We start from the raw sequence: 72,089 nt of genomic DNA, 5'->3' as shown, positions 1-72,089 counted from the left end.
AACATGATTAAGTCATGTAAAATTTGTGCCATCAGTAAACCTAGTTTGAACAACCGTGTAGGTTTGTTATCATCCTCACAAGCCTCTCGCCCGATGGAGCGACTATTCATCGACTACGTGGGACCAATGGTTCGATCTTCTCAGGGGAACACTCATATCTTTGTGTGTGTCGATGCGTTCTCACGGTTCACTTGGATCTTTCCTACTAGGTCTACCACTTCTCGGACTACTATTAACTGTCTAAATTATATATTTGCTCCTTTCGGCCCTCCCAAGTTCCTTGTTTCTGATAATGCCAGTGCTTTCACTAGTCATCAGTTTAAAGGGTACCTTTTCGAGTTGTGTATCTCACATGTCACAACCACTCCTTATTATCCAAACCCATCTTATGCTGAAAGAGTAAATAGAAATTTGAAGTTTGCGTTGATAGCCTATCATCACAATAATCAATCTAAGTGCGACTCCTGTTTGCATTGGTTAGCCCATGCTTTCAACTCTGCGATCCATGAGTCTCATGGAAAAACGCCCATGTCCCTTATGTTTTCTTACATTCCATATTCCCCAATGTCAAATGTGTTTGCTATTGATGATCTTTTGCCTGATCTCTCTAAGCCACATGGTGTTCGGAAGGTTTGGGACGAAGCAAAGAAAAACCTGTCCGTGTATTATGAGAAAGCCAAGATAAGGTACAATTTGGGTAGGAAATCAACTAGAGTGAAGGTTGGCGATACAGTCTTCATTAAATGTTATCCCATCAGTAAAGCTGTTAATAAATTTTCTGCCAAGCTGGCGCCTAGGTATCAAGGTCCTTGCACCGTATTGTTTCTGTCCCCGGTATCTATGTTAGTGAGTGACCCGGTTGCTAAAAGAATTAGGCGTGTCCATCTGTCTCAAATTAAACCTGGTTGATGTACAGTACTGTTCTACTGTTTCCCTTCCTTTGGGTTTCTGTTTTGTCAAGCACCTGGGGTGCTGGAATCAACATACAACAGAGAACCTGCATTTCAGTGAGCTAATTAAACCGTTAACACGTTACTGTTTATTGTAAGTGTACTTGTCAGGTTCATTTAGGTACATGTTTCTGTGACTTTTGAACCTAAGTTTGTTATGTTTCTATTTGTTTTGGGACTGCCGATGTTTCAGAGGTGAACGTGGTGGTTTGGTGGTCACATGTCTGTTTCTTGGGGTTTGTTACCAATAAGTTTCCTGAGCTGTACACCTAATGTCTTACCTTTTCTGGGTTTAAATTTTTATTTATCATGTCAAATCTGCCTTGGCTGTGAGTAGGATTTGATAATGAATTCTTCGAGTCTGCCTTTCGTCATCCTTGCTGCTCATACTGTGGTATAGCAAAAATGTTATGACCGTGTCCTGTTGATATGTATTTATCCTCCTGTGCAGGGTATGTATTTGGTAGCCTTCTGAACTATTGGTTGCTCGTTTTAATTTGGTCACCTTAGGTGATTGTTCTAAAATATATTTTAAAAAAATTGGTTGAGTTTTAACTATCTGGTGGTTGATTTAATCATGGAATATTTTGTTCATATCCTAGACTTGTTTCTGGTGTTGGTGATGTTATCATTATTTATCTCTTTGAAATTAGGTTTAATATCTTATTCTGTATCTTATTTGTGGGCTACTATCGATTGTCAATAATAACTGTCCCTGAGTGCCATTTGTTTAAGCTTCGAAGATTAACACAGTTACTTACCGCTGATCAGTTTCTGCAATCCTTTTGTTTTGGTGAAATCCTTTGGGGTGGTCTGTTAACCTGTGTCGGAGTTGGTAGACTGTTTGCTTCGTGCATGGATCTTGGATCTTTATGGTTTTTCCATCTGTAGCTATTGGTTTCAGTCCCTCTTCATTTCTAGTGCTGCAATGCCCTTTGATAATTATTCTGAGAACTGACAGTAGTACCTCTATTCTTAGTAATCTCAATTTATTCCTTACTTGGCTTATGGTTTTCCTTTGGTTGAATATATTATCCCATTGTTTTGAAATTTTGTCCTGTTTTAAAACTACTCTTCCTCTATGGGTGATATTAGGTTGTCCTTTATGATGTTCATGGATCTTGTGGTATTTTATTCCACGCATTACTATTATCGCCACACTACTGAAATATTTTCTTGAATTTACTATCTTCTTGTTGATCTTATCGTTCTGTGCGAGTTGTGGAGTGTATGTTGGGGTGTTGACAGTACCATCTTCCATCTATTGATATTATGTTGAGTAGAGAAGTCAATACATGGACTTGAAGCCTGAGAAGTTATCTTCTTTTACCTTTGTGCTTGGTTTCCTAGTCCTGAATTTGGTGGTGGTGTGGTTTTGCACCATGAATTGGTTAAGATGCTGTGTGGCATGTGGTGGTAGAGGGACCCTGTTATATTGTCTCTTAGTGCTGGTTACCATTGCTCCTGTAAGGATTCTGTGAGTCAATATTAGTTGTGTTATTGCACTCTGGTGGGTGTTTAAGCACCTTTGATTGAACCATTGTGTCTTTGTGAAGATGGAAATTAATTAGGCAGTTTGTGCCTGCAACTCGTATGGTATGTTATGGACTTGGTGAGTGAAAATTGTAATTACCCGCAAAACCTATTGCCCTGATGTCATCCTTATTTCCACTTATAATATTGTAAAGTTCAATTTTGTTAATCCTACCTTCTATGGTTATTTTTCCTTTGGTTAATTTGCTAACATTAGTAGTTATTGTTGATTTGTCTGCTTACCGTTCTGCATTCTGGATTGTTGAGCGTGTTATTGCTTACCTATGTGCTATCACCTTTTGGAGTCATCCTGCCTATTAATTTGATGATCCCTTAGTGGAATTTATCCTTTCTTCTGCATGTTGTCTAGTAAATTATTATCACCAACATCGTTGCCTACTATGTACACTGACTGACAGTGACAATGCAACACCAAGGAGGAGTGGTTCGAAAGGGATGAAAGTTGGGGAAAAAACAGAGACGGCACGGATGAATAATTGATGTTTATTTCAAACCGATATGCAGGTTACACAATGCGCACGGCATCGACTCAGTAGGATGTAGGACCACCGCGAGCGGCGATGCACGCAGAAACACGTCGAGGTACAGAGTCAATAAGAGTGCGGATGGTGTCCTGAGGGATGGTTCTCCATTCTCTGTCAACCATTTGCCACAGTTGGTCGTCCGTACGAGGCTGGGGCAGAGTTTGCAAACGGCGTCCAATGAGATCCCACACGTGTTCGATTGGTGAGAGATCCAGGGAGTACGCTGGCCACGGAAGCATCTGTACACCTCGTAGAGCCTGTTGGGAGATGCGAGCAGTGTGTGGGCGGGCATTATCCTGCTGAAACAGAGCATTGGGCAGCCCCTGAAGGTACGGGAGTGCCACCGGCCGCAGCACATGCTGCACGTAGCGGTGGGCATTTAACGTGCCTTGAATACGCACTAGAGGTGATGTGGAATCATAGGCAATAGCGCCCCAAACCATGATGCCGCGTTGTCTAGCGGTAGGGCGCTCCATAGTTACTGCCGTATTTGACCTTTCTCCACGCCGACGCCACACTCGTCTGCGGTGACTATCACTGACAGAACAGAAGCGTGACTCATCGGAGAACACGACGTTCCGCCATTCCCTCATCCAAGTCGCTCTAGCCCGGCACCATGCCAGGCGTGCACATCTATGCTGTGGAGTCAATGGTAGTCTTCTGAGCGGACGGCGGGAGTGCAGGCCTCCTTCAACCAATCGACGCGAAATTGTTCTGGTCGATATTGGAACAGCCAGGGTGTCTTGCACATGCTGAAGAATGGCGGTTGACGTGGCGTGCGGGGCTGCCACCGCTTGGCGGCGGATGCGCCGATCCTCGCGTGCTGACGTCACTCGGGCTGCGGCTGGACCCCTCGCACGTGCCACATGTCCCTGCGCCAACCATCTTCGCCACAGGCGCTGCACCGTGGACACATCCCTATGGGTATCGGCTGCGATTTGACGAAGCGACCAACCTGCCCTTCTCAGCCCGATCACCATACCCCTCGTAAAGTCGTCTGTCTGCTGGAAATGCCTCCGTTGACGGCGGCCTGGCATTCTTAGCTATACACGTGTCCTGTGGCACACGACAACACGTTCTACAATGACTGTCGGCTGAGAAATCACGGTACGAAGTGGGCCATTCGCCAACGCCGTGTCCCATTTATCGTTCGCTACGTGCGCAGCACAGCGGCGCATTTCACATCATGAGCATACCTCAATGACGTCAGTCTACCCTGCAATTGGCATAAAGTTCTGACCACTCCTTCTTGGTGTTGCATTTGCTCTGTCAGTCAGTGTATATATAATATTTCCACTCTCCTGTTGGTGGGGAAGTGGTCCTGTTTGCTCATGGGCAGCAGTGTGTATCTACGGATATAACCTATTTTTAAATAACCGTGTAGTGGCGAGGTTCTTTGGGCTATCAGTTATGTGCGATGTTGGGTTATTGCCCATCACGTCCCCAGTAGTCATCTAATTGAGGTATCTCATTACCTTTTCTGTTTTAATTGAGTGTACTATTGTGGAAGGTGTTCCAGTTTTTCCTCTTCCAATGTGGGTTGGTTATGTGACTCCGTGTTATGTCCTCCTGAAGCCTTATCCATCAATTCTTGAATGGTACTTACCTCTGTGCTAGTTTGTTCCTTGCTTAGTGTACCCCCGCGGAATGACTGTTGCGCTCCCTACACAGAGGTCTCCAACTCATTCTACCCAGGGTTTCCTTTGCTTGGAAAGGCAGTTATGGCTTCACAATGTTTGTGCTCTGGTCGGTAGTTGCTCTGCTTGATGTGTCCTTCTGGGTTATGCGGGGTCAATTACTTATGATTTAAAATCTGCCATTCTTTATGGTCTAATTAGTTATTTGGGTTGAATTATGGTGGGTTCTTAAAAATTAATGAACCAGTGGCTCACTGTTCTGTAGATCTCAGTCTGTTTTTTTAAAAGGGGGTTCTTACTCATCTTATCCGTCTGTGGGTGTTTAAGTAAAGCTGTGTTTTGGAGATTGTATCTTGGTATATTGCTGGTTTTGGGGATTTTTCTTATAGTGGTAAGGGTTCTCCGGTGGAGCACGTGAATTGATTATTCTCGCTGTGGCTCCCTGTATAGGTAGGGAACCTTAGTGGACGTTACATCCATTATTCTCATTCACCTCCAACGTTTAAGTTTAGTGTATTGAACCATTTGGTACATTGCGGTAAGTACTGTAAGCTTGACATTTATGTTCCACCTTTGGAGTAGGGTGGGTTAAAATTACCTTTGCCTGTGTCTATCTATTATGTGTAGTAATCTTGTGATTTTTGGGTGCTGGTAGATTATTTGGTTCGTACCTACTTTAGTTAAACCTAATTTGTTTCCTTGTGTAATATAGTTTGGTGGGTCAATTGGTACGATTTAGTCTTGAGTCCGCCTTCTACTAAGTTAAGCTATGTGTGATTTATTATTGATTTTTTTAATTTTCTTTACTGTATGTATCACCGGACTTGTTTCTCTCCTTGTGATTTTTCCTTTTCTTTTGCTTACATGTTTGACTATTATGTCAAAAGGAAATGGGCGAGATAGTGCATTTCTTGGTAACCTAGAGAATATTTATTCTCTAAACTGTAATTATGAACTTAATCTTAATTTTCTTTAAACGGGTGAATAGTAATATGTAACTGGCTTAACTAGAGGCGCACCGCCTAGAGTGCGAAAATTCAATTAAATCTAATGGGTATGAACGTTAGGTAAATGGAACCCTGTTTGAGGGAAGCGTGATTTGTTTACTAAACTCTTGCCACCACAAACTTGAACTGAAGTGAGGATTGTGACATTAAAATGACTCAAGGTCGGCGTGTTATTGTTATGCATACATGAAGTCGTCATTTGTGGTCTCTATCTAATGTGGACATGATTTGAAATTTAGCTTACTTCTTGACCACTAAACTGAACTGGAAGCTATTTCAGTGAATACACTAGGCTTCGTGGGGGGGGGGGGGAGGGCTGTTACGGTGTAACGCAATTTACCCTACCCTGAGAACCTATTTTGAACTGGCAACATCGCCGTAAAAAAACTTAATTATTCTATACGACTAAGCGTATGGTTTCCCTCGTATACTAAGTGTTTTAGTGATACTTATTGAACATTATTTATATGCCTTATTGTGGACTAATGACAACGTCAATACATTCTCGCATTTCTGTATGGTGCGGACTGTTTCATTCCTCGTCTAATATGTGCTGCTATCTTCCGTCAATCACCCACAATAGAGTTCCCCTCCCCGCGCGCTCTTCTACCTATCGGAGCGCGGCTACTGCCCGAGGGAGCAAACCTCGCCATTTTGTACTATAACAATTCGTTGCTGCGAGTCATGGCGTGCAGTTGCGTTAATGGGATTCTCAAGATGTTGGCGTCATGTTGGAGAATAGACCCCGGCTGAGGGACTTGAGATATGGGTTTGAAACCCGTTTTACTTCATCTTCTGCATCGCCCTATTAGTAAATGGTTTTAACTAATTCTGACCTGGGAAACCAAACTCTTCAGTAAGCGTCTGTAAGTATGTGAGGATATAACTCATCTTCGCTGAGCGTCTGCTTCACCCAAGTAAGTGGTTCATCATTTGGCCAGTTATATCCTGTGATTATGAAACTGCGAGGAAATTCATGTGATCCGTGTTTTGAAATTAACTATTTCATGGTGGAAGTTCGTGAAATTAATTTTTTTGGAAACTACATACCGGACGGTCGTTTGGTTATTTCTACTAAAATATCAAGCTTATAGGCATGTAAAGACTATGAAAATAAGGAGATTTTACTTATTAACCATCATTTTCACCCGTTAATTAATCATGTAAATTCAAATTGTGTCGCGGCACTCTGTTGCCTTTATTCTGTGCGAGGTTTTGCAGTAGCATATAATTCTAGTTTCCTTGTTCTTTTTAAGGAAATCATGCTTCTATTTTTCCGGTATTTTATGTTTAGTGAATTTCTAGTTTTTTTTGGGTTTCTCGCCTTCGTTGTGCCTTGTACCTTATTGTGGGACGCGGCGTGTTTTTTGGGTTGTCATGGCAACGCTTTTCTTTTTGGGCGTGATTGTTGATTGTTGCCGGTAGGTTTTGCGTGTTGGTTGTGTGACTTAAGATTACTGATGTATTTTCGACTGAAGTGAAAGATTTCCCTATCCTCGCTTGGTCTCTTCTTGTTTTCCTCCTGTTTTCCTGTGTGATTATCGCTCGTGGATTGGATTTTTGTCCTCGCAGTTTATTAATTGGGCTAGAGTTTTATGTTTCTGCGAACCCTCATATTCTTAACTATTTCAATTAAACTGATCAAATGAGTGGGTTTTCCCAAGGTTTAAGCTTTAGTTTTAATTTCATTTTATTTACGTTAACAAACGGGCCCGTGTACACTTTCTGTAGTCAATTTAAGTTTTTATTCGTATAATTGTCTGTAATAGTAAGGTTATCAATCCGAACCTTTTCTTGTAATGAATTTGGTGTTATAAATTAGAGCCATTTCTTTTTAGTTAATGATTTCCATCAGTGTTATTACCTGATAGGCCTGCGTTTTCAGTCTGTGTTATTCTCTATTTTTCACTGTTTATTTTCAAACGAAACCATTTTTATTCTCTCAGATGAGACGATGTTAGTTTTGGTTAAATGATAAGTTTTCATTCCTTGATTAAAGTTTTTGAAAAGTTAATCAAGAGTTTTCTTTCATTATCTAAGTGGTTCAACGCCAAAACAAGGGATCTAGCCTTTTTTTCCTCTGGGTGATTTTATGGGTCGCATGGTAAGTACTTGATTGGTGTAATTTTCCTATCTTGTTTCTGACTTTCATTTTGCTTTTGGTAACTGTCTATTTCACACCGATTCATAGGCTGTACCGACCGGTGTTTGTTTGCTAACCGCTAGTGTGGTGACTTAACTGCGCTGGTGGCTTACATTATTCATTTTATATTATTTTCATCCCTGCGTTATAAAAGGCATCGGAGGAGGGAAGGCACCTAGGGAGAGACGATAGGGAGAAGAAGGGAGTGGGTCAGACGATGAGGAGGCCGTCTATGTGTCGGATGGAGACGTAAAGCCTCAATCAGACCTTACGATAACGCAGGTGTGCAACTAAGTAGAGATGCGTTTTAGGTAAAGGAAGAGGAGGTGTGATCATAGTTATTTGTCCATCGGATGGAGACGTAAATCTACCAAGATAGGGTCGGAATGGGGAACTGGCGGGATGATGTCGGGAAGGGCATATTGCCGTAAAACTAGGGCCTTGTAAGAATAGAACCCTCCAAGATGACATAAGGGAGGTGGCGTCTATTATTTAAAATTTCGCACCTCACCCTTGTCAAAAGCACGTGGTGTGTCCGCGCCCAACACCTTCCAAAAGCACGTGGTGTGAGGCTAAGTCCCATCAAGGTGACAGTTGTGAGGTTAGGGTCCTTCACTTCTTGAAAATTCTGCGCCTCATACTTGCCAAAAGCAAGTGGTGTGTGGCTAAGTCCTAGCAGGATGGCGAAGGGAAGGGCATCTAGCCTTAAAACTAAGGCACTGTAATGTTAGACCCCTCCAAGATGTTGTCGGGAAGGGGAATCTGGCAAGATGGCGTCTGAAGTGCATCTGGCCTTAAAAATCGGGCCCTGTAAGTTTAGGCCCCTCGAAGATGGTGTCGGGGAAGGTAGATCTAGCAAGAGGACCTGTGTAGCGTCTGTGTGGTTAGCCTTGCACTCATGCCACAGCACGCGGTCGTGTTAACAGCTGTCAATCAAAAAAGCACGTGGTGTGTGGCTATGTCCCGTCAAGGTGACAGCTGTGAGGTTAGAGTCCTTCTCTTTTTCAAAATTCCGCGCCACATACCTGCTAAAAGCAGGTGGTGTGTGGCTAAGTCCCGTCAGGATAACAGCTGTGAGGTTAGGATCGTTCTACTTTTCAAAATATCCCACATCTCCCTTGCCAAAAGCACGTGGTGTTTGGCTAAGTCCCGTCTAGATGAGAGCTGTGAGGTGGGAGTGCTTCTCTTTTTTAAAATTCCGCACCTCACCCTTGTCGATAGCACGTGGTGTGCTTCTAAGTCCCGTCAAGACGACAGCAGTGAGGTTAGGGTCACACACTTATTCAAATTCCGCTCCTCACACCTGTCAAAAGAACATTGGGTGAGGTTAGAAGCTCTCAAGATGACGTTTGTAAGGTTAGGGTCACTAACTTAATCAAATCCCGCGCCAAAACACAAGCACGTGTTCAAAAGTGATTTTAGGACCCGTCAAGATGACAGCTGTCGAAACACGAGCACGTGGCCTTGTTTGTAAACAATAATTCGTGGCTGTGTCGTCATGGGGGTCAATGACCTTGGGAGGGGACAATGACCTCGTGAGAAAATGCTGACGTAGCTCCCATTGTTTTAGAACCGTGTTGCTCTACTACTGTCAATCGCATTCATATGGAAAACTTCGAACCAAATGATAGGCCTAATAGCGTTGTGTGCATCAATAATTAGATACCAAATTTATGTTAGGAAGATTTTATAAGCATGGAAGGTGGTGATCAAATTCGAGTGCCACACAACTTCCGAAGTTAAAACTATTGATGCATATTCTGCCTTTATCCCTTTCAGCCAACGTAGCTTACTAGAACGATAAGTAACTCAGTCCCTAAGAGATCGAGGAAATCGTGACCAAGAGTTATGATTGAGAGACGAAAATGATTTTAAGTGATGGTGCAAGAATGATGTAAGATTTAAGTAATAGTTCTCAGTGTTTTAGAGCGGAGGTGCGTAAACCAAACATAACCCCATTTCTCGTGAGTGAGAATGTGGACTACGTTTTTTTATAAATTACAAGATGATATGCAATCAATTCCGTTAAGTTTTCGGTGACTAGTGGGCTTGCGTTCGGGGGATAGTGGGTTTGAGCCCCATTGTCGGCAGCCCTGAAGTCTGATTTCCGTGGTTTAACATTTGAAATTAGGCAAATGCTGTTGCTATACCCCAACAGAAACCACGTTCTTTTCCATCCTTTATCGCCATAAAAAGTATCCGCCCATAATTAATATATTTTTCTCAGTTACCTGCCTGCAGAAGTTAATTTCTTTTTCAGTAGCGTATCCTGGATGAGTCTGCACTCTGATGTGATTTTTTAAACTATATTCCCTCAATTCCAATGTATCATACAGAACGCAACTTACGTCTGGGCAAGAACGGCCTGAAGCCCAATACCCTCGCGCCGAAGCCTAATCGTCTCTTGGATGAAATTATATTGCCTTAGAAGGTATTTCTGGAGATCGTGATAATCAAGAGACCTCTCTGGTGATACTTTAGAACTGTGACTTTGAGTTCTTGGGTTGGGTTCATTTTTCACGATTGGAGTGTGCGTTTACTGCGAGTTGCACAACATTTATTATCGTACGCATGTGTTCTGTAATTCAATTCATTAATTTCCTCCCAACTGCTGAGACAAGGGTTCTATTCATTTCCTTTTCTTACATTTCTTCCGCTAAAATGTCTGAAAGAAATCATCAGTCCCCACCGTTAGAAGAAGATGATTTATGGATCATCATAAACGAAATGTTGATATTTAGTGTGGGCGATAGTGATCTTAGTGAAGGCAATTCTGCCGCAGGGGAATTCGTGACAGGAATGTACATGGAATAAGTACTGCAGCCTGGAATGTACAGAGTTCGGGCCCAGCTAATGCGAAAATTTTGCAGTAAAGAGATAACACGTGATCGATTCTTGTTCAAGTAGCGATCATGACAGTGACGGTGACGATAATACTGATAACAGTCCAATCAGTGTAACTTCTTCGTCAACCTGGACCTAAAAAGGACAAGGAAGGCCCCACTTTGACCCAAAATTCCATCATGATACAAAAAGGTCGAGAGTTTAGGGAAAGCAAAACCGAGCGAAATATTTGATTTTTTTCATCACGAATTATGCCAGAACATACAAAAGGTACCCAGAAGAAAATCGCATATAAAACTCAGTTTAGTAGGAAAAAACGAAGGGGTAGAAGTCAAGACCGTGTCCGTACAAATAGGGACGAAATAAAGATTCTTATGGGCATATTGTTGCCACGAGGGATTGTACAGAAAACTAAATAAGGTCATTACATTTCTTGCAATTGCTGGTTGACTACCAACTCCTATTTCCTATGAGCGGGTGAAACGGAAGTCATTTTATCTTGCCAGGCTGAGTGGCTCAGACGGTTGAGGCGCTGGCCGGCCTCAGACCCCAGCTTGGCATGTTCGAACCTGGCTCAGTCCGGTGGTATTTCAAGGTGCACGAATACATCAGCTCCGTATCAGTAGATTTACTGGCACGGAATATAAGTTCTTGACTAAATTCCAGCACCTCAGCGTCTACGAAAAGCACAAAATTAGTTAGTGAAACGTAAAGCCATTATTAATATTATTAGATATTCCTCCACATCTTTTCACATTTATCTGACAATGAGGCGTATAATGAACAAATTCCTCCCAAAGTATAAAAGATAGAGCCAGTACATGACCCCGTGGTATCAAAATTTTTGGAAGCTTTTACCACTGATGGCATCGTCTCAGTTGATGAGAACTCCTTGTTACGGAAAGGGTGCCTAGGGTGGAAAGTTTACATACCAAGAAAACGATCGCGTTCCAGAATCGAATCACACGAATTATGTGAAACCGAGGAGGGTATGTAACACGATCTGCTTCCGTGTGTATCATAATGAACAGCTGTAAAGGAAAAAACACAGTGAAGACTACAAATACTGTACATATTACCTATATTTTAGTGTAATGTAATCAGTTGGTGACAATTAAAAATTGTAGGTATATAAAACGGGTACCTCGGAAGCTCTAACCAACATAACAGTTCGTTTCGTATCATTTATTCCACTTAAATGTTTAAGTACATGGAAACCTTGTAAATCTAAAATTCACATGCAGAGAAATTTTTTCAGGAGATTTTCAGTAAACAGCATAAAATATGTACGTACACGTTACTGTATAAACGAAAACAAGAGCTTTGTCATTGGGAAGAAACGAACTCCGTATCACAGTATGAAAGCACTTAGTACGTTCGTCCACAAAGGATTCAAAAATTAAAACAGTACAGTTTCTCACCAATTACATTCAATATAATGAAGTAAACATTTCCTAGTGGTCCTTCTATTGTTCATTTTAGTCTAAGATTGCTTTTATACTGTAAGTACCGGTTCACTTCCAGGTGGGGAGAGCTTTCCCTGATTGAAGAAAATGTTTAACTACTAGCTCAAAAAAATGATTTTAGGACCCGTCAAGATGACAGCTGTCAAAACACGAGCACGTGGCCTTGTTTGTAAACAATAATTCGTGGCCGTGACGACGTGACCGTGACGTCATGGGGGTCAATGACCTTGCAAGGGGACAATGACCTCGTGAGACAATTCCGACGTAGCTCCCATTTTAGAACCCGTGTTGCTCTATTACTGTCAAATGCATTCATATGGAAAACTTCGAACCAAATGGTAGGCCTAATAGCGTCGTGGCTGCAGGATTTGCCACCGACACTGCAGCAGGCCACAGAGTCGGTCTAACAGATCTCATGTGGACTCATACCGTTGTGTGCATTAATAATTTGACACCAAATTTATGTTGGGAAGATTTTATACCCATGGAAGATGGTGATCCAATTCGAGTGCCACACAACTTCCGAAGTTAAAACTATTGATGCCTATTCTAGCTTTATCCCTTTCAGCCAACGTAGTTTTCTAGAACGATAAGTAACTCAGACCCTAAGAGATCCAGGAAATCGTGACCAACGTTGTGACTTCTCGCCCGTGTGAGTCCACATGTGAAATCTTAAATGGACTCCTAGCTGCACGACTTCCCAAGGACATTAGAGCGATGTGACTTCTCTCCTGTGTGAGTCCGCATGTGACGGGTCAGATGGACTTTGAAGCTGAAGGATTTACCATAGATATTGCAGCAATATGGCTTCTCGCCTGTGTGAGTGCGCATGTGATCTCTTAAATGGATTTTCTGGCTGAAGGATTTGCGACAGACATGGTAGCATTATGGCTTATCGCCCGTTTGAGTCTGCATTTGACAATTCAGGTCGACTTTGAGGCTGAAGGATTTACCTCACATATTGCAAAAATATGGCTTCCCGCCTATGTGAGTCCGCATGTGATCTCTGAAATAGATTTTCTGGCTGAAGGATTTGCCACAGACATTGCAGGATTGTGGCTTATCGCCCGTGGGATTCCGCATGTGACGATTCAGATTAACTTTGGGGCTGAACGATTTACTACAGAGATTACACCAGTGTGGCTTCTCGCCTGTGTGAGTCCGCATGTGGAGTCTTAAATGGACTTTTTAGATGAAGGATTTGACACGGACATTACAGCAATGCGGCTTCTCGTCCGTGTGAGTCCGCATGTGAATTATTAAACGGACTTTCGGGCTGGAGGATTCGCCATAGGCACAGCATCATTGTGGCTAACACCCGTGTGATTGCGCATGTGGCGATTCACATTGATTTTGAGGCTGAAGGATTTTCCACAGATATTGCAAGAAAATGGCTTCTCGCCTGTGTGAGTCCGCTTGTGATCGCTTAAATTGTTTTTCATGCTGAAAGATTTACCACAGAGATTGCAGGAAAATGACTTCTCGCCTGTGTGAGTCCGCATGTGATAACTTAAATGGTTTTTCTGTCTGAAGACTTTGCCACAGACATTGCAACAATGCGGCTTCTCACCTGTGTGAATGCGCATATGATCTCTCAAATAGATTTTCTGGCTGAAGGATTTGCCACAGACATTGCACCAATGCGGCTTCTCACCTGTGTGAATGCGCATATGATCTCTCAAATAGATTTTCTGGCTGAAGGATTTGCCACAGACATTGCAACAATGCGGCTTCTCACCTGTGTGAATGCGCATATGATCTCTCAAATAGATTTTCTGGCTGAAAGATTTACCACAGACATCGCAGCGATGCGGCTTTTGGCCCATGTGAGTCCGCATATGACATGTCAGGGTACCTTTGAGGCTAAACGATTTACTACAGACATTGCACAAGTGTGGCTTCTCGCCTGTGTGAGTTCGCATGTGATCTCCTAAATGGTTTTTCTGGATGAAGAATTTGCCACAGACATTGCACCAATGCGGCTTTTGGCCCGTGTGAATCCGCATGTGACGTGTCAGAGTACCTTTGAGGCTGTACGATTTACTACAGACATTGCACAAGTGTGGCTTCTCGCCTGTGTGAGTCCGCATGTGATCTCCTAAATGGTATTTTTGGCTGAAGGATTTACCACAGACATCGCAGCAATGCGGCTTTTGGCCCGTGTGATTCCGCATGTGACGCGTCAGAACACATTTGAGGCTGTACGATTTACTACAGACATTGCAAAAGTGTGGCTTCTCGCCTGTGTGAGTCCGCATGTGGAGTATTAAATGGACTTCCTCTCTGAAGGATTTGTCACAGACATTGCACCAATGTTTATTATCGCGCGTGTGTGTCCGCATGTGACGATTCAGATTGACTTTGTGGCTGAAGAATTCTCCACAGATATTGCACCTGAAATAAGTTCCTCCGTTATCCGGAGGTTGATGATCTGCGCAGCTCACCTCTTGTTTCGACCTACAGTGAAAAGATGAAAACGATGTTAAGAATTATATAACAGTCAACTCCGCTACAACTCTCACACTAAGGAAAAGCTACTGAACATTCCACTCACTGACATCACATGTTACTCATGAACATCACATTCCTGAGAGTAAACATCATGTGAGGTCAAATTCAGGGTGTAATAAATTTGAAAATCTGTCACTTGTTACGAGGACATATTGCGACCTTTCTCTCGAATGACATTATTATGCGCAAGAAACTCCTGACGATATAGGAATGCACGAGCTTGTAGCCCTCATCAGAAATGGTCCATTAAAAAAAGTACAAGGTCTTTAATCCGGTAAATATGTATGTATTTAAATCCGTATACGTCTGTCCTCCTAGATAAAGGACGGCATATGATTTGATCTTGTTCAACCACACTGCAGTTTGTGGCAGGCGAGTAATAATTTTGTAAAAGCCCTTTTTGCGATTGTTTCAAAGAATCTCAGTCTTGTAGATATTAATAAAGTCGAGAACATTGTTTGCCGACAGTCTGCAAGATCTGCTGAACCATGGCAAATCATTTATAAATATTATTTACTCTCCCGAAAATATACTTATTGTATTTGTACATTGTATTCATACCAGTGCAGCATTATAAAATATCAGTGTGGCAATTTCTAATTATATAGCTTTGATGTGCAATCAGATCCGACATACTGTAAATGAAGGACAGTAGGTTCATACAAGGAAGTTCGTACTACTACCATGTATTACATCAGTCTACGTTTTAAGTGGAGACTAAAAGCCCTATGCTTATAATGTTACTAGCTGATATACCCGTGCTTCGCTACGGGATTCTCAGAAATACTGACTTGGTGATTTTCTTAACTGAATTAAACATAGGTCATTACAAAAACGTAAGTAGGAATGTAGCGATTGAAAGCAATGTTATCATATAAAATACTCGATCAAATGAAAAACCGCACATTTTCTCACTTTCAACGAACAGTATTACGGTGCCGATCTAACAGTCCAAAGTTTCAGAGCTGGAATAACCAGGTCGCAGACTGCCGTGAACACTCCCCTCTCATTATTCCGTTAAATATGCACACTACTCATTCCAATCAGTGCCTCAGGAGAGATTGAATAGCTCGATTGCTATGATGAACCAGTGTGTTACGTACCAGTAATATCAGAAAATGTATGAACCAGAGGAATAGCATGCTAAAGAAGAAAGTTATTTAACTCCCCAGGTTCTTCCCGCCAATATACAGGCAGGCTGTTACACTCGGTACGACGAAGCGAGTTGGCCGTGCGGTAAGAGGCGCGCAAATGTGAGCCTGCATCCGGGAGATAGTGGATTCGAACCCCACTGCCAGCATCCCTGAATATGGTTTTCCGTGGTTTTCCATTTTCGCACCAGTCACACCAGACTGTACCTTAATTAAAGCCTAGGCCGCTTCCTTCACACCCTTATTCCTTTCCTATCCCATCATCGCTACAAGACCTACCTGTGTCGGTGCAACGTAAAGCAAATTAAAAAAACTTCGGTACGCTGCAGTAATCATATCTATCGGGGATGAGTGGAAACAGAAGACAAAAAGCACATCACAACAAACAATGGTCAATGTAATGTTATTGTTGATAATGTTTCTGTGCTTTCTATATTGCAGGCCTTCACGTTAGTTATCTTTCGACTCTATGATATTAGGGCGTCTTAAAAATTATTTATATCGTAGACTGTAGTTCCTTATTCTCAGATCGTACATACCTATATTCACTAAATTCTGTTTACCCATTTTCTCGTGACTCGGCGCTGATATGGGCTTAGTAACAATAAATCCAAATTCATGAATATCTCCGTGATTATATGCGGTACGGTAACAATGTGAGACATAAGTGATCGGAAATTTAATAACTTCTTACATAACTACTACTAACTTACGACATAACTAAAGTTATGTTAGTTATGTAGTATTCATCGATACGACCACTAATAACATAAATAACTTATTTTAGAATTACCTTTCATGCCTTCCCCGAAACTAACATTTCACTCAGTGCGAATACAATTATTGATGGCATAGATTATAGCGACTTATTCCCCGACTTTGTATACCAATTTTCGTTAAGATACGACCACAAATATAATAAATATGTCAGAATTAAATTTTAGGCCTTCCCCTAAACTACCATTTTCTCAGTGTGAATACAATTATGTATAACCTATATTGTAGCGACTTATTTCCCATCTCTGTCTACCGATTTCCATTAAGATACGACCACTAACAATATAAATATTTGAAAATTAAATTTTAGGCATTCCCTAAACTGCCATCACTCAGCGTGAATACAATTATTTATGGCCTAGATTATATCAACTTATTACCCCGACTTTGCATACCGATTTTCATTAAGATAGGAACACAAATACATAAATATTTGAGAATTAAATTTCAGGCCTTCCCCTAAACTACCATTTCACTCAGCGTGAATAAAATAAGTTATAGCCTAGATTAAAGCGGTTCATCACCCGATTTTACATTCCGATTTTCATTAAATTATCTTCAGCCGTTTTCTCGTGATGCGTGTACATACAGACAGACAGACAGACATTACGGAAAAGTAAAAAATGCATTTCCTTGTTACTGTAGACATGACCGATACAAAAATACCATCCTTCTCAAATTCTGAGCAATGTACAGACAAAACTCTTATTATATATATATATATATATATATAGATATTCACCATACTGATGACCCATTTTCTCATAAATTATTTCAAGTAGAGACTTGAAATTTTTACTGAAGGTTATTGAGTACCCATAATGTACACTGATCTACACTCAATACGACAGCTTAGTTCATCAGTTGTAATCGAGCTAGCGAAGCGAGAGGTTGTATTGTGCAGTGAGTGCTGAGTGAGAAGTATGAATATTGCTTTAGAGCAATATCGCGCGGCCATAGGTCGATGGCACGGGCGAGTGAAGTGTGTGTGTACGCCAAGTGATAAGGTGCATTTACGAAAATCTGGGCTTGAGGGAACTATGATGGTAGCAGCAGTGGTGGCAATTCTTCTGATAATAGGAGGCATAGAAATGAACCCTAGACCAACGGGTTCATTGAGCTGGGAGGACATAGATAAGATTAGGGAAATAGTCAGAGATGCTTGCCAGTGTGAGCAAACGAGGGAGTTAATTCGCGAGCTGAGAAATGACATGACAGAAATGAAAGACTGTATAAAAGAAGAGAGAATAATTATGACAGAAAAGGTGGTGGAAAACTCTAGGGAAATAGAATTATTGAAGTCGAATATGAAGGAGATTGAAGGAGAAACTGATAAATTAAAGTGGCAACTGAAAATGACTATCCAGGACGCAAAGAGGAAAAATATTTTCATATACGGCATTCCAGAGAAGGAAAAGGAGGATTCGAATGATCTAACGAATAAAGTGTTGGATATTATAAATAACCATATCAAGATAAATTGTAAAGAAGAAGATATTGATGAAATATATAGGCTGGGGAGAGTCAAAGGGAAAAGACCTATTAAGGTTAAGTTGATTTCTGCTTTGAAGGCGAACAAAATTATCCTCAATGGGAAGAACTTGAAAGGAGAAAGGATTTGGGTAAGAAGAGATATGGATAAAGAGACAATCATGGAACAGAGAGTCTTGCGATTTCACCTAGTAAAAGCTAGGGACTATGGACTAAAAGCATACATAAGAGGCAAACGTCTTATAGTAGGTGACAGTAACTGGCCGCGTATCTGGTCAATTGCACAGCTACGAGAAATGGATAGACAGTTGAGTTCATCACACCAGGAAGTGCAACGGCCTGTAGAGGAAGGAATGTGTCAGTCAGCTGCCTGCACAGTGGCTGATAACGTACAATCTGATGACAACAGCGATCTGCATACTCTACAGAGGAACAGAAGACGGCAGAGGGACGAACACCTAGTGGAGGAGGATGGACAAACAGCTGACAGTTGAGTCGACACGAATCCAGGAAGTAGCGGCACACCTGATGACAGAACCAAGACTCTGGCTGGGAAAGATCTTCCAGCGGAGTTAAATAACAGTGGGAGGAACGACGAGGCGACCCGGATGTCAACAGCGGCGCCGCGTGGAGGAGCTGAGGATACATTCAGGCGTAGGTCAGTGAGTCTAAAAGACTTTTTTCAGAAGAAGGGGATGGGTTCAGGTAGTAGATTAAAACTCACAGAAGAACTATCTGAGAAGGACGTTATTTGCTCTCCGGAGGAAAGTATAATGGAAGTGGAAAGATCTAGAATAACTAGAAGTAAGTCAGGGAGTTTAGAACATAGAAGTAAAAAATAACTAGAGTTAAAGGTATCATGTGTTAACATTGAAGGAGTATGGAGCAAAATAGGTAACGAAGACTTTAAAGAGCTACAAGAAGAAATGAACATCCTTGGGCTTGTAGAAACTTGGGCTGATTACAAGAAAGACTTAAAGATAGAAGGGTGTATCGTATGGAGTCAATATGGATCAAGGAGATCCAATAGAGGAAGGATATCGGGCGGAATTAAAGTGGTTATCAAAAACAACTTAAAAGATAGAATACAGCGGTTAGAATCTGAGTTTAAGGAATTAATCTGGATAAGAATATTAGATAGGGTTAATTGGAGGAATGAAATATGTATAGCTTTTATATATAATCCATCTTTGAGCTCTCCATTTGCGCAGAATGATTTTTTTGAGAATTTAGCGACAGAAATCAGACGAATGAGAAGTACGTATGATCAGGCAAGCATTATTATTATTATGGGCGATCTTAACGCGAGGATAGGGGACAAGAAACCAGTTTATAGTCAACTTGTGGACGGGGTATTACTAGTTAATAGAAATAGCCAGGATAAAGAATGTAACAGAAATGGAGAAAAACTACTAGAGTTATGCGCGGTAGAGGAGCTTGGAGATGAGAGTGGAAAACTAACCTATATAGTAGAAAATGGGGGTAGTACTATTGACCTAGTTGTATGCTGTAGGGATAGTTTGCAAATTATCAAAGAGATAAGCATTAAGGATTGGGCAGAGGCAAATCATATGCCAGTATCTATAAAATTAATTATTCAAGAGATAGGAGCGCAAGAGATCGTTTACGATAGCGTACAGGAGAGGAAAATAGCTAGGTATCGTTGGAGAGAAGAATTAGGAAATGAGAATGGAAAACTAACCTATATAGTAGAAAATGGGGGTAGTACTATTGACCTAGTTGTATGCTGTAGGGATAGTTTGCAAATTATCAAAGAGATAAGCATTAAGGATTGGGCAGAGGCAAATCATATGCCAGTATCTATAAAATTAATTATTCAAGAGATAGGAGAGCAAGAGATCGTTTACGATAGCGTACAGGAGAGGAAAATAGCTAGGTATCGTTGGAGAGAAGAATTAGGAAATGAATTCAGAGAGTACTTCAATGGAGAAAATTTTGAGATTTGGAAAATAGGTATTGTAAAATTGATAGAAGAGAATAGAGTGGAGGAAGCCCTAACCAGGATAGAAAATTTAATAGGAATGGCAGGAAAAGGTATGAGGCAAAATCTAAGTAAAACGCAAATAAGAGGTGGATGGTATAATACAGAATGTGTAAAGAAAAAGTCACAAGTTATGAAGGCACTTAGGTTATACAGGGTGGATGGTGGTCAAGTAGCTAAAAACGAATTTTGTAAAAAAAGGAAAGAATACAGAGAATTGTTAAGAAAGACGAAGTTGGAATGGCAACAAAAGTTGGCTGCAGATATAAATAAAAAGTGCAAGGACAATGGCAGTAGGAAAGTATGGGATAAAATAAATCAAATAACCAAGAAGAAGTCGGGCTCTGGGGGGACCAATATAAGTTATAGTACATGGGTCCAGTATTTCGAGAAATTATTGAATAAAAAAAAGAAGACAGCTTAGTTGGGAAATATGTTTCAATTTTTTTACAAATGACCTTTTTTTCAAAATTTTGGAACGTTTATTAACAAAACTCTCAAGATATAAATGCAATTGCACTAACAAATGTTACTTACCTATATCTGAAGACTCCAAGTGTCTATCTGTTATCGTTTCTGAGATAATAGGTTATTTGTACAAGAAAAACATATGATTATTATAATAAATGTTTATGCAATTACTAGAAGCACCCTGGTCCACAGTCTGGATCCTGTTCCTTATCTTCCACACCAAGTTTCTTCTTTCTCTCCAATCTTTCTTGATCATGTTTTGAGCTGCAGTTCCTGCCTTTTTTATCCGTGATCGAAACATCTGAGAGTATCCTGACACCAAGTTCCTGTAGGACCCTCAGCCTTCCAACATTGCCACCATTAAATTTTACTACTGCATCCCATACACCCAAATGTAATGTTTTCTTCCCAACAAAAACATTTTTAGGAAAACGAAACCACACAAAATTGTTAAATGACATGTAGGGATTCTGAGTCTTCCCATGTAAGCACTTCCTTAACAGTTCCGTTGCTGCCAGATCACGGTATATTGGCTTTATTGCTTCCATAACAGCTTCTGGCAATGCATTCTGGTCGTGGTAAGTGTCAGCAGTTCCAGCTGCCTCAGCTCTCCTATATTTGCACCAGGTTTCTGGAGGAGAAGGGCACAGATGGTGAACTAATTTCTCATTAGAAGAACCCTTATGAAAATACGTGGCCCAAACTGCTCTTCTCATAGCCTGTAAAAACATTGCTATTCTCTCTGACTACTTTGCCGTAGTAGTTTTGTAGTTCATATTCTCAGTGAGCCTTCCAGAATGTTTTTTGGTTGTACCATCTGACACCTTTTTGTCCACATATTGTGCTTTCAGTTTGCGAAGATGTGTCCCCATTCTCTTTTGGAAGTAGCCTACACATTCCAACATAGTAATAACAGTATCACCACAGCACTTTGTCTTAGAGTCTCCATGTCCCAGGTATTGGACACAGCGAGCCCCTCGAGCTTGTTCAGAGCAATTGAAAATAGCTTTTACTGCAGCTGTCAACAGGCCCCTGCTTGTACCTTCATAGTTTTGTTTACTAGCTGATTGATGGACAGCTTTTTTGTCACCACTGCAATAGAATATACGAATCTAAGTAACTTATGAATATTTCACACCACAACTAAGTAATACTGAAAGTAAAAATACTGGGATAATGCACACTCTTTACGATAAATATAAACAAATGTCCTGCATTATTATTTTGGCAATCCTGCCAACCTAAAATAAATGAATATACCATGTCATCTGTTTTGGCAATCGTGCCAAACTAAAACAAATGAATATGCCACGTCCTTACACATAAAATAATTTCTGAGACAAGCTTTAGAAGAAAGTGTTGCGGTATGTAAGCCATATTTCTTATATTACTTTAAACATATTTAGGACCATCATAATTTAACAAATGATGCACCAAAATGAGCAGAAAAGACCCCGCTACAACTTGAGGCAAATAAAAGTCATATTTTCATCAAAAGGGATTTCAATTTCCCCTTAATTGCTGTCTTTAACAGAGGCCATTGGCAATCTAGAAACAACTATTCCTGATGAATTCCTGATGAAATGCTCAAAAAGCTGAAAGATAACGTGCAGATGATGGCTCTTTCCCCAACCCCGGTGCTTTCATTTCACCTACAGATACTGCTGTCATAGATATTATGATGGCGACAAAGAATATGGCTCAGGTTGTAGCGTTTTATTACAATGTTCTGATATCCTGGAATATTTGAACGCAAATGCAAGCAATCATGTCCTTAAATATTCTTACGAGTGTTCCTTTAACACTACACCTAAAAGGAACATGAAAATCAAAACTTGAGCCAGAATTCGAGATGACACGACATTGAATTGCACGTAGGGGATACTGCTGCTATATATCAGACGTAAGGCTTTTCAGGTGTTTGCTCTGACGAGTCTAGTGTCAGACCTAAGACGAAACGCTGGTTAATAGAGCAAACGCCAGAAAAGCCTTACATCTGATATGTTTTTGACAAGCTCTATTGGTGAAAAATATCTAATTCCCTCCATGGGAATTTAGAATTTTCCATACTGCTGTTATGTAACGGAAAGAATGAATTTCATTTTATTTCAATAACTTCATGGACCAAGTGTTATTTTTAGTAGAATGATAACATCGCTGAATAGCATCCAAATCTATACCTGTGTCCTCCCCGCAGGGTGGTTCTATATATCCTAGGAAAGAAGAGAGAGAAATACAAATATCTTGGCTAAATGTGACATCTGCCTGCAACAGGCACATGGGAAAAGTCGATCACACAGGACAAAATGCATCGTAACGTGAAGTGGGACTTCCCAATTCATGCTGTATGCACTGAATTCACATCTACCAGAGGAATGCATGACTTCCTCACAAGCAAAGTACTGGGAGGCTCGACTATTTGTTGTTATTGCACTCTTAGGAGAAAATAAGTGGACAAACAAAAAAGAGGGCAATGATTCCAGACGAGACAGGCTAGACCACTTGATCATCACACAATATATTGATATGGCCACCACAAGACAACACGTGGCAGAAAATACGACACTGGTTTGTATGTCACACGTTTTGTGTCATATCACAGCAAGGAAAAGGTGCATTACTGTGCGGCAATTCTTCTTTACGTGATTACGTTACAAGTGTTTTATCAGGTTCTCAATTAGTTTTTTCAGTAAAATGGTATTTCATTTTGTATTGATGAATATCCTCCACGAACCTTGTGCATTAATAATAATAATCGTATGGCCTCAGCTACCGTTTGCAGACATTTCGATTTGACGCCATCTGGCTGTCTGCTCGTCAATTTCGACGTTCCGGTTTACACTGTCTGCCATCTAGCGGACCTAGAGTAAACCGGATCTCTCTTGGACGTCTATGGCTGAGATTTAATTAATTTTGTCGGGTAAATACCAAATATATCACCAGAGATCTTTTACATGCCGACATCGTACGACATGGAGTGTCGAATGGACTTTTTTCCGCCCTTCAAAAATCCGACTACCTCTGCCGGGTTTGAACCCGCTATCTTGGGATCCGGAGGCCGACACTCTACCACGGACCCACAGAGGCAACTACCTTGTGCATTGCAATAACACATGGCTAGTCGCAGGTAACGGATACGGGTTCCCAATCGGCCTGTCGGCAGTCTTGAGCGAAATAAACTGTATTTGCTCTCGTAGACCGAACACACACAAAGTTCTTAATGACAACTTTGGCGGAGATGGAGACGTTCAGTACGGAGCGGTTCGCAGACGAGGTACTCTTCCTTCTTCGAAGTTAATACAGAAACGAGCGTAGCGTTCCTTCTCTAGAGGAGGGCTGCAAAAGGCGTCTGTTCATGTCCGGAGAGGCGTAACTACCTGCTGTCTTGAGCTCTAAAACTCTTCATAATAAGCCGGCCGTCATATAACGGAATAATGGAAATACGTGTCATGGAATCGGAACCAAGCCTAGGGCGTCCCCTGGAAGGGCTAAACAAGCGAGAACCCCCATTTGTATCGCATCACTGAACTACGTCTGGACGAAGTAGCGAATTAGCTACAGCACTTGACAGAATGCATATAGGCATCTGCAGGTGCAGGAAAAAAGATGGAGTGGAGAAAAGTCATGCGAAATGGGGTGCAGATACTAAATGATGTACAACGGAAACTGAAGAACAACTAATTTTGTTGGCATTGTTTTATCAGCAAAATTTAGACTGTTTAGTCTCTGAGGTGCAAATGTATGACAATCGCTTTATGTAACATGTCTACGTTCGGGATAGAAGGAAAATCCCATTTTTCAGTGCAACGCTCCACAAACTGGCCTGGGCACGGAAAGCAAAGGTGCCTTCTGGGCAGTGCTTGACAAGAATACCGTTGTTGCCTGCGATCTGAATGGACGTCAGACGGAGGAAACAAGAGCACAGAGCTCACTGCGGTCAGAAGAGCGATGACCACGACCAACGAATTCCCGATAATGCACAAACTAAAGAGCGTGATACTCATCTAGGCAATTGCTGCAGTGGCTAACATCCGACTCACAATGTATAATCTCAGAGATGTCGCAGACAAATTCACAGGAAATGGACCAAAATGGATAGAATTGTGGCACCTAAAGGAGGCTGACGTTGCAAAAATTACACTGCCACCAATCACCACAGTTGAAGTAGGCCGGGCTAAACTGTAAGACGCTGCACGCCCTATTCTTGGAACAACTAACTGAGGGCGACGACGACGGATTGGCAATGACACGTGGCTTCGGAATTACAATGTTCAGGATGCATTAACGTGGAAGGAACAGCTGTTCGACAAGTTTCTAGTTCATTGGAATGCCTACAAAGCAGCCAGTAGTATGCAGGTCTACATGTGAAACTAGACATGCGCGAATACGAGCGGGATATTTAACAGCTAGTCAAATCGAGGCATCATGAAACGGAACAAATCAAACATTTTTACAGCATCAATAAGGGAACAGACGATTTGCTATTCGACTGGCGGGAAGCGCGAGAACGCTGGCGGAACTACTTCGACAAAGTTTCAATCTTGGGATTTCCGTATCTACCAGTACCAATCACATCCGCTCAAAAATAAGGGAAACCCTGTCGATTTTTATAATTACCGCCATATCACACTTCTGAGCTACGCAATGACAGTTTTCGAACAAATCCTCAATAATAGGATTAGCGATTTAGCCAAAATTACAAAGAGCCAATCGGAGCAAATCACACCGCACGGCTGTTAGCTGAGAGACACTGTGAAAAGAATAAGAGGCTTCATCTCGACATTCTGGACCTTAAGAGAGCCTTCCATCGGGTACCTCGTGACCTTATCTGGTCAGCGCTACAAGAACGTGGCATTCCAGAGCACCTTGCAGAGAGGGTGCAATTGCTCTACGTAGAATGAAGCAGTTATGTCCAAGCTGCCGCAGGGGCATCTGATGACTTTCGCATAACTCTAGGAGTCCACCAAGGCCGTGTTGCATTACCACTGCTGTACATTCTTGTGATGGAAAACATTATATCAGACCTGCACAAGCAAATGCCACGGACACTTCTCTATGCTTATGTCATTTTGGCTGCAGAGAATAAGCTTGATCTGCAGCGCCAAACAGAAGGTTGGAACAATCGACTAGCGCAATATGTCCCGCGCCTCAACAAAAAGAAGGCAGAATGCATGACAATACATCGTCGAGAAGTTGGAACCATGCATGTTCACGGTGAAGATATAGCACGAGTGGTGAAATTTAAGTATCTTGGCTCCACAATCTCTGATGAATTCAACTTAAGATATACAAAGCCTGGCTGATGTGGAGAATGACAAAGGGCACCCTTGCGACAGTCGGATGAAGAACAATCTTAAATCGACCGAAGTGTTATCTGTCCTCTCGTGTTCCAGCTACCAAGGAGGTAGAACGACAATTAAGCGTCATGGATACGAAGATGTTTAAGTGGAAGGCTAGAATAACTAGAATGGATCGCATTTCAAATAATGTTATTAGCAAATGTCTTGGCATTGCACAGATCCAGAAGAAAATTGAGGAAAGGCGTGTGCGCTGATTTGGGCAATTGTTGCGTGCATAGGGTAATATATTGTGAGAGTCAGTATATACACAGGAAGTAAGCGGAAAGAGGCGCAAGGGACGAACTAGACAGCAAAGCAGAGATACAGTGCACAGCGACCCGAAATCTGCGAAAGTACATACAGACATGGTCCGAGACCGATCTAACTGGAAAAAACGTATCACAACACGACGCAGGACTAACACTAAAGAAGTAGAATAACAAGAAGCAGATTGATGGATATTCTATTGTGAAAAATCGGATACAATGTATATGTTACACATTGTAGCATTCCACTTAATAAGTTCCAATTCTCACCCCTAAAGCCTTATGTCCAATCTCTATAAATGACTTAATTTCACAAAATACTGTTTGAATGATAGAACGCTTTTGGATTTCGTGTTTAAGTGACTGCACTAAATGTATTTTATACAAAAATATATAACTCAACCAAATAAAAAATTCAGTATTATCTGTATTAATCGGGAGTGACAGTTTGTATATCCAGTGAAATGGTATGGGTACCAACAAGAGTGTCTGAATGGAATTTCACAATTCATGTTTCTGCTTACATCCATTAAAGATAGCAGATGATCAGATCAGTCAATTTATTTTCACCCTGATCAAGTCTATAAATATGAAAACGATGGAGGAGTGGCACAAAGTGTTCAGCTCAAGGCCATTTGCTCCTACACAAACGGAAGTTAACCTCTTCACTAATTATTTATCTCATGGCGATGTGTCTCTTCACAAATGGAAGTTAACCTCATCACTAACTGGTAAGCTCAGGAATATGTGTCCTTCCACAAGTCAGCAATTAGGAAATTTCATGAATCTTAAAACCTGTTCTTATGTAATTCAGTTCCAAACTGACATGGTAAACCTCTTAGACATTTTGAAAGAAATCATTGCTGCATGATATTTGTAAACTGCTGAAATGACAGTCCGGATAACACAGCGCCAGAGGTGAGATATAAAATAATACACAAAAGGCGTGTCACTTTGCTGGTTCGAGAGTGCCCCTGCACAAGATACGTTTAAGAACAAAGCTAAATTAAACTCCATTCAAAAATAGTAATATTCATTTTGTGTGTGAAAAGTATTCATAAGCAATATTTTTATTGGTGGCCATATTACAAAATTGTTCTCTAACGTGACCCATTGTGTCCTGTAACACAAGAATTACAAAGAAACAGCAGAATTTCAACCTAGAAGAGATGACGTATTTTGCGTTCTTTAGTTGTATGCATGGTTCTACTCTGACTAATGAGAGAGTGTAAGCTGATACAGGGCATTTCTGAGGACTGAAATGAATATTTCTTGCCACTAGTTGTGAATGTACAGAAGGAACAATTCAAAGCATCACATAACACATGAGAGGACTCTAATCACTAACAAAATCAAATAAACCGTTCGTAGTTTCCATCAATCAGGTTTGAAGTCAAATATTAGGCTATGACTAGGCATTCCAGAACGTGCTCATACAAGAGTGAAGCTAAGAGCACAAACTCGACCTTATACAATGGTTCCCCAGGGATTATCAAAGATCATTCTACACAGTAACCAAGAAAGGTGTGACAGCCAAAAATGAATTAGCAAGTAGTCCAATGGCACAACTACAGTTCAAAAACACTACTGCATTAAAAATTTTAAAACAGGATACACACTAGCAATACTCTGTTATGTCACTGATAAAAATAACAATTCGGAAATAATATTCTATGATTACATCATTATTTAACTACTCCTGCCAGATAATAAATTCACCTACTTGAAGAATTCTGGAATGTTCTTTAGGCAACCTGCACAAATTTAAAACTTCTCTTCTAGTTATTAGTTTATAATAACTGTGTAAATACGTTTGCAAACAACAAAGTACAAGCACATGACTGACAATGAGTACTGAAGTGAAAAGTGGGAAATGGCGGCAATCAGCAAGAGTGACCACAACACTGGAACAAGTGGTGAAATTACTTAACACAAAATAGAACCGGAAAGATCATAAAAGAGGAATCTAACCAAATAAATAATTCGAAAACTGACAATATTTGAGTTATAACACTATTGAACTGATTAATGAAACTAAATTACATTAGTCCGAAATTATTACATTGTTTACAATGTACATAAAAACATTTCAATTTGTGGATTTAGTTTATAATCTACAAACATGCATTTTTCTGTGTGTCACTGTTGATACATACGTAAAAAATTACTGAGAATATCTGGAGGCAATAGTGGCAGATGGCATTTCAGATGATAAGCATGTGATGAACAAATGAAGCAGTGACAGTGAAAGAAAGAATACATTTTTCACAGTTGCTTAGAGGTATTGTTTTTCTGCTAGTTGCTTTACGTCATGCTGACACAAAAATATCTAGTTCTAGAGATTTTTTGTACATATATATTCAACAAAACTACATGAAGGAACAAAAAATTTGATCTCAAAATTTCTTAATATTTCAGATATTTTTTTTTGCTAGTTGCTTTACGTCGCACCAACACAGATAGGTCTTATGGCGACGATGGGACAGGAAAGGGCTAGGAGTGGGAAGGAAGCGGCCGTGGCCTTAATTAAGGTACAGCCCCAGCATTTGCCTGGTGTGAAAATGGGAAACCACGGAAAACCATTTTCAGAGCTGCCGACAGTGGGGTTCGAACCTACTATCTCCCGAATACTGGATACTGGCCGCACTTAAGCGACTGCAGCTATCGAGCTCGGTGTCAGATAATTTTAACAAATAGAATTTTAAGATATAAGTATTTTAAATGTAACTTTGTAAAGACAAGATTAAACTGATAAAAATGGTAAGTTTCAAAGATAAAACAACCACTGCTCAACACAACTGGGAATAGGTACAACATATTCCATATTGTATAGGGTTTGTGTGTACGTACCTTGTTTCTTCTTTGATGTATGCCAGCAGCTGATCATCAGTATATTGTTCTATGAATATTTCCTTCTTAATATCTTCGGACTGCTATAAATAAGAAGAGTAGAATAAAGAAGTAAAGGAATAAAAAAGAGTATATAGTCCTAAACAAGAATCGGGTGAGAATATAAATTTCATATTGGCAAAATAAGAGTATAATTAATTTATCTCCCAATTTAAAATATAAACATTTAAGAATGGAAAGTAACAATCAAATTAAAATCACATTATTTGGAAAAGAGGTGTCTACCTCGGTGGCAAATGGCACACTAAACTGCATTATTATCAAGCACTAAATTTTAAATTGACAAGAAAAGAAGATATTTTCCTAAAATACAGTGTTATACAATTTACACTAACAATTTTTTTATTAATTACAAAGCTCATATTTCATAAATTTATATCATTTAAAAAATTCTACTCATAACATCTTCTGCACATACAAATATAATCAACTCATATACAGTACGTGGAATGACTTAAAATAATACTATACAACTGCTACAAGATTAAAATTTACAATGGATTTATTTATTTATTTATTTATTTATTTATTTATTTATTTATTTATTTATTTATTTATTACCATTTTTGGAACCTAACTAGCATAACGACCTGCTACGTCATAACCAGAGCCACTGCTTTTCAGATAAGTGATAAGAGAGATAAGAACATGAAAAGTACGTAGAATAGTATAGCAGTAGACAAGGTAGCGATAGAAGGGAGGAACATGAAAGGATAAATATAATCTCCAAATCCTTACCCAACACCATGCTCCTTCTCTTTCTGCTGATCCCTATTTCCAAACTGACTACCTATTATCCTTATCCTCTTATATTCACGTTCCCCTGTTCCCATCATTCTATACATGAATTAACTTGTCATCTCTTTGTTACTTTCCATGCTCCTACATCTATATAATTAAAGTTCGTTTGTTTTGCCGATTTTTCAGATAATTATCCGTTTGTCTGTTCCACTATAACGGTGAGACGGCTTTATAGAATTTGACCAAACGTCATTTTTAGTGTATACTCATCCCGGGGTAGCTTTTTATATGCATATCATTTTAAAATCTTTGAATAGATGGAGGATTTATAGGAAAACCAAAACGGTTTTCCTCCATTTTCTCTTACATTATTGATTTCCTGTAAACTCCGTGGACTGTATGTGAAACGTCTCTTCATTATAAACAACTTTTGTTATGTTCATAATTTATCTTACTCTTCAAATGACGGGAAGATTTACTATTTTCTGCGGGTATCATGCTCTGTAATGAGTGACCGACAGACCGACAACGATTCTACAGGTTACCATGGCAACGTCTCTGACTGCTTGCCAGCAGGGAAGTGCCGTATTGCCATTTTCGTCATCATTCCTGTAAATTCGTGGTTGTTCCTTTGGTAGAAAACAAGAGAGACATCAATCGGCAATTCTGCGGGATATTGGCGGAATATCGTTTGAGTTTATAACCGTCCTCGAATAGCTTAAGTAATGACAGAAATATCGATCATCCTTCTCTGTACATCACATTAAGACAATCAATCAATCAATCAATCAATCAATCAATCAATCAATCAATCAATCAATCAATCAATCAATCAATCAATCAATCAATCAATCAATCAATCAATCAATCAATCAATCAATCAATCAATCAATCAATCAATCAATCAATCAATCAATCAATCAATCAATCAATCAATCAATCAATCAATCAATCAATCAATCAATCAATCAATCAATCAATCAATCAATCAATCAATCAATCAATCAATCAATCAATCAATCAATCAATCAATCAATCAATCAATCAATCAATCAATCAATCAATCAATCAATCAATCAATCAATCAATCAATCAATCAATCAATCAATCAATCAATCAATCAATCAATCAATCAATCAATCAATCAATCAATCAATCAATCAATCAATCAATCAATCAATCAATCAATCAATCAATCAATCAATCAATCAACCATAAAATTGATCAATCACCATTGATCAGCATTTAGGGCTGTCAATCAGGTGGAAGATTGATTCTCAGTTGTTTATGTAGAAGAAGGTTGTTGAAATTCATGATCCTTTAGTAAATTATTTCTATCATTAAATCATCTTTGTATAAGCAAACATTTGCCAATGTATGTCCTTTTGAATTCCAATGCATCTCTCCAATGACATCTCAGAATATACTGCTTAGTCGAACAGCTTGTCTCCTTTCCCCAAGTCTTCCCAGCCCAAACTTTGCAACATCTGTGTAACACAAATATTTTGTGTGAAATCACCCACAAGAAATTGAATTGTTTCTGTAGATTATTTCCTGTTCTCTAATGAAGTAATTCTGGTGACGGTCTCATACTCTAATTGTGGCATTGCTGGAGATTTATATGTCCTATCCTTTAAAACCCCTAAATGAACTCATAATCATATTAAGAGATCCGAAAATTTTATTTTGAATTCTGTTTATGTGATTATCACAATGGAGTTCTATCTTTATTATGAATACCTAGGGACTTACAGAGATCCCCATGAGGAACATTCACCCCTTCAACAAAATATTATAATTAAAATAATTAAAACAGAGAGGACTCTTTTCATTTGTGAAACACACAACCTGACCTTTCGCCCTGTTTACCATCATACCATTGTCAAGGTCTTTTGCAGTCACTCACAATGAAGCGCCTTGAAGAATGCCATCTTCAATATAGTGATTGCAACAACTAGAGATGTCTCTACCAAGAAAAACTTGCATTATGCCCTCTAGTGTGAAGACGAACTATTAAACTCCTAAAGACATTCTTTATTTTGAGTTTACTACACTGAGTTGATTGTTTCTTGTGTGTCAAGATTGTCAAAACTTAAAATACGCCCCACCAACCTCAAAACTGAGCAATAGGAAATTTTGAATATGTATTTTTTCACCAGTAACAATCATCTTCTACCTATTTAATTAGCCAACAGGAACCGTCTTGTATACATTTGATTATCAAATAAAATTTGCAGGTGTGACGGGCGTTAGCCCAGAGTTCACCAGAACCATCCCCTTGGGTATAAAAGCTGGCACTTTTTCAAGCTCTCTTGTCCTACTGATCGTCAAGTTTACTGAGTGTGTGCTAATTGAGGAGGCGGAGGCGTCTCGCCCTTCATCGAACTTTACAGCAGATTAAGATAATGGCAGCTATTTAATATCTATGTGATAGCCTCTGAAAGCTAGCTCAAGGGGAAGGTTTCCCATCTCTAATAATGTAACCATACATTTCCAATAATCAAAAATGTAGATTTCCACTATGAATTTCAAACCATCCGAAAATCACTTAGCTTAAATTCGGGAAGAGAGAGTATGAAACCCTCCCGAGTTCTCTATCAACTTGACTTCGAGGAGACTATGATTTTGTAACCGTTTTCTATCTGGAACTAAAAATTTCTCCCTCTAGTCACCTCAGTAGTATAGGATTAATGAGCCCTACTAGGGTTTTAAGCTTCTAAATGTAAGTTCCAAGGAGTTCAAGTGTCCGCCTGGGCATCATTTTCATTTTTGGGCCAGTAACTTTAACCTGTGGTTTTTCCCACACAAAGGCCGGGTAGAATGAGTTTTCGATACTCCTGTAAAATTCAACCATTTATGTTAAGTGGATGGAGCCACAGTGCTCCAAAACATTTGTAAAATTGGGAGCTTAAAGCTCAGATGATTGACACATTTTGTTGATTTTCTAACTTCCCCTCCTTGTATCTAAGCTAACGTGCTAGTTATGTACCTGAAATCTTGTTCTGTCGCTGATTCACGTTTTTGTTAAAATTGGACATTTGAAAAAATAAGAAAACAGCCAAAAGGAAATATAACCTTGATTTTAAAGCTTTTAATTAATCTTATGATTGACGGAGATAGACCCATTCATGCCTGCACCTTTTTCACCCCTCTGTTCCACGCAAACAAGTGCTAGCAGAGCGTGGTTGAATGGGTCTAGATAAAGCCAATTTTGACGGCTACTAATAGAAATGTACATAGAACTCTAAAAATGTTCTTGGTTACTGGAAATTTTCAAAATTCCTATCATTTTCTATCAACATGTCTGGTCCTCGAGTAGTCCTTGCAAGCGGGTATTTGCGCAAGGAGGTATTGATGTATGAACTTCTAATTGGGAAGGTCCAGTCTGGAGGCACGGTTGAGGTAGATATTGCCAAACTTAAGGAATCCTTAGTACTTCCTATTTGTTTCCCGGTATTTGGGGGGAAAAAAGAGATTGATGAGGCTCTATCCACTATCACGGATAATACCACCGAGCTAGTTTCTGTATTTAGTGTTTTTGAAGTAAGCGGTACTTCTGGTCATCAACTTAAAGGAGTTCAGGCTAGACTGTTTCACTTCTATAATAGGGTTAGAGATCTATTTTCTCTGAAATTGAAGGATGATCATGCTAAGGAGGCGAGTAATCTAGTGGAACACTTGTTTGAAATGTCGAATAGAGTTAGTCAATTGTTGTCCGGGGAAGCTACTCCTAAAAGCGACAAGGTTCCTATGGTAAATTTGTCGACGGAGGAAGAATCTAGTAGAGCGATTGAGAGTAGGAAATCTGTTGATGCTCAACAACCATCTACCCCATCGGAACAAGTGTCGGACCATCTAAGACAACTTCCACCCTTCTTTCTGAGAAACGCAGTGTTTGAACCTACCAACCTCCAATGCCGTCACCTGTTATGTCGCACGGCTTCAGCAGCTTGCCCCACCACTTAGCCATGTTGCTTAAAGGAATATCCAAGTTATCCATTAACTCAACTATTGAAGTCATTGCGTCTTTAAGATTTTTAGTCGAATTTCAAGACCATGCTTTATTGTTTGCCATCTCTCACTCCCAAATACTTCAAATAATTTACCCCTCTTCTGCAGGTGTCTTCTCGGACAAAACTGTAAGAGCAATAGCTGATAGATCTTCAGTAGAAGATTTCCATGTCCATCTTTTGGCTAACTTCATTCATGCTAGAGCTATGTCATCTTTAATCCAGAAGTACTATTTCAGAGTAGAGAGGTTGGACGAGAACCTTGTTGACTTTATCTAAGATATAAAGTTTCATACGAGGGTATTCGCTCTTCATTTCCCAGAAGATCAAATTGTCCAAACTACAGTAGAAGGAATCTCTCCGCCCTATAACACGTACATATGTTTCGCATTTCGGCCCCAAACCTTCTCGGAATTAGAAGCAATGGCAGTGTCAGCCGAAGGAGTAAGGTACGCTGACACCTTACGAGTCGCCAAGGAGCCCCATTCGCCATCTAACTCTTCTCGGCCACCACCTCACCGAACATTTCCTACACGCAAGTGTTGCGCATGTGTATCAAGGGAACATCTTAGAAACAAATGTCCCTTGATAAAATCTAGTTGAACCAGGAACGGAGCTGGTCCGTCTCAAGGTTGCTTCAAGTGCGGGTCATTTTCCCATCTTGCTAAGAATTGCACCTTAAGTAACAGCACACCATCTTTTCAAATTCTAGTGCTGCCTCTACGACTCCATGTGATAGGAAGTGACTAGTGTCACGGGCTGAGTCACAAAATTCTCCTTCCAGAAGCTCAGCCCCTATTAGATTAGGGAATGCCTTAAAATTACTTCCGAGAGCCCAGGATTTGTACTATATCTCAGGTGGCAGATTCCCTATCAGTTGTTTTCCTAGCCTTTCCCTAAATGATTTCTAAGAAATTTGAAATTTATTGAACATCTCCCTTGGTAAGTTATTCCAATCCGTAACTCCCCTTCCTATAAATGAATATTTGCCCCAGTTTGTCCTCTTGAATTCCAACTTTATCTTCATATTTTGATCTTTCCTACTTTTATAAACGCCACTCGAACTTATTCATCTACTAATATCATTCCACGCCATCTCTCCGCTGACAGCTCGGAACATACCACTTAGTCGAGCAGCTCTTCTTATTTCTCTCAATTCTCTCCAGCCCAAACTTTGCAACATTTTTGTAACGCTACTCTTTTGTCGGATATCACGCAGAACAAATCGGGCTGCTTTTCTTTGGATTCTTTCCAATTCTTGAATGAGGTAATCCTGGTGAGGGTCCCATACAGTGGAACCATACTGTAGTTGGGGTCTTACCAGAGACTTACATTGCCCTCTTCTTTACATCCTTACTACAACCACTAAAAACCCTCATAACCATGTGCAGAGATCTGTACCCTTTATTTACAATCCCATTTATGTGATTACCCCAATGAATATCTATCCTTATATTAACACTAATGAACCCCAAATGGAACTTTCACCCCATCAACGCAGTAATTAAAACTGAGAGGACTTTTCCTATTTGTGAAACTCACAACCTAACTTTTAACCCCGTTTATCATCATACCATTGCCTGCTGTCCATCTCACAACATTATCGAGGTCACGTTGCAGTTGCTCACAATCTTGTAACTTATTTATTACTCTATACAGAATAACATCATCCGCAAAAACCTTACCTCTAATTCCACTCCTTTAATCATATCATTTATATATATAAGAAAACGTAAAGGTCCAACAGTACTGTATAGTTGTATATAAATGTGTTTTTTATTCAACGAAAAACTGCATTGAATGGTCTACCAGACTTACAGTTTTGTTATAGCCCTTCTACTATGAACAGTTACAACCTAAGCTGCTTAACATTTGTATAATTCCTACTACAAGTGCACGGGAAACTGTTTTGTCCTAAAAACGAAAAGTTCACCGTGCTAATGGTCATGAGTTAAAACTTTGTGTTAAGAACCAGAACATTTCGTGCTACACACATGATAGTGAATGGAACCCAGGGCTCACTTTTAAACATAAGGGCTCCTCCTCATTTTCCTGGCAAAAGGGCTTCTCTTCCTTATCCGTATGGCAAAAGGGCAAACGGCTCCTCCCCACTGCCTGGCAAAAGGGCTCGTCCTCCTAATCCCAATGGCAAAAGGGCTCCTCCTTATTTGCCTGGAAAATGGACCCCTACTCACCCTTAAGGCAAAAGGGCTCCGCCTCATTTGGCTGGCAAAAGGGCTCCTCTTCCTCATCTGAATGGCAAAAGGGTTTAGAAATTGAACTCGGAGCGGGACTAGGAAGAATATGGTGGAAGATTTAATACTTATGCTTTATCCATAGGGACATAGCGGCTACACATTTTACTAATAGCTTAGGAAGAGTGGTGTAAGGCTTAATACATGTGCTTTATCGACTGGGACAGACTTTTGACCTTTTTCCCAGTCCTATTTTCTAGAAATATAGCCACCTAGTTAGTCACAATTTTACCTAGCCCAACTGCACTTAATTTTTTCAGTAGTCTCCAAATATCTATCCTATCAAAAGCCTTAGGTATGTACATCATGAAACATTTGACCTCTTGAATCTAAAATATCTGCTATATCTTGCTGGAATCTACAAGATGAGCTTCAGTGGAATAATGTTTCCTAATCCTGAACTACCATCTATCGAACCAGTTATTAATTTTGTAAATGTGTATAATATAATCAGAAAGAATGCATTCCAGGAGCTTGCATGCAACACCAGCCAAGATGACTAGTGTGTGATTATTGGCTTTATGTTTATCACATTTCTTTATACACAGGATGCTACTACTGCAATTCTTCATTCATTTGGTATAGCTGCTTCATACATACACTTATCAAATAAACACTACAGATACGGTTCTATATCTGAACCAACTGACTTTAGTATATCCCCAGAAAGTTTACCAATCCCAGCAGCATTTCTAGTGTTAAATTTTTGTAGATCATTTTCAATCTTTTTAAACATTGTAGATCCATGTGGACATTGCAAATTAATTTCAAAGGATTAAGTGAAATTCTCAACTGCGTCAGGTGCAGCAAAAGGACATGACCATACATTGGTGACATGTCCTATGCCTCGCGAGTGATGGGTACGATGCCCATTTGCTGGCGAATGGTGTCTTTTTTACGTGGTGCAGGACTGCGATACCCATCGACTAATGGAGTATACACATTCCCATGTTGCAAAATTGGTACTCCATACCTTTCTCAGTTCGTCGACATTCAGCACTGTACACACAGCAACAGGACATATTGTGGACTTCAGATTAGTGGAATCCTCCAGTCACACAGTATGCCTGTGACTTCTTCATGTGATCCATGGCGACTTTATCATAATTCGCACTTCAACAACTATCCTACGATCAGACTGTAGGCGAGATCCTAGATACCTGAATCAACTTGGATGGAGCCAAGAGTCCAGGTATTCACTCTTGTTTATGCTCATCCTTTTTCTTTATTCGTGTCAGAAGTATCAACTTTACTTACAGATGTTCCTGCCTGTGGTGCCCCTGCATGGATTAAAACTCCAGTACTGAACTGAACGTAGGCATTCCAGCAGTATCTACCAGTCAATAAGTTCATTCTAAGGTCATATTTTTATAAATAGATATTCCAAACTTCACCTTGAAGCCGCAGTCCCGTTGTGGGTCTATCAGCAAGTGCAACATCACGTGCATATAAGGGAGTCGTAGGAACACTCCTTTGCAGGTCCCATGTGAGTGTGTTCATGCTGAGGACAGAGCGGAACCTTGCTGTACACCAAGCTCCACTGAGAAGCTGAGAGCGCAACGTACACAATCTCTGTTGTCCATGTATAGCATCTTAAAGTCTTTCGAAGTTCGAGAAGCGAATGACAGAATTCCAAGCACGCTTGGAGGAAGCCATGGCTGCTGGTGCGACCAGTGCTGCCAACCCAGGCGAAACACTAAGCGGCCTCGCTTCAGAGTTGCAGGAGTTTCGGGAAATAATTTCAGAGGAATTAAGTGAAATGAAGAAGGAGGTAAGTCATCTACAGGAACGTATCGACAAGCAGGACGTCCTGATTGACGAGGCAGAGCCGAAGGAACTGCCTGCTCCTTCATGGTGTCGGTGAGACCGCCGACGAGGACACGTACGCTGTGGCGCTGGGTAAATTAAAAAACAGACGGAACATCGAATTTTCTACAGACAGTATTGATCTATGTCATAGACTGGGCCGTGTGAAGAGGACAGCAGCTGAGGTGGTGTCCGCAGATAATAGGCCGATCAGCATTAAATTCCTCAGGTAGAATGAAAGAGACCGCATCTGGCGCGGCAAGCAAGCTCTTAAAGGTACTAAATTATTAATCACCGAATCTCTGACTTCCACAAGGAAAGAAGTATTGCGTAAGGCTCGGGACTTCTGGGATTTGCGGCGGGTTTCGACGCAGGACGGCCGAATTATCGTTCATTTAGAAGACGGAATAAAGCTCTACATTAACTCACCTCATGAACTTACATATGAGGCGGTTAGGTAGATCATCAGTGTGATATGACCATTGTGATGTGCATACAAATTATTATTATTATCATTAGGTTTACGTGTGTGTGTGTGTGTGTGTGTGTGTGTGTGTGTGTGGGTGTATGTGGTGCCTTAAGCAGTCAGCAGTCCATTTCTTCAGGAAATACAGGTAAGAAATTTTAGGTCTCAGTTAGAGTATGCCCTTTAGTCAGGTAGCTACGACATTTCCTCATGACATTGACCACTCTAAGAATAGCACACCCCTCACTCCTTCCCAGAACATAGATGCCGGCAACCTTTTGAAACAAGAGCTTTCACTATATCCTCATACTCTCCAGTGTTGTCACTTGAACAGCCTAAGTTTGCCAGCATACATTGACGAAATTCAGCTATATTTAACAAAAATAGCGTCCATTTGATAGCTATTAGTGAAAGGTGGTTATCGCCATCCATTCCGAACAATATGGTTCGCCTTGACGGATATAACTTCTACCGCCATGATCGTACATGTTCTCTGCTGTAGAGATGACGTGAAGAGCCGTATCATTTGTACCTCATCGACCGGTGAACTGCCGAGGACGGAGTTTATGTTCGTCGAAGTAGTTGCTAGTGGAGAGAAAATACTTACTGTAGTGATTTACCGACCACCTAAAGTATCTCATTTGACCGAGTTTGAAACGCACCTACTTAACTTGCTACCAGCGTAGCAACATATCATTATATCAGGGGACTTCAGTACTAATCTACTTACGAACAAATACGATACTAAGAAATTGGAAGACTTGTTTTCCTCGTGTGAATTAACTATCCTTCCCTCTGACCCTAAAAAACATGTACATACTGCAAACAACATTTTCCGCACCTTAATAGACCTCAAAGTGACCAACAACCCTCACAAAGTGGTAACCCACAGACAAATTTCAGTACCGGCCGTGTCCACCCACGATCTTATATTTCTTGCCTACTCACTTCGCGTACCAAAATACAAACCTAGGTATATGACGTGCAGGAATATGAAAAATATTGACACATTGATGCAAAAATAAATACATATAATTCGTTAATACACAATATATACAACAAGCATGCACCGAAAAACAGATCAGAATATCCCGCAAACCTAATCCATGGCTAACCTATGCATTTAAAAATATGATGTCTCAACGTGATGCTCTTTACCGACATTACAAGGGTACTCTGGACCCAAATGACTATGAAAACTATAGAATAATTAGGAATAAAACTAAATAAATCATCCGTAAACTCAATTTTAAATATGTTCGCGAATCAGTAAATAAAAAGCCTAAATACGGCTAGTGTCTGGAGGCATCTCTAAGCCACGGGCATAGGAAAAACACATGAACAGCTTCAGGTAACTGACATTCCTCTCGAAGATTTAAATGAGTATTTCACGGAAGAGAGAGCTCAGTCTAATCCACTTAACAGACCACACGTAAATAACGTCTCAGCACGTGTCCCACAAAATCGCCCCTGCTTCGCCTTTCGTACCGTCAGCACTAATGAAGTTAAGAAAGTCTTGTATTCCATTATATCCAAAGCAAGTGGTGTCGATGAAACTCCTATTACTCTCATACATAACATTATTGGCGCTATTCTACCCATTCTCACCCATATTTTAATTACTGGCTCAAGAACGGCACATTACCGAAAATTTGGAAGTACGCCAATGTAATTCCACTTCCTAGAAACCCAGATTCGAAACTCCCATCCGATTACCGTCCCATTTCGATTCTTTCTGCTCTCTCCAAAGCTTTAGAACGGTTGGTACATGCGCAAATACTGGAATACCTTCAGGCTCAAACTCTTCTTGACTCGCTTCAATCTGGCTTCAAGAAGGGTCATAGCACAGCCACTGCCTTACTCAAAGTGACTGAGGACACCAGACAAGCGAGTGACAACACTCACACTCCTTGACTTCAGCAGTGCTTTTGACACGACAAACATCCAGACATTGCTCATGAAGCTCAAATCGTTTTTCGGTAATGTTGCTTTAAAAATATCTTACAGACCGTATGCAACGTGTTATAGTACAAGATATCGCTGCTCAGTGGCGACTCTGGAAGGCAGGAACCCCCGAGGTTCTGCTCTTGGTCCCGTTTTGATTGTCCTCTATATTAATGACATCTCCTCCAAAATTAAGTATAATAGATATTACCTCTCCGCCGACGACCTCCATATTTACAGCCACGTTAATATAAATGATATATCGAATGCAATAAGTGATATTAACTCCGACCTTCAACAACTCAGTGTGTACGCCAGTGAAAACTCTCTCCTCCTCAACCCCCCAAAAAACTCAATCATAATCTGTTCTCAGAAATTATTAAACATCATGTATAAAATTATGCTTTTACTCCGGTGACATTAAATGCCACCGTAATCCCGTTCAGTAAGGAAGTGAAGAACCTAGGTATGACCCTGACTGAAACTCTTGATTTGCCTGCACGCATAGGAAACACGTGTAGAAAGATGCACGCGACGTTACACCCTATGAAACGACATAAGGACATTTTGCCACAAGACGTTAAGATAAAACTACTCCATACTTTGATACTACCAATACTTGACTACTGTGACATTGTCCTCGTTGATGCGACCCGTGAACAAACTATGAAACATCAACGAGAATTGAACTCTGGTCTTCTATTTGTTTTTAACTTGAGTTACGATGCTCACATAACCCATAGTTACACATTTATTTTCTGGCTGAAACTCGAGAGGCGACGGAAAATCCACGTACGCACGTTGATATATCGAACTCAGAAGGAAAATCTACCCAAGTACATCTCTTCAAAATTCCATTTAATATCCTGATTCCATAATTGTAACACTAGACCTGGCACTTCCCTCGCTATTTCCGTCAACCACTCTTCAATATATAACAGATCATTCGTTGTGGCTGGGTCACGACTTTGGAATTCACTCCCAGCTGCTGTCAGGTACTCAAACTCAATATCAAAAGTTAGGACTGCATGTAGAGATTACCTGTTGAATACCGCTGATTATTTCATGTGTATGACGACGTTGTGTGATTGTGGTTATTATTATGACCATTATTATTATTATAGTGTAAAAATACATATTATTATAGTATAATATACATAATATTTCGCTTCTAACTCATGTACATAGATCACTTTTATGGCCATACTTATATTTCCATTTACTTTATTACTTATTGTGTTCTCTTTATGCAATGCTTATTCTTTGAGTTTGTATCTTACTTTTTCATTAAGACATTGTCTCTTTCTTATTGTCTTTACGCTCCGAATTTTTTTCTATTTTATTTGTTGAACTTTGCTTTCTTTCTTCATTATATCTGTAATTTTTAGCTTATCTTTGATTTTATACTAGAATAGTACATTTCCTATATATATGTATTATCTGTAAATTGATTATGTGGTTAAGTGTAAGAGAGGGCCACGAGCCCTAACTTCGCCACTGCTAAAGTCATTAAATAAATAAATAAATAAATAAATAAATAAATAAATAAATAAATAAATCGCACGCAGGGTACAACTCCGACAGCATCACGATATCGATGGTAACTCACTGTACTGTGTGTGTCAGGACTGCTCCGTTCACAATAATATACACGAGACATCCCCACCATTGGTAACTGCTCTCTTTTCCATCGAAGCACCGGATTCCTTGAACTCATATCAGATCTTTCCCTTTCTTGCTTCTTCACGGGTAACCAGTGGGCGTGTCTACGATGTAGGCACGCAGCTCTAGCCTTGCGCGGGTCGCTGTATAATCAAGTACTCCTGAGTTAAATCCAGTGACTCATCGCAAATTCCCAGCTTCAAGAATAACTTTTCCGTTTACACAAACATAACATGAAATAACACATGTCTCAACATATTGACCACATTACAATACATAATATATCGAGCTCGATAGCTGCAGTCGCCTAAGTGCGGCCAGTATCCAGTAATCGGGAGATAGTGGGTTCGAACCCCACTGTCGGCAGCCCTGAAGATAGGTTTCCGTGGTTTCCCCATTTTCACACCAGGCAAATGCTGGGACTGTACCTTAATTAAGGCCAAGGCATTTCCTATCCCATCGTAATGATAAGACATATCTGTGTCGGTGCGACGTAAAGCAGATAGCAACAACACATAATACATTCCTATCCTGATAACTAAAATAATAAATGATGTTCTAATATAACTAATGTGATTCCAATATAATTCTACTTTACAAATGACTGCAGTTTAATTAACAGTTGCCGATGACGGATAATTGGACCGTAGAATTCCAATCAACATGGCTGACGGCTACAGTGTGCATGTATGTTGATTGTGCGACATGAAAGCAGTCTGGACCTTCAAAAATTGTATTTATTATTTTTTGCAAACTGGAGTGTAGTTAGTAAGACGTAAAGCGATTATTGTAATTTTCCCACTCAAACGATAGTCGAGCTTGAAGTGTTTCAGTTAAACACACAAGCTTTTAATGTAAACCCATTTAGTTAGCATGCTTGTTTCTTGCCCAAGTAAAGGAGCCACCGTTTCGATTCCTTGTCTCATCGGTGATTTTTAATTTATTTTAGCTCGAATGATGTATGTTTCGAATTTAACGCACATTCCTTTAGTTATTATATTTGTTCAAGGGAAAGTGTGCCGAGTTTGATTCCCATACGGCCTGGGGATTTTATGGCTCTATTGTTAGGTGCCAAGTGATGTAAACTTGACAGCAGGCAATTATTCCTTTAGTAATTTAACACATTTTCTCTTTAGTCCTTCGACCCTTTCGCAGTTTCTCAGCTCCATGAACTAACGTCGCCTTCGAACATTTTGACCAAAATGAATAAAGCATATGTATTTAGCCTTACACTATTTCCCCAGTAATATTAAAACAATTTGAATAGCCATTATCTTGTTCCAAGATCAGATCCAAAAGCCCCATTACCATGTCTCCATTGTCTAGTTAGGTTAAGCCTGGGATCGAATCTCAAACAGTAGTTGGTAGTGCCTTTGTAAGGTTACGGTGGGCATCAAATCCATGCTTGTCCCTAATCACATTGGCAGTTGGGTTCAGCTAGCACTCCTGGGCGTCAAACTTGAGCCTGTAAAGCTAACGCCATTGCAAGGTTAAGCTTAGGGTTGAATCCAGGACCTGTGGGGTTAGGCGTCGAGTCGCATCTGTGTTTGTTAGGTTAAGCTTGCACTCTTAGCCAAGAACTAGTTTTTAAATAACCCGCCAAGTAAGGTCATGTGAGGTTAAGCATACACTCTTACTGAGCATATTCCGTGAGGCAGAGGAGCATGTGGTGGCGGTGGCTGGCGAACCTGTGAATAGTATCTACTAATATCTTGTTCCTTCAGTGTTACATAAACCGCGTTCCATACATTCCAAGGACAGTGAATAATATCTCAAATGTATTATATACTTATACAGTAGACATTTGTGAGTGTTGATTTAAAATTCAAAAAAGACTTTATTATTGAACATCAAGAGACCTAATTATTGTAATTCTTGTGATTTCTGAGCAGTGATGTAGTCTCCTCTTATACTTTGTGTCATTTGCCAGACGTGTTCCAAGTCCCGTCACATCTAAATATGCCACAAACATTTAAGTGTTGCCAACACAAACAGTCCACCTCTGGATTCCTTGTCTTCACTAATTAGGTTTGGGGGCAATATATAAACATGCAAGCTATTAAGATAACATTTTATTAGTACAAACAACACAAAGAGTGTTCAAAATCTTTCATTTTGTCACGCTGTGAACTAATGTGTAACAATTACAGGAGTTAGGTGATGTCTAGGTGTCTCCACCGAGCACCTTACTGAGTTTTAATATATTTCTTTACAATTCGTTTTACATCGCACCGACACAGATAGATCTTATGGCGACGATGGGTTAGGAAAGGACTAGGGGTGGGAAAGAAGCGGCTGTGCCCTTAAATAAGGTAGAGAACCAGCATTTTCCTGGCGTTAAATTCGGAAACCATGAAAAACCATCTTCAGGGCTGCCGGCATGGGGGCTCCAACCCACTAACTCCCGGATGCAAGCTCACAGCTGCGCACCTCTAATTGGACGGCCAACTCGACCAGTAGTTTCAATACAATCGATATCTTTGATACTCTAGTTTACATTACTTTCAAGTACTTGCAGGATTACTCTCTTCAGTCATAATCCTAACAGTTTCCATCGCATTCGGTCTAGTCCCACCAAAGCTGTTCCTTGTCAGATGACAACATGGATGGGGATGTCCTTGTATTACCCATTAGTACAGGAATTTCATATAGTAAAGATAACTCCCTCAATTCGTAACAGCAAAGCCTGAAAGAACTTGTACAAAATTCACCCTACTGTCCTAACAAGCAGCTAACATGCCACGGTTTGAAATGGGCAATTCCTGCAATATACCGCAAGTAGCAATGATACCAACGTCCACACATTATGTATATGGCAAAGAATCTTGGAACACTATCAGCTGTTGCGTGGCCTTGGAACAAAGCCAGATGTCACACAATACCTAGCAGTGCATTACAGTACTATGCGGAAGACAGAGGAACTACTTGAAGAAAATGAGAATATTCATATAAAAACTACAACATTTCTAAGGAACTTCAGGATTAATGGTTTAAAATAAGGAATGTGGTAGTAGTGGTGAATGATTTTTTACGAGTTAGTACAACTACACAACCATCCTCTCAAAGAGTGGCTGTCTCACGTACATGGACGTGACATATATAAAAGGCTTCTAAGATCTTTAAGACTTACTGGAGGCAAAAATGATAAGCTCCATAAATCCAGTACCAAATAATAATGGAACTGAAGCAAAGCATTACAGTGAAACCTCGTTAGAGCGTTCCTCATTTACACCTTTTCTCACTTAACACGACGTAAATTCGAAGTCCCAATGCTCATCGTATTAAATCCATATAAAATACGTCACTTAGCACGTCACTAATTTTTGCTATTACTGCTTAGTACGATTATATTTTCCTAGCCCTGAAAATGTTATTTGTCATCCCTTGTGGAAGGAACGTGATTTCGAACTCCGGTAAGAGCCCTGCCCGCAGTTGCGTGATAACTCGACAAGGTCTTGAATTCTTTAATTTCACAGAATAAATTTCACCTTCAAGGAGCCTCAGAAACGCTCAGTTTTGCTTGCCGGTCGGCAATGAAACTGCTGAATAACACTATTGTGCTTGTATTTCACATTGGATTCAAAAGTTAGAAATGTATTTCCTGTTTAGTTGCACAATGACGGGTAGCAAATATTTGTCGCGCGGTAGCCTACATCCGCAACATAATCGTGTGAAGTTGACCACCCACTGGTCCGAAATAAAATGCTTTCTCTAGCATTTGTTTTAGAAAGAGTGAGATATGCAATAATACTTCGATGTTTTATGGGCCAAATTCAAATATTTTCATATTTGTTGTTCTTAACACTTTCCGGTGTACAATTTTAATGTTATACGCCACAGCAGAAAAGGTCTCATATGTTTTCTCTCGTGCTTTTTCACATCACAATAGTCTCTCCTTACAGAGTTTCGCTGTACCCGTGGATATACCACGAGAAATCCGAATATGTCGGAAAATCGTATGTACTGTTTTGATATCCCTGTTGGATAATTTTTATACATTAATTCAGTAGTACGTTTTCTCGCTTACCACATTCATTTTCCTTGTCCCCTGCAGAAACGTCTTAACGAGGTTCCACTGTGTTCAAATCAAGAGAATTGGTAAATATGGCAAAGGTCTGGCTTCCAAAAACAAAATTAGCAAGTTTCGACGAGACTATATATCGAGGGCATTTTCGAAAATATGACCGCCATAAATTAAAGCCTCATTCAAATAAAAAAAAATCAATATATCACCTCATCCCTGAAAGTTTAGACAAAGAAAACCATAAAAACATATTACCATGATCGAATCCAAGGTCGCCATACTGTACAACTTAAGCTGATTGCATCGGAGTATGTGAAGCACATTCTTGAATCCACGACTAAGCTGTGCTTAGATAATATTATCATCATCTGGGCATGTTCAGTAAGGCTCGTCTTTACGCTGTTTAACCCTTCTACTCTGAGTGGATCGAATCGAACAAGATTTAATATGCAATTGCGTGTAGCTGATAAAATGTGGACACTATATGCAAAAAGCCTTGTGTATTTGTTCATCTCGTTAGTAGTTATGACATGACTTTAAAATATTTTTCAGTTGATGACTTCTCTACTTGTTCAATAAATTAAATATATGATGAATGGGTTGATGGACCCATCCATTCATTTCAATACTTCCCTGCATGCTGGTCACCATAGAAACTACCTCCATGACTATGGAGTACTTCAGTAAGGAAAGTAATAATCTGTTCATTGTTTCAGTGTTCAAATATGGCAGGTCAGCAGCGGATATGTGAGAAATTATGTATGAAATTAGTGAGAGTGAATATGAAGAGGAAGCTGATGATCATTCTCTGATCCTGATATTTCATTTCCCAAAAAACTCATGATGAAGATCATGTTTCCCTTGAGGGAGAAGAAAATGATGAGCTCAAAGTATTTGATAATGAAATACAAGATGAGGTTGACTGTACAACAAGATGGGTACATATCTCGAAATAGGACAGAATAGAGAAAATAACCCTATTGACAATCACGTGTAAGGTACATTCAACATATACAGTAGAACCCCTATGTAATGTTTCTACAGGTACCTGATTCTTTTAACCTTAAATGGGGTATACTTTAAATCGAGGTTTCAGTAGGAAGCATATCGTTTCCAGAGATATTTGAGTGTATTAACATCCATATTTTTTATTTTTCTCAATATTTATTTCAAATAACGAGCTACATTTATTTCTGAGAGCAGCCATGTTGCACTTCCAGAGCCTCGCTGTCGCGTGGGAACGAACTCACCCGCGGTAAGCTCGTGAAATACCGTGACACCTCGGTGGACTTCGAGTACCGAACAATTCTTCAAATTCATGGAATTCTGCGTAACGAGAGATTTTGGCAACACAGTAAATACAGCAATAAATAGTCTAAATTATTCATAAAACATACTTGGAGACAGAACCCCCAGGGTTAAATATAAATGCAGTTAAGCCTAAGTACAAATCAGCGTCAGATCAGTGGACTAGCTCCACGTGCCAAGGTCAATGGATGAAGAAAACCCGCTAAACGCCCGGGCAGAAATAATTTATTTCACCTGTTGCGAGTGTGGTAAAATTATGAGGTTAACATCTAAATAAATCACAAGTCTGTCCGGAATTCTGGAACAAGTTTCATGAAAATCGGTCTCTTGGGCGCGATATTAGCAGATTACGTAATCAAGCGTAGTGGTGTGAGTAGCGTCACTCCTACTGTAAGACTATAAAAGAAACCCCCCTCTGCATTTTTCTCAGTGTCGGTCTGGTTTCTGAAGCAGTGGAAGCTTACGCCCGTCGTCAGCAGAAAATTGTATAAGATTGATCTACAAATAGCTTAGTACATGTTCGTGGCTGTGGTCCACATCTTCTGTTAAAAAGGGAAGGTGATAGAAATTTTCTGAACTTTAGCCGACAAACTGTGAAAGCATAGGCGTCTGTTAAAGTACATAGCAGATTTTATTGTATCACCTCGTGTGTGTTGGAAAGTGTTAAGGGAGTTGGGAAGCTAGTCAGAGTAGTTCTGATTTCGTTATCTGTTGAACACCTGTTGTATTACGGTGACTGAAAGCCGACTCTGGGGAGAAGGGAGACAGTCGCAGTCGACTGCAGAACGAAGGAGGTGTGCTGTACAAATTATAACGAAGAAAGTGCGTGATTTGTGTTGTCACTTAATAACGTGTGAAAAGGCAGTATTTGTAAGATTGATATGTTTGAGAAGATGATGTTCTTTGTACCAATGTGCGCCTAAGCATGAGGTCAGCTGGCGAAAATGTAGCCAGAATGCTGGAGATGATGTCAATGTAGGTCTGTCTATATTTTGTATTATGTTGTGGTTAAACTTTTTTGTTTGTCCCAACCAATTTTTTAAGACGTGTGTCGGGTTGATATTTGTAATTATCAGGCGAGAAGTGTTATAATTTTGGTCAGCGTGTGAAAATCTTTAGTTTTGTAAAATTTCACGTCAAGAAACTGTAAAATGCGACGTTTAAATCTGGTGTTAATGTTCTATGAGATATTGTCCAAAGTGAGGAAAATTAGGAAAGCGATAATGGTAAAGTAGTCGAGGCGAATGTCTTAAATTTCAAGTATCATTTGAATTCAGAAATTTTTGTCGAAATTAATAATATTAATAATATTATTAATAATAATAATAATAATAATAATAATAATAATAATGTCTACCGCGGGATAAAAATTTTCCTATGTTAAAAGTGCATTTAACAAGTATGTTTTACAAGGATCGCAGGCATTTCGAAAATTCCAGTGAAATTCGATAGAGTTATGTTTTATTCATGGGAAGTAAAATTTTGTGAATCGTGTATGTCGATGATACGGAAAATCGCGGTGTGTTCTTGTATTCTCGAGGTCCGAAAGTTGTAGTAACAGTAAAATAAAGAGGTGTATTTTATAATGGTTATTGCTTTCTACAAGAGGATCGAAATATGAAAAGGTTCTTGGAAATATAAGAAAAATGGATTGAGAGCGAAGAATTTATACATGTGGAGATGAGAGTGATAGGAATACTGAAGGTGAAAGGGAGCCTGGATTTTAAGTAATACCGCTGGGATAAGGCGAGGGGAATGAGTTTTGAGACAGGCTATGTTTGCCGAGGAAGGATTTGTGAGACAGGCTGTATTGTGGCAGGCTGTAGTGTATTCCGCTAACAATCCGAAATTTGAGACGACTACTGTGTGAGGCACCGTAGATTTCTAGTAAGATCCCAAGTGAAAAACGATTCTAGTGAAGATTAAAAATCTTGGTAGTAAAAGTCAAGTGACTAGTTAAGTAAAGTCAGTATGAATAGTAGGATAATGTGACCTCAAGGATAAAAGAGCATTTAGAATACACGGTTGGTGTTGTGTGACCGTATAAATTTATTGAATTTCGTTTCACTGGATAGTCAGAGATATAAATATTTGAAATTGACGGTAGACGATTTGAGGGTTTCCAATGCGGTAGTGATGATTATTATTTTTGGACAACATCCACTAAATTGTAGACGGGTGTTGGGATATTATTTTTTCTTCCCTAAAAATTCATTGCGCATGCTGAGATCGTGTTTGATTTGGGGGATTGCTCGTCACGTATATTTATTTTCGAGTTCACGTTTTGTAACGAGATAGAGACTTACTGCATTTTCCGACTTGCGTTTCTTTAATAGTAAGAGACGTTGTTCCGTTGTGTGTTATTAGTCTGACCAGGTTATTACTGAAATGTCAGAGTTTGTTTGAAATTGCTGGTTCGCCTGATGTGCCAGGGGAAGCATAATACGACCCATTTTCCGCCCGACAATAGATTTAGGACGTCACATGTTATCCTTGGAGTATACTGATGATGAGACGTCCTAGTTCACGCTCGACGATATAATTAGGAAGGTATCGTGTACATAGAGATTAGTGTTAGGATGTACAGATTTTAAGTGAGCCCGACGATAGGTATGGGATGTCAGCTGTACATACTCAAGTCTCAGATTAGATGTTTTTTTGTTTTTGCTAAGTGACCTGGGCGAAGGTAGCATCTACAGTAAAATACGAAATATGAAGAGGGTTAGATCGGAAATAATGAGGCCAACTTGTGCGCAACTCCAACAGCTGGAAGGTGCTCCCTAAGATATGGGACCGTTATCGGCGAATGAGGGTTGCCCAACATTGGATATCGACCTGATGGTGATTAAATATTTTACTGTAATTCTCCATGCGTGTTGAGTTAAAATAACTTTGATATTTTATTTTATTTTACGGACTTAATTCTTTTGTCGTTCTAACGTATGTTTCGTTTTGATAGTGTGCATATTGACACTCAATGTATTAGTGTGAGACTTGAGTTGCGAATGTGGTTTTGATTCGTCAGCCAGTAATATTATTTTTATTTTCAATCTTTGTCGTTCTTTCATCTATATACGTAGTTGAGTTCGATTAAGTGCTAACTTTGTAGGTAGTGTGTTGGGACAAACAATAAGTAGATGGATCTGTAATGGTAGTCATTGTTGAAAAAGGAAAGATTTCCTTAAGTTTGTTGTATTTTTCAATGTGGACCGGTAATTTTATTAAGAGTACCATAATCATTTCTAACCTGAAAATTGGTTCGATAATAATACTTTCCAAGTGATTTACCACTTTTTAATTAACTTCAGTGTTTAGCATTTCTTCCAAATGCGTGATGAATAAGTGTTTCCTGCATTTCGCAGTTTTGTTCCTTCAGAATGACGTAACGTAAGATCCTCGCGGATCATGTTGTTGGTTCCTACCGAACAGCTGTTTGGGTGATGCATATTTAGCATCGGGATTATTTTATCACTTAAGGGTGTCATGAATGACAAATACATGGTGGAATTTTATTTCAATTGTGAATGATGCTGTTAACTCGTAGTGAACACCATGCTTTCCCATAATATTTCGCAACCTATCCAAAGCAACTGATAGTCAATTTGGTTCGATTAAGGGTCTATTCGGCGGGTGTTCCGTATCCGCAAGGGTATTCGACTGGTGGATAACCTTAATTGAGAGGAAATCAGGCGTTCTACTTGTTGAAAGTCAGATTTTCCACGGATCGTGTGGATTAATTCTCAGTTCTCGTTTGGAGTAATAGGTGCCCGGTTTTCAGGTCTTTCCTTTTTCAGTTTTTCAGTTTCGCTGTCCACTAATTTATTACTTTCTCCGAAGCAACTCCTCGATAATTGTGAGAAATAAATCAACGCTATGCAATGTGACTGCGTTTGAAACTTCAATAATAAATGATTTATATTTTTTTTATTTCATGGATTTATATTAAAATAACAATGTTGTCGTGCCATTTCGAATTTAATAAAAGTCAGTAAGCACATATTTGCTCCTCATTTCAAGTAGTTAGGCTCTCTTCTGAATCCCATCGTTTGGTTAAGATCGTGACCGAATTTCTTCCCGCAACGACCCATGATTTAAGAGTTATATATTGGTCTACTGTAGCAGCTGTGGCCGACCAACGATGGAATGGTAAGTTCAAGGGTTCAATACATTACTTGCACAATGAGAGCAATAAAAGAAGGAGATAATTATATATTCTACACACTGTATTGTAGTTACAGTCTGTGCTTCATTTCACAAATTTTTATCAGGAAATGCAAATCGGTTCAGTTTAACGTTTTCCTTATAGCGTTATACATGATTTTCCATAAAAGAAGGGAAATATACTGTACCGGGAACGCCGCTACGAGAGAAGTCCGAAGTATGTTTGTTGAACTTCGCGCGAGGTGGAAGGTAGGCAGCCCGCCGAACGCAGTGACGTACCCAGCGAGTGACGTGGCCGTCGTAAGCCAGCTATCCGCAACCATATATGGTTATGTTCCAGCTTACCCTCAAAAGTACATTTTTCGCTACTTTATCGCTATTTCGACACTGCCATCTTAAAAACCATTACAATGGACGTCATCTGTCAAGATTTCAAGAAAATCCACCGAGTATTATAGAAGTTATAAGGGCAGATAATACCCGGGTTCTAGACACTTCCATGCGAACGTGTGTAAAAGGAGGACCACCCGACCTACGAATTCAGTATCTGTCACTCCGCCGTCTCTGTGACACGGGTGACAGGAGGAGTATTGTGTGTGTCGAACTTCTAGTTGACAGTCTTCGAAATCCAAGTATTGGAACTTCGGTATTTTCTCTAAGTGTTGTGTCGGGACTTTATCATCTTCTTGAAGTGCCTGATTGGGACTTTGTTATTTTCTGCGAGCATCGTGTTGGAACTTAGTCATATTGACACATTGGAACTTTGTTATTTTTCGTGTGTCGTGATTGGACTTTGATATTTTCTTAAAGTGCCATATAGGAACTTTGTTATTTTTCTGAAGCGTCTCATTGGAACGTAGTTATTTCCGCCAAGTGTCACGGTAAGACTTTATTATTTTCTTAAGGTGACATACTGGAACATTGTTGTCGGAACTTTATTTTCTTCGAGTGTCGTGTTGGGACTTTTATATTTTGACACATCGGAACTTTATTTTCTTCGAGTGTCGTGTTGGGACTTTAGTATTTTGACACATTGGAACTTTGTTATTTCTACACATTGGAACTTTGTTATTTTTGGAAGTGCCACATAGGGACTTAGTTATTCGACGAGGATTGAAAGGACTTTGAATTTTCACGAGTGTTGTGTACCACACTGAACTTGCGTTTCGAACTTATTCGAACTTGTATTTTGTGAATCAATTTCTGGAACACTGACATTTTCCAAGCGTGTAGGATGAACGTGTGCCCTACCAACATAAACTTTCGTGTGAACGATATGACTTGTTTTCCCAAGTGCCTAATTGAATTTACGTCTTGTAAAGACCGTGAAACTGCTGGAAAATACATGAGTGGAAATATATTGTGAAATGGAGAGGTTTTTTGTAGATAAAGGAAAACCTATAGGCCCATTCCTTTGATAGAGCTTGAAGCATATTTAGGTACGTATGATTTACATTATTTAGTAACAATATCAGTTCCTGTCTTTATTGCTGACTATTAATAATCACAACCAGTTGCATAGAAAATCAATACTGGCGCGCGGAGCTTCCGGCTAGCCACTGAATTGTGCTTCAGCTGAGCTCCATGTCGTGTTTGTTGGAAGACATATTGGAGTATCTGGGGAATGGATTTAAATACTCCAGGTTAATGTGCTTGAAGATTAAGGTTAAGCCTTAATTTTTTATATTTCCAGTTATTACCTTTCAATTTTTATTTTATTTAAAGCCATGTGAGCACTAAATTGCTGTCTGTGTGTACCTTTGAATGAGACCAGAATACGTTAATTTTGGATAACATTATTTTGGATAGTCTACAGTAAAAATGTAAGCAATTTGACTTCCCAAACTCATGCTGAATATCTGCTGCTATGGATTAGTTGAAGTTATTACCATAAATTGAAGTAACAAGCCATCGATCATCATGTGACGTTACTAATATTAGGCCTACCGATCGTAGGAAATTTCGGCAACAACTTTTACGTCCACCTGATGAATAATATTCTCAACAAACAATTGTAATTAGGTTAAAAATATCATATTAACATGTCTAGATTTTTATCAAAACCAAACCAAGAGGTAATTTGTGCCTATGAGTGTTAATGTCATTCTAATTGTTTCATTGAGATTATTGTTTGTGTTAAATTTTCGCCTCCATATTTTTCCTTGGTTTTGATTATTATTATTATTATTATATTTATTAAATTTTGGCCGGTGTATTTCATTCTATTTTTCCTTGTTTTTGATATGTGATCTCTAATCGTGCTGTAAATTTGTGTTTTGCCCTGTGTTGGTTTATTTATCATTATGGGATCATTCTTTTCGCTGTTCTGGGGGCCTAATTTTGATTATCCCTCATATACACATCATGCTGTTTCCTAAGCCACTCACTTTAAATGTTATAACAATTTTGATCACCTGTTAAATACTCTGTAAATCCAACTATCAATCAATATATTAATAATTATTTTTATTTATCTTCTGTAACTAGGCCATTCTAGGGAACTGAAATTGGTTTCTCCTGTTCTTTATTCTCCTTTGGTTCATGCTCACATGTCTTATTCACATCCGTGTTTTGTTTTTTTACCTTCCATTATTTATTTGTTGTGTCACTAAGTTCTTATCCCTTATCTTGTGGATGCTTTAATTTTGGCAGGCCTTGCCTGTTAATGATTAATGATAGATTGGCTCGGGTAGCTGTATGCTTCAGTTCGTGTAACATTGTTCTGTTAATTGTGGACCATTAATATGTTTTTCCCTTGTAATATTGTAATTGGTTTGGGAAATTTTTCTACCATTTATTATTGTCATTTAAATTGATTTATTTATACATGTGATTTTATTTGCTGTTCGAGTCACATTTTGAGTTTGCTTGTGTCTGTGTTTCCGTAATTGCTTAAACATTCATGTAAGAATGAATTGAAACAAAGTTCAATTTAATCAGATTAATACTTAGTTACTGGCCAGTATTCTATATTTTAGAAAGGTATATCTTAAAATTAAATATTAATTTTTTTAAATGGTCTCAGGTTCATAGTAATAATCTAGAAAGGTATCGACCTTTCAGTATCCTTATTGTTTTATAGAATTGGTTAACTTTTATATTATTTAGTAACTTATTTAAAGTTATTAGTTATCAAATTTCTTGTAATTTTATTCATTTAAAATGGTAATTCAATTGTAGATATTCATGAAATTTAAATCTTTATTCATTAAGAAAATATTTAACTCCAATTCTAATTGTGTCACTTCATTTGGTAGTGCTGGTTACTTCGACTTGGCAACTAGTTAAGTGGTAATTTAAGATCTTGCCCTCTTAACTGTCTATTATCCTGGGCCCCTTCCATGCTTTATGTTCATATGCTGCTGCTCCAAATAAGTAATTTTGTGCTTTGATGTTGTTTCTTGTTGTTTTACTGTATTCATATTTGTGTCCTTGGCCCATTGAAAGACCCCATAACAACATAGTCATACTGAAAGACGATGACACAAATGCTATGCAGTGGATGATGGCAGTGATCCTGGTTGTGACGGATTCATTCAGGTGAGAAACGGTCAACATACAAGGACTATTCACAAACAGTATCCATTATGAAGTATGAAACAGAAAGGCTCTCATTCCTGAAGTGTTTATTTATTCATTGCAAGTTTAAGTAATACTATAAGTCACAATACACTAGTAACACCACAGACCATATTAGGAAGAATAAGAATATTTTTGCTTGCCACGAGATGGCTACAATATGTGTAGTATAAAAGTGATAGCTCATAGTAAGCAAACATATCCCATGCAACTTATACCTACAAATAATTGTATGATCTAGAAATCAATAATTAATATAATCAATAAGATTAAAAATGTGTTTCATTTGGATGCAACAAGTAAAGTGTCCAGTAAGAGTAAAAAAAATGTATCTTATAGCAACTCTGTGTTCGAAAATATTTACGAAGTCAAAAGTATTAGTAAGAATGATACCAGGTCACAAGTGATAACACGGTACTGGTCTTTCGGGTAATCCTAACTGCTACACAATACATAAAGCAAGATCGTGGAACATCTTGAAGGAAAATGAAAATTAGCGAAGTAAACAGTCAATCTCATAAAAAAGTATATTTTCCATAGGACTATCAATCGTATGCATTGAAATGAAGGGTTAACAACTGATATCTGTTGAGCCATTTTTAAACTATTTTCATTACCTGTAGATGGATTATCAAATTATGTACATTACCTCAAGAGTATTTTCCTGTGTTGACCCTGGCTCTGTTAACTCTGATTTAACTTCATTTTTCAGAACTACCATATCTGATACATGTTCAATATTTTCCTGTGGAAAATAAGGCATATTAGGTATGCATATAACACGTATCTACAAATACAGTCACCAACAAATGAACATGATAATTCATTACCTGCCAGTGTTACAGTTACTTTCAAAATTTCACTACTGTTTAAGAAAGATTTCTAGCGAGAGAAGATTGTTAATACCAAAGTCTGTACTGAGAATGGGCTTCTTCACTCCTTATGTTAGAGAAAGAATGGGACTGAAAACCAAATATAAAATTAGATATATTTTCTAGTCATATCAGAAGATATCCTAGAAGAGATGGAATTGGGGCCATCTCGCACAGAATTTGGAAGGATGCTGCCATAGTCATTAACACTAAATCGTATATATTGTATCGGGAAAATATACGGAATAAGGAATAAGGGCTTGAGATTCAACAAAGGGGTGAACGGATCTTATGGAGCAGGTACAGAGAGATGTATTCGCTGATCGAAATAATAGCTGATTTTGAAGACAAAATTTATTCATTTCATTGAGTAGGACTTGCATTTTCCCTGTTATTTGCTTCATCAAAAAATACTTTAATAAACGGACTCAATTTCGTCTTGAAGTTTTAATATCAAATTAATTGTGGCGAATGTCTGTCATTCCTAAATGAATTTCATTTCAAAGTACAACCTCTTCCTTTAAAAATTCATAAAATTCTTTCTTTAACTCGTTTGAATTATGGGAAAAGAGAAAATTATTGAATTTAAATTAAGTTTCCTTCACTTGACAATATGGAAAATTTCCCTACACTGTTTTCTAAATGATTAACACTTAAAATTGTGCAAGTCTCCACTAGACTCTCTTTAAACATTTAACACTTAAAAGGATATCGCAAAGAGATTCGTCTTACAAAGTTCGATCTTATAATTTCTTTACGAATAGAAGTTTAAATATTCTGATAATACTGTTGGAATATTATGATTTCCAGTAACAGTGAATAAACTGTTTGTTGAACTGCTATCTAAACCACTGATTCTAATATTCCACCAATGAAAAGATAGTCTTGTGGAATTCAAAAAGAGTCCGAAAAACACCCATATCAACAATAATCTGGAATTCAGGAATGGTTTGTGAAGATATGCGGTTCAGCGAATAGCATGTTTGACAGCCGGTGTCGTGATGTCATCACCCATGGTACCACGTTAAACTCCCTAGTTGAGACCACGTCCCATGTCCCATGTCATCAATCCCACATTGACAGGTAGACATGAATATAATTGACACTCAGGTTTTAACGCGTGTTTGGCTGGATATACAACACGAAACAGTTCAACTGACTAGTAAAACTTACCGAGTGTCTTATCTGACCTGCTTCAGACTACGAACACAGTATCGTCTTAAGTGCACACCAGCAGTAAATTGCTGATAATTATTGTTCTGAAAATCGTCGTTTAAAATAGCAGTGGGAGGATATGTACAAGTGTTTTCACACTGAGATCACAGTCTATTCAAATGACGGAATGTTGTATCTCGCGATTGTTTACAAGTCCTGATTGCGGTACTACATCACGCACTCGCGACGAAAGATTCAATACGTTGATAGTTCAAAATTGTCATTAGATGTGTATATTAAAGCACTATTATGAGATAGCCTGCTTTAGTAAACGAGGCATTATTTTACAAGAAAATGTCCTTAACTTGCACACGTTTATCAGTTGTAAATGTTTTAAGTTATTCTGTCTAGAAGAAAATTATAAGTTTTATATAGTCCAGTTCACTCGAGTTAAAGTCCAAAATGTAAGGTAAGTTACTATCACCAGCACTGTTGAACACTTTAAAAATGATGAGATTACCAAGTTGTAGTAATAATTAAAAAATTCTAAGACCGACACTGTTCACTGGACTACAAGTCCGAAGATAATTGAAGCAGAGTACGTGATTGCTGTTCTTTTATATCGTGCAGCTGTGTTAGCTTACCTCCCCTTCCGATAAAATTCCATTTTTTACTGTGGAATAACTTTTAAATCCGAGGGCCAATTTTAATAAAATTTCCACATGTTGATGTTTAAATCATGGACTACAAGATCGTGTATGTCATTATTTGATATCTCCACGGGATAAAATGTTAGTGAAAGTACTTCTCGTATGTTCTAAAGCAATCATGCGTTGTTCACGTGATCATGACGTCAATCTCCAACGTGGAAGTTCTGAAGTTAATAGCTCGCTGTTTGCCTGCCTGAGCCGTGCCGTTGCAGTTCTTCGCACGTCGGGCCGTATCGTTGCAGTTAATTGACATTACACAATAATGTTCCAGGCCGTTAATGCTTCCTAGTACATATTCCTCCCTCAGTGGCTAAAGAAAACTCGAAGGATTTCCTTTTGCTCGTTTTTGTTTCTGGACATATATCTTGAGGTTGGAGACCTTGTATATACCCCCTAGGGTAACATCCATCCTTGCTATCGTCTGATGATGTCTTTCAATAGAGGAGGACGATCATATTCGAGAACCCATCTCTCGTTGAAGACGCGAGCCTCAAGATATAACCTAATACGAACGTTAGACTTGCGAACAATTGCCAGTCGGTTGATATAAGGCGTAACGCAAGGCGAAATGTTGTCATCTTCCTTCATTTGCTGGATAAGGACTTTGGCTTCGTCTCTAAACTTGTTTGGAATCGGATACGGCTTTCTATTATAAGGGGAATGATCAGTTACAATAAGGTGATATACGAAACCCTTAATTTCAACGAGTTGGTCATCAAATACACTTCGATAGATATTGAATACCTCTTGTCCAGCTTTCCCTAATTCGGCTACGAGTTCTGGGTCTTCAGCCACACTGGATAAGGATATAAAATTCCAGGGACCGACTATGGACTTTTCGTCAAGTACGGACTCTTCTTTGTCCTATTCTGGTTCACCCTTCGTAACAACCATTGCTTCGGCTAGTGCATCCTCGCATTCAGCGGGTAATACATAGTCACGACTGACCTCTCCGGCAGGGGTTCCAATCTCTTCAGTCTCTATGTCCCCATGATCCACCAGCTGTAGCTCAAGAGAATCAGCATTGCTCAAACTTACAAGATTGGCGTCGTAATTTATGGTTCTTCTATATTTTATCATAAAGTCTGACCCTAAAGTAATATTACAGTTGATACGTGCTATTACAAGAAAAATATGCTCAAATGACTTTCCACTGATGTAAAATTCTACGAAAGCTTGCATCCTATATTTGATATTTTATCTGGAATTATTCCTTGGACCTTCAGTTATGCAACTGGAATAGCAAAATGTCGTTATTATTCTTCAAAGACTCAATCAGTTTGTCAGATATAAGTGAGGATTGCGCTCCAGAGTCAATTAAAGTGATTACATTTAATATCATGACTAGACTTCTCTTGTGCTCTGATATGCTGCTGGTATTCCAACGAAGTTGTCCAGGGTCATCGTTAGGTTTGATTCTTTCTCTGGCGTATTCTCTCGTTTCTTTCCACCTGCATTCTAGGTCTTCTCTTCTATAATACTTTCTTTCTTCTGGAGCTTCCTCCTGTTTTCTCCAAGAAGGTCTGTTCCTATAGGGAACTTCACCACGATTCTGGCGTCTTGGAAATCCACGATACCTACTGAGAGAGGTTGTGTTATTCCGCCTCTCTTCTCTCGGTTTTACGTTCTCTCAATCAGGCGTCCTAATCTCGGCAGAATTGGTAGAAATATCTTTAGTCCTGCCCCCTTTAGGAGTTAACTGGTTGTTAGCAGTATCAGGTCTCCTTATTGTGGCATACAAGTGTTCTATGGTCCGAATGTTAGCAGTTACAAGTATCTCCTGTACATGGGACGGGAATTGCAAAGTCATGATCTGGATAAGCTCTTTATCCGGCAGTGGAGCATCCAGAAATTGCATTTTCTTAAGTTGTATGAGAAGATAATCACAGTATCGGGACGTATTGACTGAAGAATTATACTTTCTGGAGTATAATTGCACTTTTACAAGATGTTGGGTTTCCGTATCCAAAAAACAGTTTAGAACAGCTTTCTTAAAATCCTCGTAGGTATCAAAACTACTCTTAAATGCGATGAACCACGAGAGAACTCTGCCTTCCGGTAACTTAGAGTCTGTAAATAATCTTCAAAAGTTTCGTAAAATTTCCCGGGCTGTGTACTCAACTCGTCCGGAAAATTTAGTTGGTTTGTCGTCTTGGATCTTAATAAGAGTTGTTGTATATGACATATCCTTTTAAGTAGCACGGCTTGATGAAAATGATAGGTTTTCCTTTTGCTTAATTTGTGTCATCTCTTTTTACTTTAGACTGAAATACAGATTTCAGCTTGTAGAGATCATTAACATTTCTGTTATTTGTGTTTTCTAACTGTCCAGTGAAACGCTTATCAAATTCTCCTTGGCTAGTTCTAATAAGCCGTATTTCGTTATTGATTTTACTAATATCATACTTAAATGATTCACTGAATTTTTCCTGAATTTGGGCCATTTTAATCTGACCTTGCAATATGTGGCTGTGCGATTCTTGAAATTCAGATATGAGTTCCTTTAATTCGGAAGCGAACGATTGAACTGATAGAAGAACTGTTCTAATGTCACAATCTACAGACTCTATTGATTTATTGACTTGTTTTATATGGCGTGGCTCAGGCTATGAAGCCTGCGGTTATGCCAGACCATCTTATATGCGCTACATCCTGTGCTCTAATTTCTTCCTTGAGAATTTCAAGATTCTCAAGAAATAGGGTTTTTATTCACCGAGTTTGGCTTCTACTTTACCACTGGAGTCAGAATATCTCTTCTCAATTCATGCACCTGCTTCCTTGAATCTTTGCTCTAAGTTGGTATTTGATTCATTGAGCATATTGTTAATGGTATTGTCTGCTTCAGCAAATCTCCTCTCTAGAGCGGATTGACCTTCCACAAACCTAGGCTCCATCTTTTCACTGGTGTTAATTTCTTGGATAGCTAATTCTTCCATCTCAGCATTGGTTGATCAATTTTAATATTTAACTGTGTGCTGGACACCACCATCTGAGTGTTAATTCTATCTTTGAATTTTGGTCAATAATACTCAGCCTAAGTGCTCCAATGGCTGCAAACAAAGCGAAGTGATTAACCACTTTAAAATATTTAAAATTTGATGAAGCTCCAATAGCACGAAGTACTAAAGGTGTAATCAATTTTGCGCTCGAGTGTTGGAACAAAATCTGTCCATGTTGATGTTACTTCGTGTTCATAGTTATTCATGTAACTCCACTTAATACCTGGATTACTTTGCATGTCGCAGCTCCAAATCAAGTTTGTGCGCCATCTATACATCAATACAAATCGAGGCCACTCACTGGGAGCCGACTATATCCTTCCCTCTCTGTACCAGGAAAAGATATGGAATAAGGAAGAAGGGCATGAGATTCCACAATGGGTTAACGGTCCTTATGGAGCAGGTACAGAGAGAGGTATACGGTGATCGAAATAATAGCCGATTTCTAAGACAAAATTTATTCATTTCATTGAGTAAAACTTGCATTTTCCCTATTAATTGCTGGATGAAAAATATGAATGGATGAAAACCATAACGGTATAAGTAGCATTTTGGTCATTCAGAGAAAAAGGCATTTAAACATCTTCAACACTCATATGAAGCATGCTATTTGTAGTTATACCAACCATCACTAGAGCGCAGAATATTACCGCTATCACTTGCATCTCTTTGCTGGTGAAAGGATACATCCTCCCAGAGTTACATCTTGCACTTAACTCATTTTTTTAAAAATGTCACTTATACCGTTATGGTTTTCATCCATTCATATGTTAACAAATGGACTCACTTTCGTCTTGAAGTTTTAATATCAAATTAATTGTGGCGAATGTCTGTGATTCCAAAATGAATTTCATTTGAAAGTACAATCTCTTCCTTCCTTCAAAAGTTCTTAAAATTCTTTTTGAACTCATTTGAATTACGGGAAAAGAGAAAATTATTCACTTTAAATTAAGTTCCCTTCACTTGACAATATGGAAACTTTCCCTACAGTGTTTTCTAAATATTGTGGTTTTCCTGAGATCACAGGGGCTACATGCTGCATTGATACAATTCTGTTTCAAACAGCATATTTCAATGCTTGCAAGTGTGAAAATAAAAAACGAACATGCAAGAAGAAGGCTCATCACAGTCATATAGCAGGGAAAGATGTGACATAGCCCAAACTCAAAGCAACTACAAATGAAACATTTTACTACTTCTAGTATGGTATGCAGTGTTCTGTGAAGAACTGTGGGGATGAGAACACCATCAGCAGTGTTGTAGTGTACATCTGCAATTTCAGATCTTCCATGAACTCTCACGAGACCTTTTAATCTCACATGGATTCATAAAACCTCGTCGGTATGAAAGGAAGTGGGGGAGGGAGTGTCATCAAAAGCTTACATTCTAATATAAGTTAATTTATTAATAAAAGTGTATTCAAGTATAAAATTCTAGAACATACTGACTTAACCTATTCAATATAGAAGAAAGAGAACAGTAGGTGATGTAAATAAAGGATGAAAAACATGCACAAAGTAGGGAGGAAAATAACTACAAAGAGGAAAGAAAAGTTATTTTAATGTGCCAGAAATCCTCAAAGAGTTGGAGCCCACTATGAAGGGTCACATTAAATTGAATTTTCCCAGATATCATATATTCTAGATCCCTTAGACATGGTTCTCTATGTAACATAGACACAGACATGTATTTGAGAAATAAAATGAGCTAATTACTATTCTGCCTTTCTAAATGAATTCAATGTCTAAGAAAAATACTTATTTTGAAAGAAATCACATTCAGATTTTAACTCTCATATGCCATAGGCAAATCTCCTTTTTCCTTAACACAAATATATTCCAGCAGTTTGTAGATGTGAGGGTAACCCAGAGTAATCATACCTGTGTTGACATTCTGTTTAGCAGATTGATGTATCCAGTCTCAAAAACACTGACGAAAGATATGTGATTCAACTACACTAATGAAGACAGGAGTAATAATTTTTACCATGTGGTGATAATGGTGGAGCAGTAGTATTGGAGGATATTATTTTAAAAAAGGAAACTGGGCCAACCATCCTCTATTTTAATCAGAGGGGAAAATAGAAGAGGTGTGACCCCTAAAACAAAGTACATTTGATACAGACAGAAAAAAATACAGACTAATCCAACCCAAACATTAACACACTCACCAACAGTTTCCGATAATAGCACACATTTCTTTAACATCATTTTGAGATCTGTACAACTTTGAAGCAGTATCATTATAAGAACTATCAAACCTAGAGTTCTTCATCTGGAGTGTGCTCATATGCCAGGTTCAAGTTTGACACAGAACATAACAAAGCAGAATGCTCACATCCTTGATATTTTCACACCTTTACCTTCTGTAGGGCCTGTAAATTAGAACTCAACAAACACACATTTATTCTGACAATAGTGTGCATTAACTGAAGAATTTTGACTTTAATTATCACCGTCAAGTCACAGTTATTCACTGAACATCTCTCTTCCAACTTTCAAGGTTTTCGAAGACTCTGAGGTGCCAGAATGATGCGCAGGAATTCACTTTCATGCTAGTACAACTACAAGCATGTGCTGTGATAATACAGCTTCTTCACATACCTCTAGACAGAACCCAAATCACACTCGCCAACACAAAATTAGCAAGTCATCAGTTTACCATCTGAGCTATCAGATGAAGAGCCACTGAACTGAAATCCACACTCAGAGGATAGCAATGGACTGTGATTAGAGTAGCAACAGACAAAGCAAGGAAAGATGATGAAAATATCTTGCTTCTTCTCAAAACAATTCCACGGCATCTCCGCCTTTATCAGTGTGTTTCCTTTAGACGAGCTATACTCACAGCAAACTGCCACGACAGAATTTACTACATGCTCACCCAACATTAGTGACATTGTACAGAAGTTTAAATGATGCAAATCTTATCTGGAATTCTTTTGGGCGAAAATTGTGTTCACCATGCGAGCCAGGGATCTACTGATCATAACCTAATTCAATCTAGCACTCACCATTTTCCATCACTTCAGCAACTACTAGCACTGCAATTGGCTGACATATGACAAGAAATGATGTCAATCCCACAAAGATTTCATTACCATACCATGCAGAATAAATTCATAACCATACACCTCTCAGAAATCAATTTCAATAACCAACAGAGGTAAACAATTAAACAACACAGAGTCAGTCAATGGGTACTTAACACATGAAATGCACTGAAGACTCGATCTTGAGACAATGCCTATCACAAATTTGTCACTACCTGGACCTAACCTAGGCTCCTTCACTATCAAGCCCACAACAATAATTCAGCTTTTTGCCACTATCAAACAAAGAATGCACTGCCGTCCACTAGTAAATGCTAGAGGCCAAATGTCCACTCAACGGCTCTAATCTGGGGGCTTATGCCACGACTACTGTTGTTTGTAATTCCTAAGAGTTGACCAAATTTATTAATAAGAATTTATTGCAGCAAGATGGCCATATAATGGGATACAACAATAGGTTTCAACGTTACAAAGTAAGCATGAAACATTGTCACACAACATACTGCGATTTACAGATGCTTGAGGCAGTCTAGTCTTTGCTATAGTCAACTATGCTCTTTCCCCTTTTACTACACAGTATTATGTGGTACCAAATTTATTCAGCTACTAAGGGTTAAATTCTGATCTCTATAAATTTATCTGGAATGGGACTTACAAGTGATGCATTTCTTGTTCCTTCAAGCCAGGCTGGTTCCTCTTTGATGTTTACTTCCAGCTCCATTTTACACTGCCACTGAAGTAGTTAGAAGGTACTGGGGATCGTTGATTACTTTCAATGACCTTACACTGAAACACAGGCCAGAAAAATATATTTCCTAATTGCTGTCATTGCTACTTACATTATTTGTCAACAGACTAAGCAACAAACTTGTAATTCTATATGACTGTCAACAATATGATTATACCAAAAAGACTCAAAATTTTAAATGATTGTTGAGACCGTGATCGTACCTATGGACTTCAAGTTTTCTATGACGGATGTTATGATCATAGCTAAAGACGTCCAGTTTTAAATGGCTTCTAATACAATGATCACCTCCATAGGATATCTAATTTAACATATCTGTCGATATCGAGATCATAGTCCCCTGGTTTTACTTTAAAACTTTTCTTATTTATAGCTATATAATATACAGTTTCATATGGAACTGAAACCACAGCATGTTGACTTTTCTTTCTAAAAATCCAACATACGATGATTGTGATTGAAATTCACAAAATTTCTTGAAGAATTCAGTGACTAATTCGTTTGCATATCACTCTGATCTCCTTGGTCCATATCTTGGAAACTTTCTACCATTTTTATCCTCTGAACTGTGCTCCAGTGCCTTGAGATTTGTTCTATCAAAACTTTCCTTATTAGGATAAATTCTCTCAAACCATTCTCCTCTCATCAAGCTGATTCACTAACTCTTTATTTGAGACATGTTCTATTCATCTGATCTTCAACAACTTGTGATAACACGGCATTTCATAGGCTTCCACTCTGTTTTTCTCGGCACCATTTATTTTCCATGTTTCACCTTTACCTCAGTGCAAACATAATTATTAAGGTTTTCATTCCGTTTAATCTAAAGAACGTGATGTAGAAAAGATGCGAGTTTAGGCAGGATTTAGTGATGACATTTACAGATATTGAGGAGGCATATGGCTGTGTACCACAAGTTGTCTTCGATGCACTATTAAAAAAGAAGGCAGGGAGAGAAGAACTAATTATAAAAGCCAAAAATGAAAAATGAGAAATCAATATGAAGACAACTATAGGACAAACAAAATGGTTGAAAGTAGAAACATGACTTCAACAAGGATGTGTATTGTCCCCTCTACACTTCATTACAGTCATGGATGAAATCCACAAGTGGGAACCAATGAGGCAAAGGTAATATGGGGAGAAGATGAAATGGAAGTACAAAAACAAGTTACTGTATGGAATCAGGAGATAGAGGAATATGGTAATAAAATAAGTGGGGAGAAGTTCATGGTTATAGTGGTGACAAGAGGTAATAGAAAGGAAATTGGAAATATTGAAGTAAATGGAAGACCATTAGATGTTAAGGAAAGTTTCAAGTATATGTGAAGAAAAATAGCAGAAGATGGAGAGAAAAATTATGAAATTGGAAAAAGAACTGAACAAGCCAATGTGTTTTATCAATGTGTGAGATGTATAGTCTGAAACTGGGGCATACCAGAGGAATGCAAAAAAAAATTTGCACCCTACGTATTACACACCGATTTTGATATATGCTGCAGACACATGCACAAGAAAAAATCATGATGAAGGCAGAATCCAACAGGCCAAGATGAAATTCCTTGGATGAATAACAGGGAAGACGTGAAGGGATAAAATCAGAAACACAGAAATCAGGGAGAGAATTGGAATCCCTAAACCGCAAGACAAGATAGAGACCAGTAAGCTTAAATGGTATGGACACATGGTGAGAATAGAACAGGCTAGTGTTCCAAAGCGAGTATTTACACAGAAAATAATAAGAGAAAGGCATCAGGGAATGCCCAGAAGGAGGTGGATGGACATGGTAAAGGAGAGATACACACCTGAGGATGTCCTTCATTCACAAGTCTACCCAGAAGACTGGAAATGGAAAATGAAGAAAAGGAATCTGTTGAAATGAAGACACAAATTTATACAACACTGCTATTAGCTCATTTCATTGAATAATGCCACCAACCTTTACTTAAGTGTCCTTTCATTATTTGTCTGTGCATGTCATGTCTTAAGACCTAGGGGAGCTTACCAGTGCACCCCTTGAAAGGAGTTCTGTGCAAAACAATTGGTTTAAATATTTAGCAGGTTTTTGTTCCCCAGGTGGTACAAAACTTGTCTGCGTTGAATACCTTGAGGGATGCCTCACAAAATTCATTTCACCCAATAGTAATGTTTGTTAGTCAATGATATCTTACTGTAAAAGTAAACACACTGCCCTAACAATGAATACTACAATGTTTCACACATGTAATACAACCTTCGTTCCTGTGGCCAACTGCATAAATTTTTATTCATTACCAGGAAACAGACTTCACATCTATTGAGGAAACTATGATCAATTGTACTTTGTATATTGCAACGTAGGGGCCACAACTAAAGTGTGCCACGTTTACTTGTTCTGGCCATCACTGTTTATTCTATTAATATATTACTGGTTTTACTAGCAAGTAACTGCCTTGTACAGTTTCCAGAGCCTGAATTTAGTGCACTAACATATCGAAGGGAAATGAAATGGCGTATGGCTTTCAGTGCCGGGAGTGTCCGAGGACATGTTCGGCTCGCCAGATGCAGGTCTTTTGATTTGACACCCGTAGGTGACCTGCGCGTCGTGATGAGGATGAAATGATGATGAAGACGACACATACACCCAGCCCCCGTGCCAGCGAAATTAACCAATTAAGGTTAAAATTCCCGACCCTGCCGGGAATCGAACCCGGGACCCCTGTGACCAAAGGCCAGCACGCTAACCATTTAGCCATGGAGCCGGACATATCGAAGGGAAAGGGCTAAGGTTAGGAAGATTTTTTTTTTTTTGCTTTACGTCGCACTGACACAGATAATATGGCGACGATCGGATAGGAAAGGCCTAGGAATGGGAAGGAAGCGACCGTGGCCTTAATTGGCGTACAGCCCCAGCATTTGCCTGGTGTGAAAATGGGAAACCACGGAAAACCACCTTCAGGCCTGCCGACAGTGGGGTTCGAACCCACTATCTCCCGATTACTGGATACTGGCCGCACTTAAGCGACTGCAGCTATCGAGCTCGGTGTTAGGAAGATAGAAGAGTTAATTAAGGCTAATTAATGAGAAAATGGGGTAACCACGGAAGCAATTTCTGCGCTACCCATCGCGGAATTCGAACCCATGCAATCTCACCGCCACTCACCCCTGAAAAAGATATTTTACACACCAATAATTATCAGGAAATATGTTTAGAAGGAGAGACATTCTACTGATAAATAAAACATAAGGACTAATTACTGGATACAGCTGTGTTGTGGAGTAATGATGTGATACAGAAGAATCTCCATAACAACACTTACCGGTATATACCAAGAATTTTACATATTCAGATAATATTCCAGATATCCTAAACGGAACAAATCTCAAGATTTCAAACCCTACTACCATCTTTCGCAGCCGACAGTGTAAAGTAAAACTCAAATCGCACACAGAGGTAAATAACACATTAACACAAAAATTAAAATTATACACTACATCTTGTAATTTCTTTCTGAAACTATCATCCGCGTAGCTCCTCATTCCTCTAAATTTAATTGCACGGTACATTGTTACAACACATGACTTGCCGGCACTTGTAAGGCAAAGGCCAGGAGTTTTCAAGTAGAAAGCTAGTTACAGAAGTATACACTTTTAATGCTTAAGTAAGCGTAAAATTTAAGAAAAATTAAAAGTATTAAATATAAAAATATGTAGGCTGGAATGCTGAAACAGAAAGATTAGTATTAACTTATTGCGGTTCTCAGCTGAGATCTGTATGTTCGGTAAAAGTAAATTATTGAAACTTCAACATTACCGACAATACGTTAGAGGTTGTGAACACAGTGTAAAATGATAGAAATCACGATTGCTCAATAAAGAAAATATGTAACACAATGAACGGAATAAGCTGTACAACTGGCCAATACTCGTCACATATAACAACTTACCGCACACTTCGAAACAAAACCGATGATTTTAATGTAGTACAAATTTAATTTCTATCATTCAGGACAATAGGCTGAATTTACAAAAGGATGTATTACCGCTAACAACTCCCAAGTACTGGGTATAATGTCCGGCTATATCTAGCCCACAGAGGATCTATAATAGAAAATTAACCTCTCCGTGTATAAACAGACCACAATACACAAATTCGTCATTAGTTGCTGCAGGGGAGAAAAATAATACGACAGCCGGTCCATAACTCGTAACGTATGTGGACAGCCATCGAAGGAGGGATCAACTGGCTGAATTTAAAGATCCAATTCGTCGTATAATAGAAATTAAACCGTACAGTTATTATTATTATTATTATTATTATTATTATTATTATTATATATATATATATATAATTCGCTGGGGCCATCAAGGACCACGTTAAGTCTTGTTGCATTTGACACTGAACTTGGCCTTCTTTAGAGCCCAAATTTCCCCCATTCTTTGTGAGTGGGCCTGCTTACGCTCCTCTGTCCAAGGGGCACCGTGTCTTCTCTTCGGTTGCTCGTCTCGGTTTAGCCCGTTCGTCAATATTTCTTGCGGAAGAGATCTCTGTTAAAGGCGTCTTCAGCTGAGATATGTAGCATTTGCAGGTCTTCTTTGGTATTTCCAAACCAGGGAATTGTGGTTTTGGGGTTTGAATCAAAAAAGTGAAAGATTTCTTTAGTTAACTTTCTTCTGTCATTCTTTTCAGATGACCGTAAAATCGTGCCCCTCTTTTCCTGATTGTATCAGTAATTTTCTCTATTTTGCTGTAGACTTCCTTGTTGGATCTCTTTTGATGGATTCCATTTCTGTACTTTGATCCCAAGATTCCTCTCACAATTTTGCGTTCTCTTTTCTCCAGTTCTTCAAGTAGTCCTTTGTTGGCATTTAGAGACAGGGTTCCGGCTACATATAGAACTACTGGCTTCAGAACTGTTTCATAGTGACGTATCTTGGTGTTTTGCGAAAGGCATTCTTTGTTGTAGATTGTGCGGGATGTTTGGTAGGCTATTTCCAGTTTGCGTACTCTCTCCTGAAGTGCTTCTTTGTCCAGTCTATTTTTCATGATGATCTCACCCAGGTATTTGAATTTGTCTACTCGTGTGATGTCCCCGTATTTAGTATGGAGTTTTGGTGGAGCCTCTTAGATGTTAGTCATTACTTCTGTTTTCTCGAACGATATCTGCAAACCAGTTTGTTCGGCAATTTCCTTTAAAATTTCAACTTGAGCTCTAGCGGTTTCTATGTCGGTTGAGAGAACAGCAATATCATCGGCAAATGCTAAGCAGTCTGTTGCGATCCCCTTGGATTTGGTTCCTATTCTCAATGGTCTGTAGTTGGTTTCCTGTAATCTCACCCGCCAGGTTCTGATGATCTTTTCAAGAACACAGTTGAAGAGTATCGGGGATAGCCCATCACCTTGTCGGACTCCTGTTTTGATGTCAAAGGAATGCGAGAGACAACCGTGGAACTTCACCTTGGATTTTGTATCGGTCAGGGTAGCTCTAATTAATGCCAGCAGTTTCAAATCAACTCCAAATTAATTTAAGATGTTTAGCAGGACTTCCCGGTCAATGGAGTCGTACGATTTCTTAAAGTCCACAAAGACAGACACATACTGCTTGGATCTTAGTGTACAATATCTGATGATCGTTTTCAGATTTTGGATCTGTTCAGCTGTTGAGCGACCTTTTCTGAACCCTCCTTGGTATTCATCTTATTTGAGTCATCAGTCCATAAACTGATTTGATGCAGCGCTCCATGCCATCCTATCCTGTGCTAACCTTTTCATTTCTAAGTAACTACTGCATCCTACATCTGCTCAAATCTGCTTGTCATATTCATACCTTGGTCTACCCCTATCGTTCTTACCACCTACACTTCCTTCAAAAACCAACTGCACAAGTCTTGGGTGTCTTAAGATGTGTCCTATCATTCTATCTCTTCTTCTCGTCAAATTTAGCCAAATCCATCTCCTCTCACCAATTCGATTCAGTAACTCTTCATTCGTGATTCGATCTACCAGAATGTCTGTAGTGAAGTAAATATCAGCCTTAGCATCTACTACCAGAATGTCTGTAGTGAGGTAAATACCAGCCTTAGCATCTACTACCAGAATGTCTGTAGTGAGGTAAATACCAGCCTTAGCATCTACAACCAGAATGTCTGTCGTGAGGTAAATACCAGCCTTAGCATCTACTACCAGAATGTCTGTAGTGAGGTAAATACCAGCCTTAGCATCTACAACCAGACGGTCTGTAGTGAGGTAAATACCAGCCTTAGCATCTACTACCAGAATGTCTGTAGTGAGGTAAATACCAGCCTTAGCAAATACTACCAGAATGTCTGTAGTGAGGTAAATACCAGCCTTAGCATCTTCTACCAGAATGTCTGTAGTGAGGTAAATACCAGCCTTAGCATCTACTACCAGAATGACTGTAGTGAGGTAAATACCAGCCTTAGCATCTTCTACCAGAATGTCTGTATTTAGGTAAATACCAGCCTTAGCATCTACTACCAGAATGTCTGTAGTGAGGTAAATACCAGCCTTAGCATCTTCTACCAGAATGTCTGTAGTGAGGTAAATACCAGCCTTAGCATCTACTACCAGAATGTCTGTAGTGAGGTAAATACCAGCCTTAGTATCTACTACCAGAATGTCTGTAGTGAGGTAAATACCAGCCTTAGCATCTACTACCAGAATGTCTGTCGTGAGGTAAATACCAGCCTTAGCATCTACTACCAGAATGTCTGTAGTGAGGTAAATACCAGCCTTAGCATCTACGACCAGAATGTCTGTCGTGAGGTAAATACCAGCCTTAGCATCTACTACCAGAATATCTGTCGTGAGGTAAATACCAGCCTTAGCATCTACTACCAGAATGTCTGTAGTGAGGTAAATACCAGCCTTAGCATCTACTACCAGAATGTCTGTAGTGGGGTAAATACCAGCCTTAGCATCTTCTACCAGAATGTATGTGGTGAGGTAAATACCAGCCTTAGCATCTACTACCAGAATGTCTGTAGTGGGGTAAATACCAGCCTTAGCATCTACTACCAGAATGTCTGTAGTGGGGTAAATACCAGCCTTAGCATCTACTACCAGAATGTCTGTCGTGAGGTAGATACCAGCCTTAGCATCTACTACCAGAATGTCTGTAGTGGGGTAAATACCAGCCTTAGCATCTTCTACCAGAATGTCTGTAGTGAGATAAATACCAGCCTTAGCATCTACTGCCAGAATGTTTGTAGTGGGGTAAATACCAGCCTTAGCATCTACTACCAGAATGTCTGTAGTGGGGTAAATACCAGCCTTAGCATCTACTACCAGAATATCTGTAGTGAGGTAAATACCAGCCTTAGCATCTACTACCAGAATGTCTGTCGTGAGGTAAATACCAGCCTTAGCATCTACTACCAGAATGCAGTGGCGGCTCGTGGGTTGTAAGTTTGGTGCAGCCCAGCACTCGCATCTGCAGTAAATGTGTAGCCTACATTTTGAATAGGCGTGTTGGATAATCTAGCTGGGAGGAAATAAGGGATCGGGGAGATCTTTTGGTATGATAATGGTTTACAAATATCCGCTGTGTAATT

The 72,089-nt window shown here is 39.2% G+C and overlaps 1 protein-coding gene across 1 annotated transcript; it reads right to left on the bottom strand.

The window, feature by feature from the left end:
- Positions 1–13,124: 13,124 nt before the first annotated feature.
- LOC136881924 (zinc finger protein 567) lies at positions 13,125–68,373 on the bottom strand. The gene is made up of 6 exons (XM_068229357.1): positions 68,329–68,373; positions 64,443–64,573; positions 55,649–55,744; positions 28,984–29,066; positions 13,969–14,582; positions 13,125–13,884 (listed from the first exon to the last, which is right to left on the bottom strand). Exons 2-6 carry the CDS (start codon positions 64,506–64,508, stop codon positions 13,385–13,387), a joined length of 1,359 nt encoding a protein of 452 aa, XP_068085458.1. The 5' UTR covers positions 64,509–64,573; positions 68,329–68,373; the 3' UTR covers positions 13,125–13,384.
- Positions 68,374–72,089: the final 3,716 nt, after the last annotated feature.

Source organism: Anabrus simplex, chromosome 10 (assembly GCF_040414725.1).
Source record: "Anabrus simplex isolate iqAnaSimp1 chromosome 10, ASM4041472v1, whole genome shotgun sequence".
Lineage (NCBI taxonomy): Eukaryota > Metazoa > Arthropoda > Insecta > Orthoptera > Tettigoniidae > Anabrus > Anabrus simplex.
Note: the sequence above shows the minus strand (reverse complement) of the source record. Positions and strands in the feature narration are given on the sequence as shown.

Excerpts from the sequence above, each read along its gene's own strand:
- LOC136881924 (XM_068229357.1), bottom strand. The coding sequence starts at position 64,508 with ATGGAGCTGGAAGTAAACATCAAAGAGGAACCAGCCTGGCTTGAAGGA. Across the intron at positions 55,745-64,442 it reads GAACAAGAAATGCATCACTT|GAAAATATTGAACATGTATC; the intron begins GTAAGTCCCATT and ends TATTTTCCACAG. Across the intron at positions 14,583-28,983 it reads TACATCAAAGAAGAAACAAG|GTCGAAACAAGAGGTGAGCT; the intron begins GTACGTACACAC and ends TTTTCACTGTAG.